Below are 72,089 nucleotides of genomic sequence, written 5' to 3'. Positions count from 1 at the left end.
CATCTCCAGACACTTAATTCTGTAAGGTCTGAAAGCCTGTTTATAATCTTGGATGATTCTTTAGCCTCTAATAAAATGAAAGCGGTTCTTACAGCATTAAAGGCACACTGCTGAAATAGTCATGACCCTCTGTTTTGCAGTGCAAACAGCTTTGGCTAGGCAGGTCACTTCTAAAGGTTCTGAGTGTATAGCTAATTTGAAAATTTGCTGGCCAAATTGGAAAATAAGTATTGAGGAAAAAATACAGAGAAATGTAGCATAACAGCAAGAGTGAGTTTAGTATCTACAGAGCTTAAATACAGAGAAGTGTTTCTCTGTATTTACATTTACTTGAAGGGTTAAAGTGAAATTGCATGTCACAGGATGTTTTGTTTTCCTCTCTATGAAAATGATTCTTCCTAATCGTTTTATAGTGCAAAACTAGTTCATGTCCTATTTTACACCAAGTTCGAAGAAGTGGGTGCTCTCTGGAAGAAACGGTTTTCTTATGCTTCCAATTTCTGATGTTATATGGAAGGAAATTTTGGATTTTCAGTGTGAAAACTACAGGCTGATCTAGTAATTCGGTAAGTCTGTGGTAGATGCTTTGGTCAAGCAGTACCAGCTCTGCTGCATAAATCTGAACTTCTTCAGATGTGAAGTTTTTTCTTTGGTCCATTCTACACTCATTTTTGGTCCTCTGGCCTTAATCAGCAGGCAAGGGATGAGCTGAAGATGGTAAAGGACAGCATACTGTTGTTGTTTTTGTAGCACCAGCTAACTGAATTATAAAGGGAATACGAAAATAGATAGAATGGCAGCAAAGAAAGGCAAAACAAACATTTTACCTGTTGTTCTCCTCTCTGAAGATTTTCCAAGGATTCCCTTAAAACCAGCCTTACATTCTTGTTAACAGGTACAATAGCTGCTATCCCAGCAAAGCGCTGCGTACTGGCTAGAGGAGGGAGCTAGGTACAAGGGCCTCCTGGGTCCATGCTGGCTTCTCCATAGCTGTCCAGCCACTTAGAGCCTCCCTGTCTCCAGCTACCCCAGGGTGCATGAAGGAGAAGGGGAAGAGGAGGGAAGTGCCCCTACTCTCTCTGGGCTATGGGTCCCGTTATTAGCCCTGAACTGCCTGGTATGCCAAGAAGGCTCAGTTCATGTCACTCTAAACACAAGAGATGCCCCAGAGAGCTGAAAAGGAGAAGATAGGCCCTTTCCACAGAGTTGTGTGAAGTGGCTGGAGCAGGGAAGGACTTGGGTTGTTCAAATCATAAACCTGATTCACACCTGAGGAGGCTTTGTACTGCAGCTTATACATGGCTTTGTCACATTATGTGGCCCTAATATCTCTGTGTTATTGGTGTTTCTGTGTACTCCTCTCAGAGCTGCTGTTATTGCAGCTCTAATGGGGCAGATGATATTTGTTCCTTATTCAGGAAGTGAATTTGCATTAAGTCCATGCAATTTTACCTGAATAGGACTAAGGAAGTAGATTTGTCAGACACTGAAATGACTGCAATGACTTCCAATGGCATTCAGTTGGGTGGCGCTTCAGATGGTGGTTAGCAAAGATGTATATGGTGTGGGCCACATACTCAGCTGTTGCAAGCTGAAGTCATTGCAGATAGCTGAAGTCAGTGGGGCTTTGCCAGCTTGTACCAATAACAATAAGCCCTTCTCTCTGTATGGAGATAAAGGAATAAAATACCTTGTACATGGAGAGAACCTGTAGGAACACATGGGAACTGTGGAGGGAATATTTGGAACCGTGAGAAGACAGTAAATATTTTCATCAGCATTTCACTGAAAAATATAAAATAATGCCTCCACTAATTATTTTCAAGCATTTGTTTGATGGCCAATGAAAAGATGGCAAATTTCTCTTTAGAGTCCTGTGGTAGTGCTGTTACATCCACTACATATATCATAAGTATTACAGGAAATATTTGAGTGAGTGGATGTTTAAAACTGATAAACTTTTTCTATAAGTGCTAAGATATTTTTCCCTCCACCTAGAGCTAACATCTTCTTTCCAAAATTCACATACTGATAACTAAATAAAAAGTATTTGACGTGTGATCATTCCCACTAGAGAACAGTCAAGTCAATCTGTGTGATAACTATATCTGCTAAACAATAACATTGAGAAGAAAGCCCAGTAAATGACTTATTCAAGGCCATATTTGTTTGCAGTATTCATGTTGCCTAATGATAGCTTAACACCCCACATCCTCCCAAGCAGAGGCTGCATGAGTCTCCTTGTGAAACCCCCCACCCAACTAAAACTCTACTGAAGTCATGGGTCTTCTTTTTTGGAATAATACTGAAAAAACTTTGTGCCTTTCTAAGAATCTGTAGGGCTTTCTAAGAATGGCTGCAGGCTGATCTTTGCCTTCCTTTGAAAGCCTGTGCTGGTAAATGGAAATATTTAGAATCTCCAAAAAAATCATAACATTGGATGTGTAGTAGTTAAATAACATAGTCCTAGATTTTTCTACAAGCCTGCTGGGATCTGAGTGTTAAGATGCCTTGATTCACACCTTCTCTGTAACTGCAAGGACTAGATGTTTGGGGAGAACAGTTTTCTTATAATGTAAAAGCCAAGATTCCCAAGCCTGCATTTATTCCAAGAGCTAGGGCAATAAGAGAACAGCACTCAAGACTTGCAAGGAAGCCTGGAGGAAGAAGGAAAGACCTAAGCCTCCCAAAGGTATCTCTGAGCTACAGTGTCAGTCAGGGCTATTCCTGGCATGCTATAGCCCAAGCAGAGAATGGTAGTTCAGGCATAGTCTAGGCAAATTAATTTTTATTGTCTTTATTCAATTATTCTAATTGATTTAAATATTCTTAATGCTATATGGAACTCTAATTTGCATTCTGCCATGTTTAGAGGAATGATCTGTGACCTTCATGCATAATTCAGAAGTAAAAGAACAGTGAAGTAGGAAATGAGCTGGATTTTGACCTGTCATAGCTAAGTCCAAGAATTCATCTTGGTGACTGTTAATGGGCAAGTGCATAATCATGCAAAGCAAGAGTGGGCAGTGTGGGACAGCAGAGTCTTACCTACAGGATGGCAATGCCTCTCTCATATCAGCCCGGAGCTGAAGAAATGGACTTTTGCTAACACCACTAGCACTGAGTCTGCGGGCAGAATTACATTTCTAACATGGCCAGACTGATCTTTATTCAGCAGGATAGGTTCCTGTATACCAGTGGGGTGAAAAAAGTATGAAAACAAAGTAGTCTCTCTTATGTCTGCCTTACAACTCCTTGCATGAGCAAAACGGCATAATTTGGGGTCAGAGCAGATTGTATAGGGAGAACCACAGCAGTACGTGGCAGATGGCTTCTTAGACCATCTTAGAAAGGGGATTCAGCTCTGTGTCTCATGAAATCCGTCTGGGTTATTGCCATTACCCAGTAGGAAGTAAAGAGGAGCTGTAGTGACTACTGCCTTTTTCTTCATGGCTGTATCCCATGAGAGGTCATTAGCACAGTTAAAGTCCAAGTGTAAGGGCAAACCTCTTTTTTTTTTCTTTTCCTCTACAAAAGGGAAATGTAGACTGAGGCCCCCTGCATCGCTGGCGTGTCTAGTTCCACCTCACACCTTCCCACATGCTTTCCTCTAGCATTTCCATTACTTGCCCAGCTTTCTAGAAACAGTTCAAAACCTGCCTCAGCGTTATAGACCAAGCACAGAGTAATGCCAGGACTGGTCAGGGTGATCAGCAGGAAGTCTTGAATCCTGCACCAGATGGCTGAGAGAGACTAGGAGCTCCTAACAGTGGGGGAGGCAGAGGAGTGACAGACTGACATGGCTATGAGGAAACATTTTTTTGCTGCACAGTGCACTTGTCTCACCATTTGCAAAGTCATTAAGGCATCTGGTATATTGTCAGAAGGAACAAGCTCTGGGGAGGGATGAGAGGAGCACCACTTCTGATGAACCACTGATGGGCCACTTTCTGGCTTCCATAAGGAAATTTTTTTACTTTTTCCATTTCCCTGCTTCCTTGCTTTAAAGCAATCTGTTGCAAAAGTGATGGATTCTTAAGAGAACATTTCTGTTTCTTTCCTCTTGGTTTCTGAGATAAGAAGAGTGGCAGAATTAGATCACTAGAAATGAACTGACTACCTCTGAGGTTTCTTTTTTATTCTGAGCTACATGAGGGTTTGGGCATGGTTCTGAATGCTGGGAAAGAAGGTTGTGAAGAACAACAGTAATTTTTTGCCTATAACATAACAGCTGCCTTAGGTGACGATATGCTAGCCAGGAGTATTTGTGTCACATGCTTTTTTCTTCAGCCTTAAAAAAAACTTTTAAACTTTTCCCTCTCTTGCTTGGGTTGATGCAACAGACATACTACAGCTTGTCCACATTGCTCAAACCTGACCTCAAATAAAATAAAGCAGACTGTGACTTGCTGGGTTAATTTACTCCCCATACCACATGACTGTTCTGAGTAAGCCAGTGTAAAATGTAAGCTCTTTGTGGTACTGGGCTGCAGAAACATATGAAAGGGGTGTGTGTGTGTACTGCATAATGTGTAGATAAGTGAGCTAGATGAGATACTTGCTGGTAACTAGTTGGCTGCGGAAGCTGGCTGTACTTCTGGCTATACAGCACCAAGCAGGGTGTGGGACTTGGCACTGTCTCAGCTGGGCTGCTTGAAATTGCTTGTTTAGGACAGTCTGACTGTCACCCTTCCTGCTATATTTCAATGATGCAGCATGGATGTACCTTTAGAGATTTTCCCTACCTCCAAATATTTGAAGGCATATCAGACAAATAGGAAAGAAAGGGAAGTATACTTTGCGCACTTCAGCAGATGACATGGCAGAAGTTGCCTGAAGTTGTGAAGAAGTCTACTGCAGAGCTAGAAATGGGAACTCAATCTCCCAGGGCCTGGCTGGTCTCTGTGCTTGACCAGAAGATGAAGAACATTGGGAGTGTCAAGGTCTCTCTTCCCAGTGCAGCTGGCAGAGATTGTGCTGTGAAGATACGGTCTCCCAGTAGATTTGTAAACAAATACCACCATAAAATGAAAGATTTTCTTTCCTGAGGCAGAGCCTATCAATCTGGCAATGCATGTATCCAGATGTAATTTATGCTTCCAAGTAAACTGGCATTTAGATCAGTTTGCATCTCTCTTTTTATTGGTTGCACAATTCTAATACAGACCCAGAATAGATTCAGCAGCACTTCAGATAAACAGGCTCTCTGCCCCAAGACAAATTCTCCAAAGTGACTGAGATCTCCATAATTCAAACTGATATACTAGGAGAACTGGAGATGTGTTCAGCTCAAGATATACAGTGCTGTGGCAATAACATTAGCAGCACCAAGCTGAAGAGGTAAACAAAATGATGAAACACTTTGGGATGAGCATTAATCAAAACCTCAGGGAACTTGGGGCAAGTTCAGAGCTGGATCCGTGCTCTGTATGTTAGACCCCTTCTGCCAACCTTGGCCCTGCTCCCATATGGCCATATTGTGGTTTTAGAGATTATCTGACAGGAGAAGGATGTCAGACAAGCACAGCCAGGAAGAGAACGGTTCCCTTCCACAAAGACAGTGCAGGTCTGCACAGATCATCATGATTTTCCTTTAAAGCTTGTCTTTGCATTTCCATGTCCATCAGGTAAGTGCCTTATTTAATGTTGAGCCTCACCAGTTTGGGACTGATTCTTCATCATTCCAGCCCCCTCTTCTACAAGTATTTCTCAGCTTGCAAAGTGTAGAAAATGTTAAGTCTCTTCTCACAATGAATGTCTTCAGTACCTGACCTATATACTGCAAGCAGCTTGGGAGGCTCAGGAAGCTGAATGAGCAACCTTATTCCTGGCATGAAGAAGAGATAAAGAAATCTACTTCTGTGCGATAGAGAGGCTAAGAAAATTCAAAGGCCTGGAGCTTCCCTGAAAATATAGAATCAGGCCCCAAAATTTCCTCCTGTCCACCCTCCACTGGGTGAAATAAGTCTCATTAGTATCAAGACTTCTGTTCCATTTTCTTTCTGTGCTCTGCATGTGTTGTTCAAAAACTCCGTAAACCTTTTGTGCAGGTAACGGTTTACCTGCACATCTAATCAGCAGAAAAGTGACTATCTCATGTGTATTTGTCTCTTCCTATGCAAGGATCCACATCCTACAAGGGTGGACAGATACTTGGCTGACTTGAAATCACTTTCCTTTTCTTTCAACTTTCAGTGTTTTTGTCAGACAACCAGGGAATCCAAATAGTGCCACCTGATAGAGGGGATTGAATCACACCTTGCAAACACTGAACAGGTGGAGCAAATAGTGCACATTCAAACTGTAAGCTGGGATAGATTTACATTTGCATTTACATCTGAAAACTGAACAGGCATCCCTAGGCCATTCATGCACAGAAGTAAAGAAAAAATGCCATCAAATACAGTATTTCTAGGAATCGCTTGCCCACGTTTATTTTAAAAAAACATTTTTAAAAACAGAAAGACCTTAAGAGAGAGAAATAGAAGATTTGGGGAGTTAATACTTATTTGGCATTTAACCTGTGATTATTGTTATTTTTCTCTAGGTATTTATTAAATTTTTGAAAGAGCTTGTATTTTTCCCCTTAAGTCATTGGAAAAACAAACAGACACAATTGTTGCTTACTCCTGTTGCAGTAACAAATAGAAACAAATAACATCTCATCCCATTTTAGTTAGCAGCTAAATGAAATTTGTGGTTAATTGCCTTTCTAATGACTTTGGACCTAAGGATGATAGTGTTGGTGGAAGGAAGGAAATTATATAGTACATGACTGCTGATTAAATTATTATAATGCTTGTGGTAAGGAAAAGCGCTTATCCCATAATAAGTATACCCAAAACATGCTGGGAAGGAGAAACACAGCTCTGAATAAGCTTGTTGCTGCTTGCATTTGGGGTTGCAGTCATGGCATGCTAAGGTGAACCCATGTCCAATGCCAGTGCTCACCTGCATACTGTTTTGGAGACATGGGTGGAGCCGTAGGGTCCTCTTGACCTTCTGCCAAGGCATCATGGTGAGTTGGTGTGTGAGCAAGGGGACCTCTCTGGCCAAAGTGTAAAAACTCAGATGAGCAGGGCAATGACAGAGCATCTTTTAGGTCTCATCTAGCCCCTGAGAACAACAGATTATGGGAGACAGGTCAGTTTTGGGGAGGGGGAAGTATAGCCATATTGTTCCCATGACACTTTTTATTCTTTTTTCCAAATCCCCACCTGTTTCCTCCTGGCCTACTTTCTTGAGCTATCTTATATCAGCATTCTTCTCTCTCGATCAAAATATGGGCTTAGACTCAACTCTCTCTGAAGTGTGAAGAACTGATTACTGGTATCAGTTTGTATTGTGATACCACATGCTGCCCCAACTGGAAACCAAATCTCTTTTCTGCTGAGGACTGAACAAATGAAAATGTGCTTACTTTTCCTACATAATTTCTGCAACACAACGTAGCGTCTCTCTGAGCAGAGAGGTTATAATTGCTGGAATGTGCAAAGCATAAGGGCGAAGGGTTTTAAGTCAAAAGTGGACGTATCAAGTCTTTGCTGCCCTCTCTTGATTGGAGACTGAGGTTGGTGCATCTGAGATGCTAAGGGGAAGAGAGAGAGAACTGCAGCTGCAGGGGGTAAACTGCAGTATTGTGCACCGCTTGGTGGTAGCTAGTAGATGGGAAGGTAAAATATGATCATGTTTTTTCCATAACAACAAAAAAATGAGATAATGGTACTTCCTAGCTGGTGTTGCTCCTCACGGTAAAACTGGTACTAATATCAAGGAGCTTGCTGAGGAAAACAACTGCTGAACATTTGGTGACTGCTACAATTGCTTAAATATTCACAAGCACTAGCAGTATCTACACCCTTGTTTCATAATGCACTTACACAAGGATATCGTGTAACACGTGAGAGGGACTGAGCTAGAGTCAAGGATTTTCACTGCCAGAAGCAGCAGGAACAAGATGGCCCTAAATTCTATTCCTTGGCCCTAGTCACGTTTGTGGCAGAAGCTGTTATTTTGCTTTTTGGCCCTCTGCCCTTCAAAACTAAACATGCGGTTAATGTTAAAAGAAAAACGGGATCAAACTAAGCCCTTCTTGTTTGTGAATCTGTAGAACTGAAAGGTTTTCCTCCTTCTGTTCTAACAGACACTGGTGCAAAGCCAGAAGAATAACAGGCAGCTGGTGTGGAGCTGAAGTTTAAGCCTTGTATCTGACAAGGCTGTTATAACACTAATACGCCCCTGTTTGTATCCCTTATTGTGCCTAGCGATGGGAAGAAGGCTGGCAATTGGATATTAGTTTATAGCGTGTAAAGGCTGGACCCCTTCTTGCAGAGATTGGATGCGTGGTGTGTATATTTAGCATCTGTTGCCATATATTGATCTTTATCGTCATGTTTTGCTTTATTGCTTGTCAGCGCCAGGGTTATGGAATTACCACAGGTGAATGCTAGCAAGTATAATGTATTTCAGCAGTCATCTATTTTCCTGTTGAAGTATGAAAAAGGGACCCTGTCCAGTAGCTTAAAAAAAAAAGCAAAAGGGAAAGTTTAATGGAACGTAGTATGACTAGAAACATCCTACAGTTTCCTTTCTAAATTGCTGTCAGATGCATCAGTACCGTTTCTATTTCATTTGCCCACTGTGACGAAGGGCATCACAAAACAGCCTCACGTTCCTTGGGCAGAAGTGAAATTGCCCATTTTGTTCCTTTGCCTAATACCTCTGAAAAATTCTGAATTTCTGTTGAAATTACATCTGACACAAGTGCAAATGCCTGGCTCTGTCTTGGCTGCTCCAAAGGAGAGTGTGTGGCTGGTGGGGCTGGTAGACATGCCAAGGGGTGTCTGAAGCTCCCAGTGTGGCTGGGTCGCGAAGGCTCTTCTTGCTGCAGAGGGTGCACTGACTATGCCTGTAAACAGGATTGCAACTGGCCCAGGATTAGCTGGGAGAGAGTAGGGGATGGATGGCCTAGGAATAACATTTCAGAGAAATGTTCACACTTCACCTTTTCACTAGCAGGCTTTATAACAGACCAGGAATTACCTGTTAGTACCATCTCCATCAGTTGCCTCCTGTCTTCATGCAGCTGGCTTAACAACAGGCAGGAAAAGTGTGTAAGCTCCATTTCATGTGCTCTGATGGCAAAAATGCAATTACATGCCCTCAGCTGGTCAAAAGCAAATTCATACTGCTGGATGGCCCAGAAGTGAATGGCTATGGCACAAGGAACAGCAGCTTAAGAATCAGTTTCAGTAAAACTGAAACAGATACTTTGAAGTTTTCTCATAAGGTAATTATGTAAAAGGCAAATTCCCAAACAAGATTCCAATTCTGAAAACAGCTAGGCAAATCTCAGTAATGATCTGGAGCTAACTGCATAGGAAAAGCATGGGGATGCATTTTGTTTACAATTCAATGTTCATGTGCTCTTTGCTAAAGATTTCCTGTAGTAACTAGTAGAGGTACTCAAAGAAGGCATACTATTTTCTTCTGTTTTTTTAATCTTTGTTTGTACTTTGAATTATTATCATAATATATAAATTGCAGCACATTCCATTCAGTTAAAATTCTGAATGTCACAAGGCTTACACTGGAAACTAAATATATACTCCCGGGTTAGAAACCCATTTCAATTGCTCTTTTAAGGCTGTTTGTGACAATGTAAGGGAGTGAAAGAAGTTTGATAGATTAGGTACTTAAAGCAGGTTTTTAAAATGCTGAGGAGATAGTGACGCCTGGCTCCATCCACTTCTAATAGACATTGGGAATCCCTCTGGCAGCTTTTACAGTCTTGCATTTAAATTTTCCTGCAGCTTTCCAATCAAAATGAGTGTGTGGCTGCCATTGCATGGGAAGATGGAGTAAATGATAAGCATGAAGTGTCAGCATTGCTCAGAAGTTAACATGATCCTGAAGCCCTTTAATGCCTCTGCAGGAATAAGAGCAAATAACCAAAGTAGGACACTTGAAGGAGGCAGTGAAGACTTAAAACAGCTATGGGCAGCACAGAGCAGGGAGAAGAGCTTTGGCAGATGGAGACACCCTGAGATGATCAGAGAGCTGGGTTTGCAGAAAAACACTAAGGGCAAGGACTGGAGCTAAAAGACTGTGGGACAGGAGCTGCACCAGATGGCTCAGCACCAGGCATCAGATGTGAGAGCCATAGGGCGGTATGTGGAGAAAAAAAGGAGGCTGGACCTGCGCTGCTCTTACAATAGCTTCAAATAGTATCTTTCACCCAGGCAGATCTTGACAGAACAAACCTAGTCCTGCAGCAAGACAAAGCTCTCTCCTGCCATCAAAACCCAGTCCTCCCTGACTGTGAACTCCAAGGCAGCAACATATACTGCGACACAGACCTTAGGAGCTGAAAGTCAAATATACTGGGTCTGATTTAAAATATAGTAATCATTGTAAACAGGAAATGCATATACAAGGGATTTTTACCAAGCAGATCTATACTTAAGATGAAAATTTGTCCGTTGTCTTTTGATACCATACTTGGTAGAAAATTAGGCCGTGCCTGATGCCCATAGCTCTGCTGGTGAAAAGCTGCTACACAGAAGGTTAAAAAAAAGTTCCTTGAGTCTTCAAACAGCGGCTGGGACTTGAACAAGAGATACATTCCTTAAATTGAGGAAGGCAAAGAAGGATGGCCTTGATCTTGGATAAAACAGCTGTGGTGTTAGTATCTCCATTGGACCAAGCAGATTCTGTCCAGTGTCCAAGCTGCCCCTCGTTACCTGCTGTGGCTCCTCCACCATATTTTCACATGACAGAACCGTTTGCTTTCTCTGTCAGTGGGAGAGTCTGAGTGTTAAAAATGATGCTTCTCAAAGTGTGCTTGGAGGAATTTATCCAGGGGGATTAAAAGAGTGACTGTGTTGCAAAATGTTCTGCTCTTCTAGTATGAATTATAATTTAAAAAATTACAGATCAGAAAATAGTGTTATTTTTTGCTGATGCTTTATGAAAATTGTTACAATCCGGAACTCATAAAGTACCATATTTTTGCACTTCATGCTGTTTACTTGTAAGCCAGAGGCTGAATCATGAGGACCACATATGTTTTGTCTTCTTAGGAATAGAAATAGAATGTGCTAGTTAATGCTAATGTTCATAAAGTGGAAACTAGTGACCCGTTTGCAAAATGATGTGTTTGTTTATACAAATGAAATACAAAGAAGGCAACAAAATTTGAGTAACGCTTAGGAACAAAGCAAGACAAAGGTGTGTTGTTTGCACAAAAAGCTTAATGAAATTGCCATTTCCTTCCTCTGCACAGCACACTGATGTAACACTAAGCAATTAACATGGTATCACTGGCTATTCCCAAACTGTATTTGCCTTCATTGCACACCCACAGAGGAATGACTACTTCTGCTCCCACTGATACCAGGACTGAGCAGTCAGATCCTACACTGATCATGTGGATTACAGACGGGTTTCTAGGACCCTGAATGGCTAATATGTTCTGAAAATGTAATCTTCTCTTGCTCTCAGTTTCTTACAAATTACCTGCTCCATGTCTTAATTTAGGCTAGTTCTCTCATGGCTGGAAAGAAGTGGGTAAGCTTTTCTAGAAAATGAACCTTTCAGAACAGCTGGTCCTGTAGACTTCTCTGGCTAAGGCCAGAGATTAGGGATTATAGGAGATATCAACCCTGGAATGGTTGTCGGGCTCTGGGAGACAAAGATTGACGTTCTTCTTGTGCAATAACTTATTGTATGAAAAGAAAAAACTCCCGTCAGTAGATACTGAGACAGTATCTGCTATCTCAAGATCAAAAAGCCTCGGTGGTTTGCTCATCACTGTTACCTAAGGAAGACTGATCTAAATCAGGCAGGGTAAGGGTTTGATCTCCTACGTACCAGCAAGTGATACAACCACAGGATGCATGGTCCATTGCTCATAATCTCTGTGGTCAGCAAAAAGTTAGCTGATTGAGCATGAAAGAGCTACAGCTGAAGAGCAGAACATACAAACTGCCAAACAACAAAGGAGGTGAGCAAATCTCAAGTCCTTTTTTTAATCTGATAGAACTGGGTCTCTTGCATCATAGAGCAGTCTCAGGTTTTGGGCTTATTTGATTAAAGGGAAGGTTGTCTGTGATTCTCTCTGGTATTTTTATTGGCTTTGTTTTCTTCAAAAAAGCCATCAGCCTTTAAAAGGCCATAGTTTTATTCCATGTGCAACAGAGATGATTCTTGAAATCCTTACATTTTATGGGACAAGAAAAACACTTCCTGCCCAAGAAACTTCTTACTGGAGGAAGAAACAAAGATCTGAATGTGCAAAAGAGCTTGCTTGGAGATAATTGCTGTGGGAAAAGTAGCCGACACTGGTACTCTGTGAGGAAAGCTGAGAATCTGATTTGAACAATTATCAGCAACTGTGGTTCCGCATAGAGCTTAAAGTGTTTGTTCGCTGGGAACTCCTATTTTTGTCTTTTTGGTGAGAAATACTCCATTAAAGACATGAGTTTGTTTCCCTCCATTCTTAAATCAGAGGAAAATCTGATTAAATTTGGACTATCTCCTGAGCAAGTTATGCCCCTGAAGTAAATAAAGATGACAGACCTGGCCAAGACAAGGCACAAAATATGTGTCTGCACATCAGTGTATACCTTCAGGTCATTTAGTGTAGGTGTGTTTTTACAAGGTCTTTCTTTCCTCTGTAAAAGCAAAAGTGGAAGTAGGCATCCTAAGAACTGTGAAAATATCTACCAGTATGTGTGGTTGCCAGATTTCACTATTTGGAACATTTTGCATTTGTCTGAAAGCATGAAAAAAAAAAATTAATGAGCATAAAGATTGAAAACTCGATTTCTCACCAAATACTGGAATTGAGATTGTCTGTGCGATGTTTATCTAGATCCTTGCATATGTCTCTTGTGTTATACACTTAGCGTCAAATAGGAAGTCTGCAGTAGACCCTGAACCTTTGAGTCATTTTCTAATGCTTTAAGCCCAGAAAGAAAAATCTCTTTTTTCCTGCAAATCTCTTCCTCAAGTACTGCCCACTCTGTGCACTCAATGAGGTAACAGCCTTCCAGAGCCGCAAATAAGTATATAAAGATTGTGTTGGTGTATTATTGGGAAAAAAGGCATTTAGATCCATCACACAGACCTCCAGTATTGAAATTAGGGAAATAACTAATATAAAAGAAATAACAAAGCAATATCTTTTGCTTTTTATGTGGACCATCTGCTAGGGGGTGATCCTGCCATTTTATGGACCCAGGTCTAATTTAAGCTACAGTCCACATCCTTCACGGTGTTCTAGCAACCTACAAGTCAGGCAAAGCAAGTGGAGCAGCAATGAGGCATTTCTTCAGTGCACCATCCTTGGTCATCTGCTGCCCGGTGATGTTGCAGAAATTGGAACTGGTATGTTAATGACATAGGGGCATAGTTCCCAAAATATGCTAGGGAAGATTGCTTCAGGGCTGAAGCAAAGAAAGCTTTAAATGTTGTCTGTACTATGGTGAAGTAGTTCAGCAAAAGTTTTTACTATCTGGCTTCCTTATCCAGATCAGTTTGTCCAGCATCTGTGTTTATGTTTTAGCACAATCTAAAAAATGCTGTGCAAGTTACTTGAGAAATTCTCATAAAAGGCGGCAGATGCTAACTGATGACTGATGCATTGTGAGAAGAGGCCTTAGCCTGAATGCTGTGTCTCTTAATGCCAGAAAGTGCAGTGCCAACAAGAGCAATGGGTGCTGCATGGCAGGTGAAAATGTGAAGTGAGACATTTAGTGCCTCTTATTCAGTTGCCTTATTGCAGGGCATAAGTGAATATTTCATGTATATCTTGATGTGTTTTGGGGCATGATTTTAAAGATATTGGAGCAATTTTCATCTGTAAGCATTCTAACAAGAGGAAAAGGCAGGAGGAATTTGAAGAAGCCAAGGAAAGCAGTATGATTATTATTACAGAGAAATGGATGAGTACATTCCATAGATGTTGATCAACCTAGGAGTTGATGATTGATGGAGATTCAGTTAGGTTGCCAGTTTAGGCATCACAAATGGCACAAAGTAAATCGGACGGCCTAACCTGGGACACTCTGGTTTCACACAGAAATAACAGGAAGAGCTCAGTCCCCACTACCTGGCTCAGAAAACCTGAATAAGGTGCCACCTGCGCTGCAGTGTCCCCCAGGCAAGAGCTGTCTGACAGGCAGCGTTAGAAACTGGCTCGCCCTATATTTGTATATGAAATGTACATATGTATGTGTGTGTTTCAGGTAGGACTTCACATTAGCATATCCAAAAATGGATTCCATCCCCACACTGTGTCCCTCTTACTTTTTTAACCTATTTGCCCTTCAGGAAGGGGTTGTCTCACACATTTGCAGCTAGGCGTTATTGTAATATAGATTATAATAATTACTCAGGGTTGCATTAAGGGATGTTGTTGATTCTTGAAATCTTGCCACGATGCCTGAATGAAGTTTTTACCTCCTTTCATCAAAAATACCTCTTTCCATTGTGAGAGCAGAGCAAGGCTAATCATTATTATTATCTTGTAACCGAGTGATAAAACACAGTGACACACAAGAAGCAGCTGTCACAGCTTCTCGCAGTCACCCCATCAGCCCTGTCTGTTCCTTTACGACAGCTTTAATGACAGTGCCACGCTGATGTCAGAGACAGGAAGCGCCGTAGGAGGGGCAGAGCATCACATAGTTTGTCCTGTTGCCCAAGGCGACTCTGAATATGCACAGACCTTTGCAAGCTGCGAGAAAAGACATTATTTTCATGGCCATTGTCTTGCTTAATTATCACTTCAGCAAGATAATTTAATTTCTTTTTTTTTTTCCTCCTTGCCTATTCTTTATAAAGATCTCTGAAGTTGAAAAGGTCAAGTATGGAGAAAGTCATGGCAGAAACTAATGCTAAATAAAGGTTAGGTGATTTGATTTGACTCCTGTGTAAACAGCAGTTGTGTTTTCTTCATTGTTATTTATTATAGCAGAAACTGATAGAAATGTCTATATTTAGATTGTCTGAAAGGTTTCATTATAATGGATTCTTGAGACTTGTTCTTTGCTTGAGGTCTGATATTTAGCAGAAGGACTGCCCTACAGCTGTAGAAATGCCTCCCCTTTGCCCTGAGAAGTTCATTCAGCTTTTGTCCATGTGAATGATGAATATATCTCCAGAAAGATACATGGTGCAGAGTTAAACAGGCCTCCTATGAGAGTTAGTAACTAAAATGTCATTCCAACCAAAGCGAACAGTGATTTTGAGAGATGTAGGCTAGAGGAGAATAGAAGAGCCTTGACCACTGAAAATTGGTTTCTCTCTACTCTCTGCCTTCTAATAAACGCAAACTTTTATGATAGACCAAATTGCCCATTCAGTTCCTAGGAGCAACTGCAGCTACTCCAAACTTAAACTGACATGGGCGAGAAAAGAGCATACACTTAAGGGGCTAGCAGGTAAGAAAATGAAGAAACTTTAGGTGATGCTCTGAAAGCACAGAGAGGCACCATGGAAAGAATAAAGCCAAGTTTCAGTGTTAAACCCTTCAGCCCTCCTGTTAGTTGCTTTTTACCTAATACAGCTCTGTCTTCCATCCACTCACCATGTGAAGTTTTAAGGCCTAAGAATCCCTTGCATCTCACCACATATGCTTAATGATACAATACTTTGCACCAACTGGCTTATCTTCCATTTTGTTTATTGAACTGAACAGTATGGAGCTCAGATGGTCTGTCTCTGCTCCAGAAAGTCTGCAAGATAAAGCCTCTTGGATAAAGGTACTATCAAAAATAATGCAAACAGGACACAGGCAGAATTGTAGGGGACTGGAGAGAGAAGACTTGCAGAAACAGATGGGCATTAAAGGGAGATTTGAGGTATGAGACTGGAGGAGTAAAGGAGTGTCATTTCAGCTGCAAGAGGTTGAATATTGTTGATGAGTATCTGAAAGCCAGACAGTTGTCACAACAGGCTTTTGCCTTATCCCATCCATTTGTATGCAACACATCACACATTCATGCTTGTGGAGAAAGTGACCTACACAAGGGAAAGCGAGAGCGAGCCCAACCGCTGTGCTGTTCTGGGCAGTCAATCCACAGCCAATGCCTTGTTGCTAAATTAAGCAACAGGCCAGGGTCCGTAGCAGACATGGAATTGAGGCTTCATAAATCAAATTTCCCTGCAGCAATAGAAGCTTGCAGGGAAAAAGCAAACAGTGCTCTTGCAAACCCGTTCATGCATCTCCAAGCTGGGGCTTTTTTCTTCCAGCCTTTTCTCAACAATACAGGGCTATTAGTAAATAAATGTTGCAATAGACTTTTTTACTACATTTGATAGTAGAGCACTTATATTATTACTGAAATATTTGCTAAAGCCAAATAGTATTATGTGTGCAAACCCCAAATCTCATCTGCAAGAAAACTGAAAAAGAAGCAATATAAATATTGAATCATAATTATTCCTAATTGTGAAAGCTTTAAACTAAAAAAAAGAATTGAATTGTTCCTCTTACAGGGCTTGATTTACCACTTCATTAGTCAAGTTTTGCACCAGTTACCAAACTACTTTGGAATTCAGCTGAAATAGCACAGTGGTGAATAATGGACAAGCTTTATATATGCACTACGTGTGGAACTGGAGATTTTAGGTCTTCTAAGGTTCACTTCTAGAGGGCTGCCAATGAGGCATCCTGTGAGGTTCCTCTCAAGGGATGAATCCCAAAGCATTCAGTTTTGTGGGTAAAATCTGAATGGTATGTTTCAAGATATATTAAATCATAAAGTGCTGTCCTGCAGGGATGCTGGACCCACTTGAGGTTCTGTGTTGGAAATGCTTTTGAAGAATCCTGTAAAGACATTTCCCTTTCAGTGATGATCCAAGGGAAAGTATGCAGGGCCCTGGAGCCATTTGCCAGGTTTCTGCAGGAAACCTTCCCACTTCACCTCCTCAGCTGCCCAGTGATAGCCTAAGCTTCTTAGCACTTCAGCAAGGCCCTGGCAGACGTGAGAACATGTGAGACAGCTCCAAATTTATGAAAGTCCTTTTCTCTTCCATAAATCATTTGTTGTAGAAGAAGGCTTCTAGAAAGCTTTGACTGTACCTGCCCTCTCTTTCCTGGCTCTTGTTAGAGGGTTTTTGGAAGCCTGGCTCCAAAATTGTAGCATAGGGAGCAGGAGCAGGTAAGTTAGAAAATCTAAGGAGGCTTCCAGGTACCTGGAGATGTTAGCTTCTTGGAGAAAGGATTTTTAGGGCTTCCATATTTTGCTGTTGCAGGACAGTCTGATGGGCAAACTTCCCTAGAGCAGTTATCCCCAGTACTTCACCTTCTGTAAGTGAAATTGCAGAATCAGTTCAAAATTGCAGCTCAGCAGAAGCTCAAACATACCAGCCCTCAGGTATTGAAACAGAATTGAAAACTGTCACAGTTCTATTATCTATGTGTATATAATGCACTTTATTTTTAATGCGCAAATATTCCTCTTTATATTGTGTGTGTGCATATATCTTTATGTATGTACATTTATCTATATATAGGTATACATGTATGTATGACAGATGGCAACATAAGCAGATCTGTCCTAAAAACTGCACAAATCTCCTTTGATAGAAAACTGCACCGAATATCTTAACATTGAGATTTTGGGCAGTAATTTTGTTGGTGTATAACATACTTACTGGAGTGTGACCTCTGACAGAGAATGGGGTTTCATTGTTTAAAGCCTTGTGCAAATATGCAAATATGGAATAAGGAACAACGTGCCAATGGAATTTACAGGATGTATCACAAGTTATTCTCTTGCGTGAGACCACTTAACTCTTCCAGGAGAATCTGTTTTTCTAAGGCCATTGGTTTTTATAAGCTCTCTGCTCCAACAGTAACCACTAAGTGGTGAGATACGTAAGAACATTTCTTTAGTCTTTGAAAACTTAAAAAAGTCACCTTTGCTTTTGAATTGAACTATATCTTATTGTAGGAAGAGCTTGTTTTTATTTATAGAAACTGAAAGGCCCAGTTCTTGTTTTTGAAGCAGAACCAAAAATCAATTGGTTTTCGTATCAGGGTTGAAAAGAGAAGTGGTAGAGGGGAGGAACGCTGGGACCTTATCTATGGTTTCGGTACAGTTCCACAACAGCTTAGGTCAATTTAAGTGCATGGGCTGGGGGTTTCACCCTTGTTCCCACCCTTCACTTGTGGTGGCTGGAGATCCCTTATGCACTTGTAGTGAGATAGTTTGGCCAGCTGCTACAGCTAAAATTAGTAATTTGTGGAATGATAGCTTTTGTCTGGATTAGCTCTCTGGACTAGCTCACAGCACAGGCAGATGAGTGTTTATGCTGGTCAGGGGAGAGAGAAGTAGGACTGTGGCAGGTGCAAACTGCCCTGAAACTACACTCCTGCATGTCCTTCAGCAGCTTCCAGGCCAAGGCTATGTCTGTGGGCTCTCTATTGAAGGATGAGGCCAAATGCCATGGAACAAACCAGATCGAATTTAGTAAATTCTCGTATCCTCCATAGCAGGATGTCTTCATGCAGACTGCTGTTGGGAATGGTCCTGGAGCATCCTAACTGCCAACCATGCCCAGGAATTGCTTGGAAGAGTGCTAGCTGGCACTGATAAAATCCTGAAGTATGTGAAGGTATCATGTTCTGAAGCAAGTTCTGGCCTAACAGATTAGGTCAGGGTGCCCTGCCCCCTTGTCCCCAGGAGCTTGAACAAGTGTCAGTTTGCTCGGTGAACCTTAGCTGTCCAGAATAACTGTGGTCCAGCCACTTTCCCTGCACTCTATGAGGCCTCTGGGATGCATGAGGATCAGAAAATCTGTATAAAAGGAAGAAACCATCTTAGGTAAGTAACTTTTTTTCTGTTTTGGACTCTCTCTGCACCTTTATTTTTTATGTCTGAAATGGCTGTCTTCACTCCTGCATCATAAGGACAGGGGAAGGTCTATTGTTGTGAGACCTTTCTAGTGCTTTGGGGGACAGTGGGTTATCAGGGGCTCAGTCTTGCTCCCACTGGAATCATTACAAAACTCCCAGAGAGTTTCAGAGAAGGAATAGACCTTATCTTGTCTCTCTCTGGCCTGAGGTGCATCTTCTTGCATCTTCTTTTCCCTTAAATACTCTTCCATTACACAAGGTTAGCCTGTGCCAAGCAGTTAAGAAGCTTTAAAGAAATCTGGACTTCAACCTTGACCCCTTTCAAAAGGAAGTACATCTAGCTCCTAATTCTATAAAGACTCATATTACTTACAGGAGCATCTCTAATGTCAGAGACTTCTCAGGCTGTATTGGAAAAGGTGTCAAATCCTCTCAGTCACTTGGACTATGGGTCATCTGTGCTGTTTCTTTGAAAAAATGAGGTACAGTGTGACTCAAGATGCTGCTTGAAATGTTTAGTTCTGGGACCTGCTCCTGACCCTGCCCTCACACAGTGAAAAACACTTCCAAGTGTTACAAATAGGAGGTAGTCATAAATGAGCAGAAGCATATCTTCAAAATGAATGCCTAGGTATTAGAGTGGTTGTAAAACACAGTGGCTGGATCACTCTGGGGAGCAGAGCTGTGGCAGGACCACCACAATCCCTGGCAATAGGAGGAGCATTTTCACACCTGCTCACAAGAAGTGCAGATGCACCCAGCCCTGAAGGGGCAGACCCAGCAGCACCAACCAGAAGACTCCCGTAGCCTGCAAGAGGCACAGCCAGGTAGGGAGAAGGTGCCTGTGCTCTGGGCTTTGGAGAGTGAGCTGTTGTTTCTTCTGGCTGTACACAGCCTGAGGGAAAAACCTCCCAAACCCAGGGAGAAACCAAATCCATCAGAGAGGGAGGCAGGCTTTGCTGAGTTAGCCCAGCCAGGGGGAACTGACTTGACCCAGTTAAATTTAACCAAGGGTAAAGGGTATGCATGATGAGACTCTTGTCATCTGACAGAAGTCCTCTTCTGATCAACACTGTGGTGCCCCTTCATGCAGGTCATAAAGCACCATGTGGCAGAGAGCGAGCATACATGGTGTAAATTCTCATGTGTTGTGCCACTGCAGTGGCTCAGATCTGTGAGGTGCAGGGGTCTGCCTCTGGAGATGGCACAGCTAATCTGTGCTGTCGTGCAGTACAGATGAACACAGGAGGGAATATTGCCTTCATTTCTCCAGCCTCTTCCCATCAGCCTTGGTAAATAAATAGGTCTTTCTCTTCAATCCACTGTTCTCCTAACTTAAGTAGATGAGACTAAAAAGAATCTGTTTCTGACTGTGCTCAGCTGAACCCAAGTCCCTTCTTAGCAATGCCACTGAGATCAGAGAAGTACTGCCAACATTAAGCTGGGGTGAGAGCGCAATGGGGTCCGGTTTTGATTACAGTTTTTAATAAGAAGCCTCAAACTCTTTGATGGATTCTTTAATGCAATAGAGATTTTATTTTTCCTTCTATTCCCCATCCCTCTTTCAAGAGAGCCATTCAGTGCATTGGTAATATCCAATTTATTCTTCTAGTTGTGAGTGATATCCTCTATGATCGGTATAAATTGCTCCCGTTGCCTTTGGCAGAATTCTCAACAATTCTCTTGCTGCCTATTAAAGCAGTTTCATAAATAGGTATACTTCATTAATATACACTTTTTAGAAGACTAATTGAATCTTCCCAATATACCCCTCAGCAGCCATTGAATTATTTAGCTAGTAGTGAATGTGTGCAAGCTCGTGGGCAGTGACGTTGAAGAGTCGCCAGCGGCTAAGGGAAAGAACAGTATGTGCTCTGCTTATGTGTTGGCCAAGATGCTTCAGAAGGCCACACTCCTGAGAAAGTGGGTGAAATAGGAAGCTTTTTTGTCAACATCATCCTGTTGTGACAGTGATGCTTGCTTGTGGGTCAGAAGATTTGTCAAAATCATGTCGTGAGAATGTAGTGGGTTAAAGAAAGGCAAACCTTGGCTGAGAAAGGAGGCAACAGCAATGGACTTCAGTTCAAAATCTGGCACAGTATCCTGGGGCGAAGAAGATCTGGGAAAGGCATAGATTGCATCCACAGGTGAGACTTTGACAGAAATCTCAATGAGGCACAACTTCCTTGGAAATACTCTACAGTGATGGTAAATTCTGTATCTACTCCACATGCAGGTAGCTGGCATAATTAGAAGCTAATAAAGAGACTGAAATGCAGGAGGAGAAAAGGGAACCAGGAAACAGAAAAAGGACAGCACTCCAGACCAAGGGACCAAGTTTGAAAGATAAGCAGGGTAGTCACATACTCTTGCTGCATTAAAACCAGCATAGACAAATGTGCATGTAGGTCTGATAGGAATGATTTAAGAAGTTAGTGCCAGAGTTGTTTTTTACCACTACCACAAAAGAGCCACATGAATGATTGCACGAGTCCTCTTAGCATGATCCAGTGTGGGGGCCCAACAAATATTTATATGGAACTTGTAAATGGAGTTTGTGACTTCTGCTGGTGCAGTTGAAGCAGGAATCAGTTTCCCTTCTCTTTCTCTCCCAGTCCTGGTCTTGTGCTGCAGGTTACTGCATCCAAAGTGAAGTCAGCAGAGGGCAATGTCTCCTTGACCCCTGAGACTTCAAGAGTTTTTTTATTAAAATCACAATAAAGATGGCTTTAAGCATGCCAGACTTTGCATGGAAGCAGCTGAGTATGGGGTACAAGTAACCTTTTGCTCCCGCAGATCTGGGGATGGCAATTCCTTGTTGGGAAGGATGGACTACTGGAAGAAGTAACTTTCAGTCTCTCGACAAGAATTACCAGAGCTTATTTAGCAAAACTCGCAGCATTGTGCCATTTATTCCAGGACTAAGAATTCAATTTAAAAAAAAAAAAAAGAGAGAGAAGTTGAGTCATAGGGATGGTTTCAGAAGTGGGTTTTCTCTGTGTGTGCATGCGTGTGTGTGACTAGTTCCTACTGCTCTTCAGCTAAGATCAGTAGATTGTTAACATTTTTTCCTCTTGATGGTATGATTTTTTTTTATTTGTTGTATGCGGATGCGTAATAGGCAACAATAGGCAATAGTTAATGTGTTAAGGAAGATATTGCCATTAGTATCAACAGCAAACTTTCATTCATCTCAGTGGAAGTTAATCCTGTTAAGACTTGCTTAAGAAGAATACTTGTTGATACTGAATGACTTAATTACTAAAGTTACTGCTTGTCTGTGTCTATGTTAGAGGTTAATGCTGTGCTGAGCTGAAGAGAAGTTACAGCGGGCAGGATTCCTTCCATAGGACCTGCAAAGGACGAGGCTTTGTTACTGAATGTGTTGTCGAGATGGCTGTATGCCATCAGTTACAAGCTGCTGCCTTTGTGTCCATCAGCACAATCCACCTAAAAACTAGGCAAAACTAAATTTCCTGTTCTGAAGAGGGTTCATTCCTGTGAGCAACGTGACCCTTTTCAAAGAGGAGGAGGAATAATGGGAAGTAACTGCTTACTCTGACAAAACTGGGGATGTCCCGGTGGAAAAAAAGGTCTCTGGTGTCTCCAGGGAACAGGGTACTTCTGCATACACATGCTTTGCTTCAGGTTAAAAGGAATTAGAACACATCTGCAATGACTACAGCTGTGAATAATATTCACCAAATACAAATGTTTTTGAATTAGATTGGTGTTATTTCAGCAAGTACTTCACTGCCTTGAAGTCTGTCTGGAATATTAAGCATTCTGTAGTAAATCTAAATGGCCATAAATCTCTCAAACATGATAATTTTCCGTGGAGAATATGGGTTGTATGACAGTACTGTCAAAGGAGAGTGAACAACAGTAGAGTCTTATCCACCCTTCATAATCTGGCAGTTAATATACAATAGCTTTATGGAGATGACTATAGCTTGACTTACATCTTTCATATACATCAGGTTACTTTACAGCTGACTCTTTCTAAATGAGTCCCTTAGCTACAAAATGTTTCCCAGCAAGCAGTGCAGTAAATCTTTTGGTTTAGAACAGAGTAGGTGATAAGAATGTCAAGTCATATTTATGCTTTTTTTCCCCAGTAATGATTAAAAGTGATTTATACTTGGACAAAGAGCTGATATAAAAAGACCCCTATAAATTTAAAATGTTTGTTATTCCAGTGATATAAAAATACACTGTTTTGCTGGAAGGAAGAAACATTCTTTCTCTGTGTATTCCAAAGAGGCAAGGCCAAGAGGGAGTTAAAATTTCCAGTGTTTTTTTACAACTCGGAAATCTTTTTTCTGGCTGAGCTTCAATATGTCTTGCTAGGATCCAGGCTGGTTCATGTCACTGTTTCATTCTCCTGCTCTTAGCAATTCTCAGTACCCAGCAAAAGCCGGAGCAGTTTCATGGCTGCTTTGACTTGCAGCCACTTTGTCTTTCAGGGCATTTGGCAGCAACAGGTGATAACTGGGGAGCTGCTGAATCTGCCAGTGCTGCCTCTTTCTAGTAAGCCCCCAGGATGCGTGCTTAACCCAGAGCTTTCAGCTTCAACCAGCTGTGACAGCTTTATGACTGCTGAGGATTCCTCTGTCTTATTAGACCGCTTAGATCAGCTTTAAGGCTTTCTCTATTGCCAGAGGCAGATTCTTATCCATTATAAATTGCCAGAGATTCATTGATTTCAGTTTACTGATAATGATTGCTTCTTGCAGCATTACCATTTGGCCTCATTTTGATCCAGAGTCCTGCTCATAGCACTCCGGAGCAAAGAAAGGATGCAATTCTGTCATTTAAATCCAGCACAGTTATGTTTGGGGGACCGAACATAAAAAAAATTGGGGAGGTACAAATCCTTTGAAGCAACCAGTAGGGCAGCATTAGGAGTTAGACATGCACAGCCTTAGCCTAGAAGGTTATTTTTATATATGTGTGTGTGTGTGTGTGTGTGTGTTTGTTTGTGCATGTAACTGTAGAAAGCATGGGCCACAGTGCCTGAGCTGAGAGCTATATTGTTCTTCATATACAACAAGGAAGTAGCAGAGGAAAGATTTGCCTTGCTGTCTCTGTACTTTGGCATCTATTCAGTGTCCAAGATCTCACACCAGCTGAATCCAATGACGAGCAGGAAAGCAGGACTAGCTCCAGACCTCAGATTTTGCAGTTATCCCATCAGGATGCCATCTCAGCAGAGGAAAAACTGGCAGCTGGGCCAGGGGCATTTAGCACAATTAGGGAAAAAGATGGGAGAGAGAAAGATGCTATCACGTGAGGATTGAGGTTGTTCCCAGTGGGAGCATGGAGAAATGCGATCCAGCAGAGACTCATTGTAAGGGTGAGATCTGTTTATTTAACAGTGGAGTCAGAGCAAAGAGAAGATTTTGCAGCTGTTTTAGATGAGGTAGGAGACAGGGAGAAAGCAGGAACTGGAGTGGGAGAAGGCCACTGGGCTGCCCAAAGGGTTTTGCCAGTTGGGAAACAGTTTTATGCTTCTTGACAATGGTATATGGTGTCAGTATGTATCCTCTACTACTTAGCAGCTGCTTCTTTGGAGCACAGCGGAAAAGATTTTGCCATGGTTGTTCTGCTTTCTGGGCAAATGGGTGACTTCCCTTTGCAAAGCCCTGGGGCACAAGGCTGCCAACAGGGCTAGTTTTATGGGAATCTGAAAAAGATTTTTCTTAATATTAGAACCCAAACCACATCCTAATTGTGGTATGCTGCTTTTAGTATTTCTGTTTCATGGGAGACAGTGGAAATTAGCACATCGGGATTTTGTTCAGAGAGTGCTGGGTAAGGAAGCACAACAGACAGGGAGATCAGTCAATGTTTTACATGGAGATTGGAATAAAACCCAAGGTAAGCTATTCTGGTTGGAAAAGGACACCTAAGGCCATGACCCGAGCTGGCTGGCTTCTCCCATGTGTAGCTTTGTACAGCCATGTTAAATCTGTCAAACAGATTGAGCTCGTGCCTTCCTAGCCTCTAAGAGAAACATTTTGAACATGAAGCAGGTTTCAGGTAGTTTCTGTTGCCGTGTATGAGACCTGCAGGCTTTGTAAACAGTTAAGTGATAGTATAGCTACCACTGATTTTTCTGCATCTCATTATTTCATGAAAACTGGCTCTGAAAAAGTCAACCTGGATTCAGTCCTCTCTGTCAGCTTTATGAATTGCAGTACGCTAGGTATATTCTACTCCACTGCAGGCTTGGCAAAGAAGAAGAAAAAAAAATCTGAAACGCCAGCAACTCTGTTTTACAGGGAGCTCTCTCCTTTGCTCCCATTTCTGTTAGTCTTGAGCACCTCCCTTGTGCTTAAGGATTTTTTTCACAACTGTCCTGTAAAAAAGAAGCAAGGCCCTAAGGGTGCTTTTTAACTAATGTCACAAAGGAAGTCTGTGGTCAAGCTCAGATTAATATAAGATAACGTCGCAATCCAGTGCCCTAACCACTGAACCATTTCTGTCTTTCTCATATTTAAAAAAAAACAAACAAAAAAATCCTTCCCTAAGCATTTGAATCAGTCTTAATCACTTGTTAGCCTAGAAAAGATTCATACCCAGATACTCAATGAGACATTCAGAGCCCTCCAGCTTTAAAACACTCACATTTCTATGCCAATCAAGATGTTCTGGTGACTAATTTGTAGACTACAGTGTGGCCCACGCATGTATCTTCAAAGAATTTGTTCTAAAATATTCAACCTCTGAGAGCCATCTGGATGGTTTGTTGCTGTTTTGCTGTTTTGTTTTGTTTGGGGGTTGGGGTTTTGGGTTTTGGTTTGGTGTTGGCGGTTCAGTGTTATCGACGTTGACAGTAAGTGCTATTTAATGTCTTTGGCTACACACTCAGCATTGATCTTAACACTCTTTAGCGACACATAATAGTACTAAATACTCAATTAGGAAGAGCAGCAAATACAAGAGTAAGAGAGTAAAGGCAAGGTGGAGCCAGGCTTGTGTGTTTTAGATAGTGTATTCCCTAAAAGATTCTCTCTTTCTGATAACTTTTGAGTTTCCAGCACTATGGTACCTAAGTGTTAGAATGATAACAGTTATAAGAATCGTTCTTGACTAATCTCTGTAACATTTCCTGGAGATCAGTGGAACAGAATTCACCTATGGGATTTTTCTGAGGTACATCATAAGAATTAATATTTGTTACCTTACTCTTACACCACGGGTAAACACCCTGAAGTCATTTGGTCAGATATAGTGCCTGACTTTATTTGAAAGAGACAACAGTCAAATGCTTTTTCTTCTTGCGCTGTTACAAAACAGCAGCAAGATGCTTGTTAATATCTGACCTCAGATATGCCTTAATGACCCAGCTAGTCTTCAGCAAGAAAATTCTTACCTGTGCTACTTGGAGGAGAGAGATTTTATGATTCTGACAAAGACTTTATCTGGTAAGGTTCACTGTAATGTGTATTTGAACTCATGTTCAGGTGAGAAGTTTAATATTTGTTAAGAAAAGCTTCAACGCTGCCTTCAAAAGAAAAGGTAAAAATACATCTTTCCTAGTAAAGGCTGCAAGATATCCCGCCAAGTCTAGAGGGAAAGGACGGAGGAGGTGACTGGGCACAGGCAGACAAGTGACACGTTGGGACAGAATTCAAAGAGGAAAGTTTTCTTAAGGGTTGGCTTATGGAAGTGGGATGTTTTGTAATTTAGCTGTGATGTGGGATGGGGGGGATGCTACTGCAAGCAGCTCATTTTGACTTTCTGTCTTGAATATTGAATCAAAGTGGCTTTTTTTTCCTCTTTTTTTGTTGTTCCCCTAAGCTTGCTACAGCAATATTTAAACTGAAGCAAGAAAATCTACCCTGATCTTTCATAGAAAATAAAAATTTGACAGCACCAGAGCAGTAAAATGTCATAGCTAATGTTTCATCTGATAAAAGAACAGTCCCAGTCCTAGGAAGTGTGGGAGGGCTCATAGCTGGGTTGAAGTTTCGCTTTGCAAATTAGCCCAAGTGCACATTCATTCATTCATTCATTCATTCTTAATGTTATTTATCCAATATGTTCCTAGACAGCAAAGATTGCAAGTCCCAAAGCGACTGACATTGACACTAAGAGTGACGACTCCTTAACTCCGTGTAGCAATATGAGATCTAGCACCTGCGGTCAAAGCCAAGGATGTTTGGTTGAGGCTACTGTTAACATAGACCTGGCAAGCATGTTTTCTTAACTCTGAATTCTAGAGGAAGATACTGAAAAGAAGAAGTAATACAAGTCTCAGTGGCTTTGAAATTAACAGCCTTCTAGAGTGAGCTAAAATCACAGACCATCCGTTTCTGAATTCAGAATGCTGATAATTAATCAAAGCTTCTGACATAAAGCAATGTCACATTAAATTCCCATTAGATGTGGAGGGAAAAATGACTTCTTTTTTTCTATGCTGAACACCCCTCAAGTGTATTATCAGTCAGAAAGATAATATAAAAAAATTAGGATTAGTTTCAGTTATTTCTCCCTGTCCCTTTTCCCTGGTTAGCATGATTCTGATGATTTTTTTTTTAGCTCAACAACACATCAAGTTCTTCTGAAATTATTTTAAGGGTTGTTGGCTTCAAAAACTCAGTAACACATTTATTAGTTAGCTCATTTACTCATCTGGTGTCTGTGGTTTGTTTTTTTTTTTTTTCCCCGCATCCATTTAAATCAGTAAAAAAACCCTAGCAACTTCAAGGTCAGTTTTGTGGAACTCGAAGACAATTTTTTGTACCCATACATTTCCCTAGAAGCAACAGGAAAATGCCTTCTAGCTCTGTGGCTGTGAGACATACCTTTCAAGTGCAAAGCTCACTGAACCTGGACTACGCAGTGCTCATGTTCTCGAGGCGTGTCCCAGATTCCAAAGGAAAACCCATCTTTAAAGAACACACAGGCAAATCACATCATGATATTGATGTCAAGGCTCCTAATTCAATTCATCAGTAGCCAAAATGGATGGTTATTTCTGATAGAACTTGCATGGGGAACAATGACAATCTATACTGCAGAAAGCCCATCTCAAAATGCTTTCCATGGTTTTCTAGGGAATAAAAATGCTGGTTTCCTATAGAAAGAGCCCTGCACACGTCACAGAGTAGGAAGGTCAGTCCTGGCTTGAACAAGTCGTGCCAAACTCTTTGGTTTCAGTGATGGAGTTTGGATGTTCCCTGAAGCAAGACAGGACTTGAAAGGGGCAGCAACTAAAGAGAAGAAAATAAGTTCAGCAGAAAGAGTTACGAGGACAAGCAGGGAGGGAAAAACTCCAGGTGAACCCTGTCCATCTGAGTGAAACTAAGCCATGTGAGCTCTGGAGGACCTGTGGGGAAGGCACCGTGGGGCCCAGGCAGTCCTCCAGTGGGGCTGCCTGAGCCATGGAAGAGAACGTCCAGTGTGTATGGACGGAGCTGGTTACAGCAGGGTGTGAAAGCTTAACCAGAAAATAATCCTGAAGCACAGAAGACAGGACCTCACCTGCTTTAAGCTGAGGAACTATAAAATCAGTTAGTTTGATCTAATGGACAAGTAATAGTCACCACTGTGGTAAGAAAAAGAGCAAAAAAGGAAAACAAACATTCTGAAAAGATCAAACTCAGCTTCTAGAAGCAGCTAGATTGAGCTACAAGTAAATTTGTTTTTGTTTTTTGTTTTTTTGGGTTTTTTTTGCCAGAGATTTGTTTCCTGTTTATTTAGGTAAATAGAGCTGTTATTACCTGCTTTCTGATACCAGTAATGTTGCTAGATCCATGGCTGGGCAAGCAATATAATGGATGCATGAAAAGGCTCTTTTAAGCCAAAAATTTGAAAAGGCTGAAATTCCTTATTTTAGAACAGAATTGAGTAAGAGAGGACATGATAGGTAAAACAATAGAAAGCAGAGCCAAGAAAAAATAAATCAGATTTAAAAAAAATAATTCAGGAATAATGGGCATACAAGATGATAACCAGAATTGCTGCTCCACACTATGAAGATGCGTCACAGACACTGGTTGAGGCCATATGTTGGTAGGATTCTGGTGAGAACTTAAGGAATATATATAGAAAAGGGAAATGCTTCAGTTTTTATTTTATCAAATGCCCTGAATGAATATCAAGCTTTCTGTTCCAGGGCAGTACTGATGTGTTTAGAGGTCATATTACTTGTGATTTCATTCCACATTTTTATTTTCCTTTGGGGCAGCTGGTTCTAGACTGACATATGTTCACTGGCTGAACCATAGTTTAAGTCCACTCTGGTGATGTTTGATGTTTCTGGACTTGTCTTTCCTCTGGCATTCAACATAAATGCTATGGGCAGAGGATATCATTTAGCTCAAATTCTGAGGAGATTTCAGCAATGAAAGCTATCTCTGGGATTTTAAAATTCAAGCTGATGTGAGCAACATCAACTTGATTTAGGGAAAGAAACAGCTCATAAAGTTCGATATACTTAGTTATTTCTTGGGTTTGCCATGTTCTCTGTATTTAACCAAGAGCTTCTGCTCCTATTCAGTTCTTTTCTCTTCATTTCCGCTGTCTACTGTTCATGGGATTTGTTCTCAGTGCTTACACCTATCTATATTTTATTTATTCACCTTGCAGCATCTATTATATCTGCTTTTCATCTCACCTGTTCTCAGCCTAAATATCTGTGCAGGACAACTGTGAGCCGTAATCACCCTTGGTAGTGGTCCAGGCAACCACTGATTTTTTCAGTGGCATGAGGAGAAGCTCCCGTCTTAGGCAACAAAAATGTGAAAGCAAAAAAGTAGCTGCGGTTGCCCTGCCGAAAGATGTTTCTTCGGAAGTAACGTTTTACCCAGCCCACTGATGACCTCCGAGGAGAAAGGCAGAACTGTAGTCACAACTAGAACAAGCAGGTTCTTAAACCCAGGGCAGACGTACAGGATCTACAGGGGTCCTGCATCACAGATGTTTAACAACTCACAACTGTAGTGGGAAAAGTATTTCACTTCTGTTTGCCTTTATCAGTCACAAGCACTCTTTTAAAGGATCCCTGACTCATTTTACTATTTCCTGAAATTATCAAAATACCAAAGGTTTCTGTATAGAATCCATATAATTTAACTCGAGAAAGGGCTTTGAATGTTCTGTTTGATCTGGTGTATCCAGAGCCCCCATGTTTCTGATACCACATTAGCTTAATTTGTTGTTCACAGTAGGCAGTGGTTGTCTGAACAGACAGGTTTTGTAGTTGTACTATTTGACATCATTACTGTTGAATATGCACCAGAATACCATGTGGTGAGTACGTAATAAATCAGCTCATTATGTCTATAATCATTATGATTATGTGTTGTTCCAGATCTCAGTTTTGTTGACATAAAAGGAGGTAAACAATATAAATTACTGACTCATCAAATGGTCATTTTAATCTGTTGAAAAGGCAGGAGGGTATTTTTGTGCGGCATGTTTCGCATTTGCAAACACAATAATGAATATAGAGCTTGTATGTGAAATGGAAATAGCAGGATGTGAAATTAATCATACCTAAATGTATTGCGTTAGACACTAAGGGTGAAAATAAGTGTCACAACACATTGACCAAAAGCTTCCCAGCATACCAAAAGAATTGCACAGAAGCAAAAAACTGACAAGAGATGCATTGTGAGGCCAAGGAGAGTTTTCACAGTGCTGCAGAAATTCACACCGTTACATATTTTCAAGTGAAATTAGACACAGCTGCCTGGGGTCTAGCAACTAGCATATGGATTTGTACTGTTTTAGAACCATCGTGAAACGGAGAAGCATCCAAAATACTGAGTTCACTCACAATGGTATGCTATTCATTTCATGCATTTTCTTTATATTCCTTTTTTTTATCATTTTTAGAAAGACCATAATGTTTAAGGGGAGACATTTTTAAAGGAAATGCCACCAACAGAGCTCAATCTATCTAGCCATAAACGGTGTTTTCAGCCCCAGTGTAATGATCTAGGAGTGTTGTTATTGTGGCTGAACAGCGCATCCGTTTGCGAGATGCCTGGTACAGCCCATTAGGTACGTGAGAGGTGGAGGGAGCGGAGGATGCTGTGCAGCATGTGCAGTGAGTGTTTGCTCTGCTCTGTTGGTTGCACGGCGAGTGCGTGGTCGCAGAACACACGCGTCACGTCACCTCGTGTATCGCTTGCCTCTTTGATACGTTTGACTCTAATGGTACAGCTGCTGAGTGCAGCTCTCATACCAGAGGACTGTACCCTACCTTTTTTGGCTTGGCTCCCAATCCAAAACGAACACGTTCCTTCAGTCATTCGCTTGTTTTTCTGATTAATGGGAAGTAAGGATGTAAATATGTTCACAAAACTATAAATGTTAAACTGTTACATTCACAACTTTGCTCTTCATTGCTCTCTTCAGTTCAATATGCAGTGGGAGTTTCGCCTGAGAAAAGTTCTGCTTTTATTTACTTTTGAAGTAAGTTTGTACTCTTTTTCCTAAAGAACACATGAAAAATGCTGTATAAAACATGCATCTACAGAATTTAAATTCAGTGTCAATGTCAACAAAATTGAAAGTATATTGAGAAATAAGGTAGAAGCAGTGCAACGAGTAACAGGCCAGATACAGAGCTGATGTAAATCTGTGTATCCCTACTGAAGTAAATGAAATTATGCCAGTTTAGGCCAAATACAAATCTTATCAACATGTCATAACACTTCTTATTTTAAGGAGTCCTCAGTTCTATTTTTTTCTGTTACAGTAAAGAGTTTTCCTTTCTTTTAGCAAGATGGTGAGATAGCTTAAAAATGACATTTCATCCAGCCTGTCAAATAATATTAAAACATTGTACATGAGTCTCAAAGGTGCTGTGGAAGTATGGTTGTCATTTCTGATGGCTAATTGTATTCTGGCAGCACCTAGAGAATCCAGGCTCCTATTGCCCTGAGCTCTGGCCTAATGCATACCAGAAGATATTCCCTCTACAGTTAAATTTATGCTTTTGCCCTGGTCAACAATAGCAAGTTAAAGAGCTTTAATTCTTTACTACTCTTGATATTCTTAAGACTTATGCACACACTTAATTTTAAGCACGTTCCAGTGACTTTAATAAGTGCTAAGTACAGTGCTTAAAGCTAAGCAAACATTTATACTGCCCTCAATATGAATGCTTTTCTGCATTAAGTGCTACATAAAGTTAACATACAACAAATGTATATAGCTGGAGATTGAAGGGGACAAAAGGATGGGGAATTAAATAGTAAATCAGCCATGTGATGACTCACAGGTGCTTAAGCAAATGAGCTAAAAATTCAGATAAATAAGCCATAATAAGAATAATCTATATCTGTATATCTATATATGTAGTTTGCATTGATACCATGACACACTGATACCATGATGCACTGATCTGTTGGCATATGATAGCTTCTTTAGCATATCAGTACAGATCTGGAAAAGGTCCCCAGCCTTTCCAACTGGTAGTATGAGGCTGTTACTGCTGTGACTTTCAAGGCTAGATGGTCAACGGCTTCTCTTACGTGCTTTTGAAAATCCTGCCATGTTTCTACTTCAGTTAGTCCAAAGAAGGGGAAAGTATTAGCCATAAGTACTAAAACAGCTGAAATTTCTCACTTTGCAGATAGTGTCAGAGCCAAATAAGGACTGCCTGGAGACAAGTCTGATTCTCACCTGTCGGTGGCACGTTATTTCTTGCTGGGCATGGAAAGTTGGTGTAGAAGGGAATGGCGCTAATATTTTTCAGTGACTTGGAACTGGGAAAAAGATCCAGAAAGGACAAGATGGCAGTGGGGTGTTAAAGCTACATCAGAGGACAAAACAGGACTGGTTAGCTTGGAGAATTAACCGAGTTAATTGGTTAACTGACAAAAAAATGTGATTTTAGTATCTCAGTCTAGCTGGGGGTGTTATTACCAGAAGGGGTCTCTCTTAGGAATCCAAATAAGGAATCTTATGTTGAGGAAAGTTTAGAAAAACTGCACTAACTGTGACTGCTTCTGCTGAGCATCCCCCAAGATCTGGGGAAGTCCTTGTAGTAACAAGGTCTGTCAGTGCCTCTGGCTACCTCTTTGTGTAAGTTCAGCTGCTGACGAAGGAAATTGCACCATCCAGGCTTTCTTCTTCCTTAATGAAAAGGGGAAGCTTCACTGAAGTAATGTTAATGGCAGCAGGATTAATTTTAGGAAGTCTGGCAATGTTTCTGTAAAATTAGATCAATTAGCAGAATGATGAAGAGGAGTTGACTGACCCTCTTTGTCAACCTGACCTTGTATTGCCGACTCCAGCAGGGCCGTTGTGAGGACTGGGCTCTACGCAGCCTGCCAGAGCACCGAAACGTGTGGCAAGGAGCGCCCAGGAGCCCCTGACTGTGCAAATGCTTTAAATCTTTCCCTTTTGCTGATAGAGCTGGGAGCTGTCCCCGCTCTCCTCCCTCTAGTAAGATTCCCTAGTGCTGGATGTTCAGGCTCTTAGAGTAGCACCCGTTTGATTTTGACGCATGGAAGAAAGTGGTTATTGATAGTGATTATTGAAAACGTGTCTTGTATCCCCTATGGTTGAATAAGCCTCAAAAAGCCACATTCTGGGATGGATATTACATAAACACATGCTGATCTTCATGGCTACTGGTGGGGAAGAAATTGCATATGCCATGGTAGGGAATGTAAGAAGTGTTCTGTTTTCTAGATCCAGCGATGACTGCTTAGCCCATGAGTCAAAGAGATTTAGGATCAATATGAAGCCTGAGGGTGTTTTGCAGAACAGTGAATAAAGTGTGGATCCACTAATATGGATCAGGGGAACATGATTTATTATGTCTATGGCAATTAGAGATTAAAAAAAAAAGATTTGTTAGGTCCTCTAGTCCACTCTTCCCCCCCGCCCCCCAATCTTTTCCGTATTGTAAGCTAATGTAGAAACAGAGTTCTCCTTGCAGCTTGTGCTAGTCTTGGAAATCCTGCTCCTATTTACCCATAAAGAAAGGTACGAAAGTTATAATCTTCCTGGTTCAAAACCTGTATTTGACTTGAATCTCCTGGCACTGCAGAGCCATTTCCTGTGATTGCAGCAGACAGGGATAAAATTCCACACTGGTGGGAAGAAACCGAAATTAGATCAGAGATTTTCAGACAGTTATGAGTCCTAACCCCAAATGTTTTTGCTGCTGTTATTTTTGCGCGGCTCTGTTTTCTGGTGGCTCGCTGCGGGCCAACAGGGCAGTGCTTCATACTGGAAGCCGGGTTTGTGTCTCAGAAGCGACAATCCCGACTGAAACCGGAGCAAGACTTGCTCGGCATTTGCATACGCAGCGGTTCCGCATGCAAATGTGCGCAGCTGTGCGAGCGAAGGGCGCGCTGGGCGCTAGGCAGCGGGCGGCAGGCGCGCTTCCCCGCCTGGCACTCGCGGCGCTGGCAGGGGCGAGGGGAAGCGGGGGCCTTGGCGTGCGCAGGGCTCGGCCCCTCCCGCAAGGAAGCCGGCCCGCTGCGCGCCCTCGCTCGGCGAGCGCTTTTGCCTCGCGGCGGGAAGGCGCCAGCGTGCAAGGGGGCGGTGTGGGGCCGGGCCACTGCGCCGCGGGCAGGGACCGGGACGACGACGACCACCACCACCACCACCACCACCCCCCCCCCTCCTCCTCCTCCTCCTCCCCCCCGTGGCATGCCGCCCGCCATAGCGCTGTAAAAGCGCGGAGGCGTTGGGGGGGGGGGGCTGGCGTGGGCTGAGTTGCGCCCGTCCTCAACGCGGCGCCCGGGGAGCAGGTACGCGCGGGGGAGGCTCGCAGCGCCCCCCGCCCCGGGGCGAGCGGGCAGAGGCCGGGGCCGCCCTCCGGGGGCGGCGGCGGGGGCGGGCGCGCCGCAGCCCCAGCCCCAGCCCCGGCGCTCCCGCCTTCCCGAGCCGCCCGGCAGCCGCCGCAGCGCTGCTTGGCGCGGCGCGGAGGGGAGCGGAGCGGAGCGGAGGCGCCGCCGCCCGCCTGTCACGGCCGCGGCCGGGCGCCTCCTCGGCCCGCCCGAGTTTCCTCCTTCGCGGCGGGGAGGGCCGCCGCGGCGCAGCCCGCCTCCCGCCGCCGCGGAGCGCTGCTCCCGCCGCCGCCGCCGCCGCGCAGCCCGAGGACGGGCTCGGGCTCGCGCTCGGGCTCCCGCGCGCACGATGCGCTTCTCCGCAAGGTCACCCCTGCCCGCGGCGGCGGCGCGGCCGCGGCTCCCCGGGCGCCGCCGCGCAGGTGAGGGGCGGCGGGGCCGGGCGCGGGGGCGATGCGGGGCGGCGGCCGGGGAGCCGCGAAGGGCAGGGCAGGGCAGGGCCCCCCGGTGCCGGGCAGGGGGTGCGGCGGGCCGGGCCGGGCCGGGCCGGGCCGGGCCGGGGGGGGGGGGCGCGGTGGCCAAGGCGGGGGCGAGGTTGCCACGGCCGCGGTGGCGCAGCAGGAAAGGCGCCGCGGGCCCGGTGCAGAGGGACGTGCGGAAACCGCCCCCCGCGCCCGCCTCCTGCGGCCCCGGGCCGGAGCTTGCGGCGGCCGCGGGCTGCGCGCGCTGCTTTCCTGGCGCCCCTCGGCCCCTGCTGCCCCCGTCCGGGGCGCCCGGGCTGGGGCGCTGAGAGCGCGGCCGCGGCGGCACCGGCACCGTGCTTGCCCGCTCGGTTTCCGAGCTGCTGAACTGCATTGAAATAATGAAACGCGTTAAAGCCCAATGAGCCAAATAAGTCAGTGCTGTAGCTGCGCTGTGAGTGCGTTGGATGCGCTTTGAGAAGCCTGGCGCGGGCCGTTACGGCCGGTCGTAAATCCGTGACGGGCCTTTTCTTTCTCTCGCCGATGTCAGGGACAAACTCTCCATGGTCAAACCAGCCTACTTCTTGTGTCCCGCGCAGGCCTTGGCTTCATTAATATTTTTCTCCTTCATCCTTTTTTTTTTACCTCCCAGGAAGAGATAACAATGATGCCAGTAGATTTAATGGAGCCATAAGGAATTACTATGATCCCATAGTTGAACCCTTTGCATAATATAAGCCACAGACTTTTCCCCAGGGAGTTCAGGGTCCAGCCCACCAGCCTCTTCAAACAGTCTTGATTTAATGACTTTAAACGATGGGGAATTTACTGCATTCCTGGATAATTGGCTCCAATTGTTAATCTCATTGTTAAACATTTGCATCTTATTTCCAGTTTGAACTTTTCTGACTTCATTCTCTAGCTACTGGATCTTGTAAGGTCTTTGTCTGTCAGATTAAATAGCTATCTAGCTTCAGATAGTCTCTCTTCTGCGCAAGTATTTATGGACAGTAATTAAATAGCCACTTAACGTTGTCTCTGCTGAGACAAATAGATTGAGCTCCTTTGGTCTCTCCCTGGAATGCAAATGCTCAGGAGCAGAAATCACTCTGCTGCTCTTCTCTGAGCCCTTTGCGAAGTGTGGCCACCGGAGCTGCACACTGTATTCCAGTAACTGTCTCATTAATGTCATATACAGAGACAATAACATCGTGCTCAGTATTCCCCTGTCCATTCACCCAGTGATACTAACTTTTTCTTTCCCACGGCAGCACAGTGGGAACTTACGTTCAGTTAGTTACATGCAGTGATCCCTGCATTTCTTTTCGAGTTGGTGTTTTTCAGAAGTCGGTTGCCTGTCCTGTAAGGGATATTTAAATTAATTCTTCCTACATGCATAACTCTGGATCTGGCTGTATTCAGCTGATCTTTTCTGCCCCTCTCTACTCTTCCCCCCCCCCCCCAATCACTTCACTTACAGGGAGTCTGCAGCTTGGTGATGGCAACAGGGCTCTGGTGTTTCTTCTTCAAAAGTCAACTGAATTTTGCTAGGGGTCTCCACACTAAAGCCATCTCCCCATTTTTTTTCTTATTGGTAGCATTTGCCCCGTATGACACTTAAGTTGTTTGCAGTGTACTGGGCAAGAAGTTACGGAAAATAAATGGATTGAGCTAGTTTCATAACTGCTTTCATTCAGCTCTGTCTCCAGTTGTTGGTGAGAGATACTTGCTTTCCTGTCTTACCGAGCTGTAGATCCCTTGCTGGGTATGGTGTCTAGGCTGATGCATGCATAGTCATGATGTTGCGAATCTTTAACTTGAATTGGGCGAGTTTTACTTAATCCTAAGTGTGCTCAAGCCGTGGATTTATAGCTGTCTTTGGAAAGCACAGTGTTTGATAGTATGGGCCAGGAATATGTGTTTTTGACAGGATATTGTCAAGTTTTCCAGTAACATGTAGCAGCTCAAAGGAGACTGAAATGCTGTGGATGGATTTAACGGTCTGAAGGCACCTGTTGTGGGACATGATAGAAAATAGTGAAGTTCTTTTTGATGGGCTTTTTTTTTTTTTTTTGGTAACTTCACCCCTACTTAGTCAAGCTAGCTGTACTGCTTCTAAAAGCTTGTTGCACACGAGCTAGGAAAACACTGAGGGAGGGTGATATAAGAGAGGTGGAGGCCAAACGGTGCAGTACAGATGGTTTTGTGTGTGGCTGGTGAGTACACTGTACAGTACAGAGCACTGAGCCAGTCAGCCTCTAGGTAGAAGCACTTTGAAAGTACAAGAATCATTTCCTGTAGCCGCATGAAGAAACTCTGGGACTACAAACTAATTTACTGCCTGGAAAATTTCTGCCAGACAAGACTGTGCTGCTCCTGTGCTACAGAAAAGCAGGCTTTTTTATGCCTTTCACAGCAAAGGAATAAAAATGCCCCCCCCCCCCCACATAGTTTCCCAAAACATTTCCCTTATTCACTGGTATGGAGTGTGATGATAATTCCATTATAAGCCTATGCTTTCAGGAGTTTGTAGGTCAACAGCTGGATGCAAGTATGATATTTTTGCTAACCTTGAAGAATAGGCTGTTTGTAAATGGTAAGATTGAAAAATACAAGTCACTGGATTAAATCCTGTTCCATCTTTTGCTTCTTCATGCGGTTTCATTTGCAAAATTAAGGACTCAGACCTGTCTTGTACGTGCAGACCATCCCAGTGAAGTAGGTGAGGTGCATACGGTGAATACGGTCTGTTTCCATGAATAAAGATAAGAGGTTTCAGCCTTTAGAATGACCTAATTGTCTTGAAAGTACTGATATGAGAGAGAGGGGGGGAAAAAAAGTGAATTCTGATCATTGAATTACCTCAGAGGCACTACAGTGAGTTTTCCTGAAATTTCACAAAGGGTTTTTTTGTTTTACATGTCCCTGAAAATTTGTCTACGCAAAATACTGCGGTAGATAGAAAGAGCGATGGATGAAGGAGGTACCCTTAAAAAGTCTAAAAATCATTACTGAGCTAAGGTATCAGAGTTGACTAACAGAGTAATTCTGTTGGCTCTAGAATTACCATGAATGCTGTCTGGGTCGGTGTCATCATCTTCAGAGTTGTTTATCGTGGATATAATTGTATATCCCCACCAATATGCAAACTCAAAATGTTACAGCCTGGCGGATAACTTTCCCCATCCATTCAAACTCTGCTTCTTCCTCCCACACTGAACTAATCCCCCCCCACTTTTTTTTCTTGACATGTGCTCTTCTTTCTCAAGGTTACGCTTTCTGTTCAACACCCTTTGCAATCAGATGAGCGTGCATATCTTTCCATGTGGCGACTGGCCTCAAAACACCTCTGTCTTCGAATCACGATGATAATCCCAAAAGCTGTCAGGCCACTTCTAAGAACAGTAGCTGTTAATTAATCCTGTAGAGCCAGGACATATAGAAGATAGTATTTTTATGAGTTTCAAAGTTACAGTGTCAGTAGAAGACTGCTCAGCAAGGACAGACAAGTGCTCTGTTAGGTGGATTTCATTAGGAAGGTATGGTAGCAGTGGTAAAATTTGTCAGTCTTGGGTCCTACAAGTCTTGTTATTACCACTTTTGTTTTTGGACGACAGTAAACCCCCTCCACCAGATGCAGTCAAAAGGAGGAACCTGATTATATTAAAAATGGTGCTCTGCCACTGATTTGTTTGTGAAATCTTGACTGGTACAGAATTAAAGCAAGCTGCTTGCAGTCTTACAGCTAGAGACAGACCAAAATTTTGTAACTTTTACCACTGTGCTTCTAGCAATGCCTTGTTTTTTATTTTCTAAAACACACATTAAAGACAGAAGTGTGACATAGGCTGAATCTACTTGCCTGTGTGGATTTAAGTGCAATCCTGGGTTTACAGTCGATGTTATTTAATGACATGTAATATTTTCACAGCTGATAAAATGTTCATATCTGGCCCATAGGGTTAAGAGCTGGTTCTGTTTGTGCAAGGTACTTTAAAATCAGATGTGTAGTTAAAGAAAGTGAAACACTAAGTGACCAGAAAGAAGTTTAGCTGCAGAATCAAAACAGAGGCCTCAGTCCTTTCCTCAGTGTACATCTCTGCACAGGCATAAACAGAATAACTTGCCAAAGAGAGAACCAGTATGAGGGAATAATTAGTCATACTTTCATATTATTGTGGAAGACTAGAAATGTAATAGAGAGTCGTCCAGTGTTGCTGTTTATATATTAAGCTTGGATGCAAATTATTTGTAATGTAAGCACCAATACAATGTGACAAAATGTCTAAATGAGCCCACATTTGGTGTTATACAGTGGATTTGGTATTATAGAGTGGATCATTTAGGTAAGCATCACCTTCTTAAGAGACAGAACAAAGAAAAGATTGATGGTATTTACTTAAACAAAACAAAAAAAGTTCTGGATATTTTCTGAATCAAAACAAGTGAAAATACCTTCCAGTAAAAAAGCTTTTGAAAGTGTTCTGAGCACACTTTGCTTTTTCAATTAGTAAAAATAAAACGAATATATGTAGTCCTTTTCTATTATACCCAAGGATTCTGGATGCAATAACAATTCTATAGAAACAACAGCTTGTATTTATTAATATTTTAATCATAGATGATCAGTTACATATTAAAGGTAGCTGATTTGTTTCTTGGTTAGAATCAATGGCTGAAAGTTCACATTTGCGATTTGGCAGCGGATATGAAAGGGCAGAAATGTCAGCATGCTGCTGAGTAAATATGGAGAAAGTGCATCGCCAACACTTGGAACTCCGTTCAGTGTGTGAGTGATGGTGGCAAGGGAAAAGATGGAGACAGAAAGGTTAGTGACTAGGAAGCAGCATAATATCAGTTTGCCCCCTGATTTGACCTCTTTTAGCAGTGGATGTGTGTACTTGGGAAGAATAATTAAGTGGAGGGAAAAATGCCAGCAATCACAATAGATACTGCGATGAATTACTCTAAGCTTCTGTCAGGTGCTGCAGTCTGAGGGACCAGGTGTGTCCACAGAGGGATAGATTGGATTTCCCCCCCATCTCTCTCTAACTCCATGGTCCTGTCTTAGAAAACTTAGTGGCAGGTGAGGAAGCTGGTACCGTGGCCGTTACCAAACTTACATCCCAGAAGGTTCTGTTATTTCTGAATGATCCAGGAACAAGAGTCTAGTTGTAGTTGTTTGCAGCTCCCGTTGTTTCTACTGTTCATTTTACTGTATTTATTATACATTAGTAAAATGTGGTAATAACATTTGAGTTCCCTTACTTTCTTGCCTGCTTTCCTCGCTCTGAAAATAGTCTCGCTTAGCAGGATAATCACAAGGAACACACTTCAACAAGCACCCAAGTGCTTTGTTAATTTATCAGTATCTGTGCGTACAGTACCTAGCACAGTAGAGACCAGCTCTAGATGAGACTCCAAGGCCTTATCACTTGGCAAATGGTGTCAATTTATTTTCCCAGCCAAGTTGTATCGCTTTATAGCTTTGGAGATGAAATTTGTTTTCTGAGGAAGTGGAGAATAAAAGTTTTGGAATAGGATTGTAAGAAGAGTGTATTGTAAGCTGAGATATTTCTTGTCCCCCACTCAAGCAACCCTCACAGTTACCACTAAGGAAACAAAAACAACTGATAAAATATGTCTCAAGCATTTTGCTCAACAGGAATCTCGACTGCAGTCTGATGAACTTCTGATCCAGTAAGCAGTAGTGTTGCTAAGTGTAAAATCATTCATATTGTCTATGGGTTGTTCATGGGTTCTGTTCATTGGTCACAAAATTTCCACAGCCAGAATTTCAGCTTGTGCAGGGGAGTCCATCAGCACAAAATTGACCCATCAGCCTGTTGCAGGACAGGGTGAATAGAAGTGCGGAGGGAGGGCACGCTGCAGAGCTAGTGTTCTGCCAAGCTCTTAGATGTAAAACCTTCCAGTTCTTCTGCAGAAGCCCCTGATCAGCAGATAGCTTCGTGATAATAAGCACACCTTAGAAATACTGTAGCTTTCGGGTTTTGCTTATTTCCTCTTCTCCTTTTGTTTTCAGGTGCCTTGTTACCTGCTAGCAGCAGTTTTTACGAATGAACTAATTCAGGCCGATATGTCCTAACATCTATTATTTCTTTATATGAAGTGCCTGCCAAGTCGGTGGTGTGGAACGCATACATCATGATTTGGCAGTCAGCGCATCCAAGTTGAAGAAGCTCAGAGAGCAGTCAGCACCTGCAGAGAATAGATTTCTGATGGGTAGTCCCACAGATTGTGCCATTGCATGCCATATTGATCCTATCTATAGACTTGTAAACGTATGTCAATGAAGATTTACAGTTAAATATTACCCAACAAATATAAAAATATCACAAGTTATGTAATCTCTTGTGCACACTCATTTGCACACACATACACACACACACAAATGCTGGGAAGATCTGTTTTCTGAAGATTGGGTAGTTGAGCAAAGTTTGGCAAGAATCAACAAAGATGCTTCAGTAGTTCAATTTGCTGCTAGTATAAATATTTGCTCAATTTAAACATAGTTTGAGTATGACTGAAATAGTACATAACAGGTTGCTATAAAAGAGCTTGAAATTAGAAGTAATGAAACCTTATTGTCCGAAAAAGAATACACATATGATGAAAGTACCAAACACCCAGTTTTGGAAAGGCAGATCTTACTATTTGCACCTTTTTTTGACTCTTTTTCTAAGTGAACCAGGTGTTTCTGAAATCTTGAAAAGTGAGGAACCTTCACGTGCATTCTCCCTATGAAACTGTGTCATTAGATTCTGCTATAGCTCATTGATGGTAACTACTGTTGTCAGCTCTTCGAGACCAACAAGTAACTAACACCAGTTGGTGTTGTGACCCAAAGAACAGGTTGGTCTTCTATATGCATATGTGGTTTTCTTTTCTTTTGGAACACGTTGGACAAATATTGGTTAGTGTGATCAGGATACCAGATTGCATTCTAGTGACGAAGGTCTTTTTCGTTCACTACTTCCAGTGACGCTAGTGTGTGAGCAAACAAAGAGCTTGGCTTATAAAAGGAAAGTTAAAAAAAAAAAAAAAAAAGAAAGAAAAGAAACAGTGCAAGGTGCTGTGCAATTATTTTTGCTGCTGTTCATGCAAAAAAACAACAAATTCAGACAGAGAATATGAATCTTATGCTGCCTTATGACTAATCGTAAAAGGATACTGTAGAAAGAAATGGCTTCCTCTCAAATGATGACAGCGAAGTCAGTGAAGATTTAATCAGAAATTTTCCAGTGGTTCCGTGTCCCCTCTTAACATGCAAGGCTAGAGCTGCTGCTCCATCAAAAACCAGCAGAGATCTGAGCAAAACAGTTGAAGTGTTGTCATGGAACCAGTGGGATTTTCCAGCATGGGTTAACAAAGGGTCTCATGTTATTTTAAAATTGTGTAAATCTGGAGTCAGTTCACTAACATCGGTGAGTGCAGATAATGAGGTTGTTGGGCCTAAGTTTTGCCTGAGTGGAACAGAAAAGGAAAATATACAGTAGACTGGTCACTAATCTGATTTTGCATGGCTTTGTGGAGAGGTGAGTGTTCCTGAAAATAGCCAATAGAGCTGGAGTGGGATTTCTCTTGTACTAGGGAAACATGGTGTCTGTCAGCTCAATGGTTAGCCGAGTCCCTTAACCTATAGCCAGACTGACTAAAACTGATTTTCTGCGGCTTTGATCCTGTGTAGTCGTTTTGCCTTCATAAAGAGATTGTAAAACATTTTGAAATCAAAGGACTGGTGCTTTACCTCCAGCGTGTTCTATTTTTGCCAGGGGGATTTTAGTGTGAAAAGTAGCAGGTATGCCAAATGGTCAAGGAAGGGTACCTCCTTTTCCATGCAAGGTCCCAGGATTGTGATTGTGGAGTGTTTCCCAAGGTAGGAAATAGAATAAACTGAGTAAATCTGGAAAGTCAGAGGACTACATTAGAAATGGACTAGAAAGGAACTCTTCCACTCTAACAATGTATAGCAAAAAAGATAATGTGGACAAAGCACTTGTATTTTTTAGTAACGTCTGATTTTCTTACAGACTACCAGAGTAGTCTTACAGTACTAACAGAGTAGCTTTTAGGATGTCCTTTTTTGTTTGGTTGGTTTGGTTTGTTTTTTTGCACAGGGAAATAAACTGGATATCAGCCAGTCCCAAGCTCAGGAAGTGGAGAGAAAAAAGTCCTGTGGTTCTTCCCAGCTCAGCTCTGCTAGAAGCAATCTTGCTGTTGTGGACTCTCTGGCCCTTAGTCTAGAAAGGGTTGAAGGATAATCAGCCCTTAGTATTTAACTTCTTAACCTTGATGAAACTAAAGGGTCACTGTCATTACTGTCATTCTCCTCACTCTGAAGCACCAATTTGATGAAAAACTTCATGGTTGATAGTTTTAGCTTCAGGGATGAGTCATTAGGAAAATGATAAAACATTATAAGCATGCAGGGTGGCGTTGGAAGGGGTGGAAGTAATGTGATAAAACATTTGTCAGAAAGATGATACTCTGAGAAGAGCTGTATGGAAACAAGATGACAGAATTATTCCACCCTGGAAGTCTAGTATTTCACAACAAGAGCTGAAAGTTTTGTAACACTTCAGCAAGCTAAGACATCTCCTTATTTATTGAAAGAAAATGTTAATCCTCCCCTTGATGTTAATAATTAGGTGATATCAGTTAAAAGCTGGTGAACAAGCTGTGAGTTCTGTGCAAGATTATGAAAACCCAGATTTCTACTTGAGCTAAGCAATAGCCCTAAAAGCTGCCCAGTTTCAGTACTCTGTAAAATAAATTACTGATTTCCAGTCAATTTGTAGGGATAGGTATTCTAATGACAGATGCAAATGTGATAACATTTGACAATTCTTAGGTGCAGCACCAAAGGCATTTTTCACAGAGAGGGCAAGTGATTTTTCTAAGGGTCACCCATGACAGTGGTGTGACAGGATGAAGTAACCAGGCTTTCAGGCCCCTGTCTGCTGTCCAGTCCTTCAAATAATCCTGTTTATGCCATAAGCATAGGCACTACTAATTGCAAATGTGCTTTCACCTATCTGAGCCAAGGGCTGAATAGACTTGGAGAATCCATACCTGCACATCATGGCTTCAGGTCACGACTGTGCCAAATTTGTGCTGCTTACGTCATGCCTAAGAACAAAGGGTTCTTAAATTCAGCCTGTAATTTTGGCCATGTTTTAATGGTGCTAGAAATGAATGAGGATGTAGTGTGAGCTATGACTGAAGACAAACTTCCTTTATTTCCCAAGAAGTTGGGCCAGCTCCATCAGGAGATGCTGAGGAAAGTTTTAACAAATAGGGATTACAGCAGGATTAACTTCATTAGTTTAGCTGCTTATGCTTTTTGACATTCAATAATGGATTTAGCCTTTATTATTTGTTTAAGTTTGGTTTAGCTTGATGCCCAAGAAATGGAGGGGACAAGCAGCTTCCTGCTGTGTACATCAGACATAATAACACAAAGTTGGTCCTCCCTTTGGTGAGGAGTCCTTCTCTCTTGACTGTGTTCAGGATGCACATCATATTGAAGGGAACAACTGAAACCTCAAGTCATGGGGCTGCTTTACACCATCCACAGTGTAATAAAAGCAGTCAGATAAAGTAATTCTATCATAAGGCCTGGAAGCCTTCCCTTGGAAATATCCCTGTATAAAATGGCGTGCTTTGAGAGTCGTTTCCAGTTGGACCATACTTGGCCATTATCGTAGAAACGTGCACCTGATATTGGGAAATGGCAGAACAATATGTATCCAATTCAAAAGACACTTTATTATGAAGGGTCTCAGGGGACTATTGCTTGGGAAATGTGTTTTTATAATAAAATGACCCATTTTAGAATTACAGTTTTCCATTCAACAGGAGGCGGGAAGGTGGCAGGAGGTTTGCCAAAGACATGGACGATAAGTGCACTCACATTTGGTCCCTAAAAAGAAGACAATGTACTGAGTGTGTTAATGAGGTAGTGCATGGGGTTTTTTTCCGTTAGGTTCCTGCGTGCAGGGTATTTGTGCGTGTCTATTATATCCGAAGCAACACGCCTGCAAGAATATGAGCAGACATCCCTGTCAGGAGCCAGCCCAAACAGGCAGATGATAGGGAAAGAGCCCACACAATGTCTGTTTGAGCCACCCCTCAAAAAAGGCTTCCGAGAAGAAAATAAAATAAAAGGAAGACAAGGCTAATCATAGTTTTGTTAAGTATCTAACTAGCAAGAAAAGTTCAATTGCACTACGTTTCTAGTACTATGATTCCTGGTGGTGAGCTGTGTAACACATCATTTGCCTTTACTCATCAATTCCATGTGTACTGATGCTCCAAGACACAACCCACATGTTATTGCTTCTGCAGTTACAGAGCCTGCCTTCCAGTGACTAATGAATCCCACCTACAGCCTCAGTTTGTGTCATATTTTGTCCTTTTAAACTTTTCTTCTTTTTTGGTGTGATTTACAGTCTAGCTTCAACAATCAAAGTAGCCTTTAACCACCGTATGTGTTCAACTAGTTGGCAATCAAAGCAACACCAGTTATTGTAAAATCACACTAGAGTTAGTAACTAATATGCTGCTCAGAAGAAAACTTAATTAAATGGGTGAAATTTAACCCCACAGTAGAAGGCTGCAGTCCCATCAGTGGAGCTGCGGCAGTTTGAGAAGTCTAAATTTGACCTTTTACCAGAGGTATCCAACCAGAAAATACTAAATTGATACGAAATTATTCCAAACACCATAGTTGCCATTCTGGCATGAAGCCAGCCAACAACATTCTTGTAGTCATCCAGTATGTAGGTAGCTGATTCAGAATGAAAGTAGAGCAGATGTGGTAGAGCTGAATGGACAGGACATTTAGATGTGGTCCTGCATTCAGCCAGTAGAATGCTGTTTTGAATCCCTGTGCTCTACAGTCCCGAGTGACTGTCCTGAAATGCCCCTGCCTCGTACAGAGCAACACTGCCATCTTGAAGAGCAGATAATGATCATAATGAAGTCCCAGGAGAATGCTAAAATGCACAAATGCTTGTGGCCAGATAGAGAATATAGGAGTAGGGAAACAAAATGTAGAGGGGGGTTGTTCACATAAAATTATTAAAATGTGACGGGAATTCTGGCTGCTTAAAGAGCTTGTAGTATCATTTGTCCTTGCAGCAGTTTTGGCCTCTGTTTTTCTAGGGGTGCGTATTTCATCGACCCTGATAGGGATTTGCTCTGATGCATAGGTCTGCCTTCACAGGATAAAGATCTGCTTTCAGGATGGATGCTTGAGTGAGTCCATGCTTGAGCATGAAGTTTGGCCATGGAATTTCTAGTTGCTCTAATCCAGCTGTTGTTAAAGGTTTGGTTGTGCCAGGGACTTCTGCAAATCCTAAGGAACCTGTCTCCAACATGCTTTGTGTGGATGTGGTGTGCTGTATGAAATTTTCAAGCCCAAAGCTTTCCATGCAGTTCGTTGTAACAGTTTCCTATCACTTAGTGTAAACAAGGCCAGAGTGGTAGCAAATGTGCACAAAAAGGCTTTGACTGGATCTTGTCATGATTTTGTCAGTTCTGTGTCTGGTTGCAGGAAGCAGTTTTCCAATGGCTTTATGCAGTCTTCCTGATGCTTCCTTGATCCTTTTTCTGAGTGGAGTCAGCTCCTCCTCATCTCTTGAATGAAAACAGGAGTGTAACAGTTCCTGTTTTCTGGCAGACCATGTTTTGGTTCTCACTAAACTTTGCGCAGTGAAGTTAAAGACAGAGTTTAATGTGTTTTGGGATGAACCTGTTAGCTTACTCTTGGGGAGCATTTTGAAGAATGAATGCATGTGAGAAACCTGAATATATATTACACCCTGAATTAGAGCAATATTATTCCATCTTCCCTTCCCCCTCTCCAAGGTTGACCTTGTGTGTGGCAAGTAGAGCCAAAACCCATGTGCTCTTGAACTGAGCTCAGTGACCTGGATTTAAGTGGGGTAAACTTCTGAAGTGACCTGGTCTTCATCTGAAATTCTTCACTTGTGATAGCTGAAATGGTTAATCAGTCATATACACTTGATGACTAATTCTGCCTTTCTTGAGAAAGGATTTCCTGTCTGTGACTGAAAAGAGGGAAAATGGGCTTTCCCCTTCTGCACTTCTGCATCTTTCATTTAAGTTGCCGCACTTTCCTTTTTTTGCTTTTTATGTCCCTATACAGAAAATTACTTTCTGTATGGTGAGAGAGCAACGTTTTGAGTAGCGTTGATTTTGTCAACCACTGCAAGAAAGAATCCTAAGAGATTACAAAAATTCAGGAAAAAGAAAAATTACCCAATGGAGGCTTAGAAAGACAGAGCAATGCTGAAGTATGAACACGGTCACCATCACAAATATCTAAACATCATTAAAACAGTGTTTCAAAAGGATAATATACCATGGTGCAAAACACGCTTATAAAAATGTCCATTCCCTGTGAACAGCTTCCTGGCCTTGAGCTATATGAAGCTGTGAAATGCTCTGGCAAGGAGCACAGAGTAAGTGACAGATGGGGAATCAGTGCTGGAAAAGCATTCAAGCCTGGGTCGAGGAGGCAGAGGGCCAACAAACTTTTGTATCACATGGACCAACTTACTTTCCTCCCCCATGCCTCTTTTTTTAAGAGGCAGCTCTCACCTTTACCTCTTACCTCTCCCTGCCTCCTTACAAGCCCAAAATTCACTCAGCAGCTGTAGAGGTAAATGCATGTAATAAAAGGGGTAAAGCCCACCACGTGTATGTGGGAGAGGGATAGTGTTCCAGGGATCAGCATTTCTAGACTAACTTTGTGCTCCTGTTTTGTGGGGAAAAACTTAGGACTGAGCTGCACTAACCTTGAAATGCAGCATGAATTTCCAGGGGTTCCAACCTTTCCCTTAAATTAAAGGGTAAAGTTCTTACAATGGGGAAAAACAAGTTGCCTGTCCTCCTGGGAAAGGAAAAGGGTAAGAGGTCTGAAGTGGTGATGTGGGATTTTCCTGCCCACCTGCACAGCTGTCTCTGACCACCTCCCATGGCAGTCTGCATTTGCGAAGGTGTTGTCTTTCTCCTGTTGACCTGGAGTAGAATAAATGCACCAGTTTTCCTGTGGCTGCCCAAGCTTCTGGTTTGTAGTTGTTAATAAACTGGAGAGCAGAGTGAACAGATTTGAGGTAGTGAGGATCAAGCTACAGTAAGTTATCTGGGCTGGGCCGTCTGGCAGCTAAGCAGGACGGAAGGGGAAGAAGTAGAGCAGACTCCTCAGCTTAGTGACAGCTAAGTTTCTTGGCCTGGGGCCTGAGTTTTTGATACTACACCTATACAAGGAATACTGAATAAATTGGTCTTCGTTTCCTAGTTCCATAACCCAGATTTGCTTCATCTTACACTTCTGACCCTATCTGCCTCTCTGTTCACATACTTCCTCCATTCATGCTTGGTCTGCTCTGTGTCCTCTCTGCTCTTTCCCACCGACTGTAGATTTGCAGGCTTCATTCAGAACAAATTACTAGTCTTGCTCTATGCAGAAATAAAGTTCATATATAAGAACAAGAAAAGTAATTGAATCAAGTCACTTGCTCAGTATCTCACTGCCTGCTGCCATGTTCACGCTGGATGTCGTCCTCTCCATTTTCATGCGTTCATACCCCATCTGATCTCATGCCCTGTCTGAGCTTTCTGAAGAGCAAGAACATTAACAGAGTCTTTTTTAAAAGTGCTCACCTCCTTGTAGAAAAACTTACAGATCTGCAGTGGTTGCAAGTACTTTTCTCAGATTGATGTCATGCTCAGGTCAGTAACGTCCTTTGCTTGTTCAGCTTTAAGACTGGCCTATTTTTTTTTTTCAGATGCTGACAGCAGCTTATGCTGTACACCTGTTTGTTTTCCTAGTTTGTACTTCAGCAAAGGTGCTGGTCGTCTTTGCCCCTTTATTGATTGAGAGCTCATTCTATGGCAGTAATCCATCAAGGGGACACCTCTCTCAGTTTGAATATATTTTGGTAATGTTTTAAAAGCAGATCTCCAAAGCCAGATTCCTAAACTAATGACTGCAAAGAGTCTTTAAGTAGAAAGTGATGAGATGAAGAAGCTGTCTTGTAGTTAGATCACTGACAGTAGACCCTGACTCTACTGTAGTTTTTTTCTGTGATCTTGAGCTGTGTTAGACAGTTTCTAACGAAAAGGCAGGAAAAGTACCACTTCCTAATTCCACTCTGTATCTTGCCTGCTTAAGCTGTAAATATTAAGTATCTCTATGGTCACATGTAACATCCATCAAAATGGCAGAGTATTTTAGGGCCTTTAGGTATTTTTTGGATAAGAACAGGAACAAAGGGATTGGTTTTTCAAAAATATTGAGTACCTTGTGACACACACTGGTTTTACTGGTATTTTTGATTATTCAGCACTTTTGAGAATCAGACTCCTTTGACTTCAGAGCCTCGCTTTAATTACGCAGATTAGGCTGGATGACTATCTTTACATTAGCATGTATCAATTTTTATGTCTGTCTGCAATTGCATATGTATGCATAGTTTGTGGTAATAAAAATTACGTCCGTAAATAGGATGTCAACAAAAAATTGTGGTAGGAAACCTATTGTGCATCCATAGCTGTCCGATGGCTTATGAAGTACATTGTGATTACCTTCAAGGAGGTCCTGTGTGGAAATAAATCATGTTGTCTGGATTTTCATAACGACTCTAAGGTTGCCATGTATTTTCTTACTCCTTCAAATAGGCCTCTGTGCACAAGGCATCTACGTTCGATGTGAGCCTAGTAGTTGGGATCTAAGCTGTGAATGATCTGTTTTCACACCCTGCCAGCTTCCACTCCAGCCGACTTAGAAACAAGGACAAAGATATCATACAGCCCTGCTCGTTCACAGCTGCGCTCTAGCAAGGTACAGCGTGACCTCAGCTCACTTCTAAGACTCACAGGTTAAATATACTGGCAGTTTGAGCCAGGGCAGCTAAAACTGCTCAGAAAGGAACTGAAAAGGAACTTGGATTGATGTGAGGAATTGGGTATTAGGAGGTGAACTACATACTCAAAGCTGTTGCATCTCTTTTTTTGAATGCTTGGGAGCATGTTTTGCCCTTGTACCATGAAGCAGTTGCAGGTAGCTTAAGACTACATGTGAAGGTGGGCTAGAGGGACAGCTGCCGCAGTGAGTGTTTGTCACCCTGCCCCTGGCACTGTTTGTTTTGGTACTGGCCAGGTGGTCAAGCCAGCCAGCTTCAATAAACCTGAGACTTTGTTAAACACAGATGCAACATAACTTGTTTGAGCCATCATTTCAATTAATGCTAATTATAGTCATTAAGCAGTTTTGCAATCATCTTGAGGGATGGTAATTCAATTCAAGTCAAAGTTGATGTCCTTTCCTGGTGCCTCCCCCATGGTGTGTGGTGCTTCTGTCACCTGGTAAATGGAATTGTGAATATTTCTGGCTCAAATCCAAAAGTAATAGGGAGGAGAGAAGAGATGTCCAGCATTAGGCTCAGCATAAGGCTTGAAGGCCTGTTCTGGAAGATCCAGGCCTTGACAGGCATGGGAATGGAGCATCAGCTGGTGTAAACCAGCATGGCCTCACAGTGGTCCAGGGTGCTGTACCATTTCACAACAGGCAGAGTTTTGGCTTCTCTCTTCTCCAGTAATTGACTCTCAATATTATTATTAGCTTTAAAAGGGATTACAAAATAAGACATGCCAGCTCTCCAGTTCTGGTGCAGTGAAATCAGAAATATGGTAAAATAGCTGAGAAGAGAGATTTTATTGAACTAGTTTCTGGGGTTTACGTTACTGTCTCTTTAATATTTGCCATCTTGAGGAAGTATTTCTGGGTTTAGTTTGGTTCTGACACAGGTGGGGTTTCCCAGGTCTCAGACATTTACTAAATAAGGATTCCTCTTATAAGCATTGTGATTTTCAAGAATTTAGAAACAGAGAATATAATTACCATCTGAGCTGATGAAACACTACATTTAAAACATAGGATAAGAAGTTACAGGCAGTTTGCAGCTGGAAGGAGAGAACCACATTGCATCTACAAATATAAATACATACTTTGAATAAAGCATTGTTAAGAGACAGTTCTAATAAGAGGAAGGAGAGTGGTTCCTGAGATTGTTACTGAGAGAGAATTTTACGTTCCTGGGTTGCCTCCAAAGGAAATTCTGAAAAGCTATTACCATCAGACACCTGTGGGATAGACTACATATAATGAGTTGTTCCTAAAATATGCCATCATACAGCACAGCTGTTGGTGCTCTTCTTTGTGGCATAAAGGCTGAGGTGCTGAGAAAATGACTTGGTGAATGAATTGGCTTCTTCACTCGGGGAAGGTACGGTAGTCTCGTTGTTCATGCACATCCATGGGGGGTGCACATTCATGGGGCAGATGGAGAACTCTTCATAGCACTTCTGTCTTGAAGATTTCTCCGGTTACGGTGAATTCAGGCCTCAAAGTTAGTCAGTTAAGGTTTTGGGGTTGATTTTACCAATACAGAATTCATTTTGGTGGTGGTGGTGGTGGTTTTTTTCTTTGGGTGGGGGGGAGGTTAAGACAAGAGCCCGAACAATATATTTAGCTTGTTTTTGTCTGCTTAGATCTGCCATGAAGGAAGTCACTGTTATCAGGGAGGTTTCTCAGATGTGTTTTTTAACGTCATCTGTCAGGTCAGGGTGGAGACTGAAGAAGATGTGGTGTGTTTTGTAGGAGTAAGATTTTATCAACATATTCATGTCTAACATTTGCCTTCATTAGGTTTAAGTGGTTGGAAACCCTTGCACAGCTGCTGCACCATTGTGTATAATGTTAGGCCATTCCACCATTTTGGGGGGTATAAAGAGTTATCATGCAGCTTACTATCTGCAGGTTGTGTGATGTGTCATTGCAAAGTGTCATTTCCTCATCATTGCAAGGTGGTATCTGGAATGTATTATCCTGTCCCAGGTTGTTTGGAAACTCCTACCTGCCCCATGTCCTACAGGCGGGACCTCATCCGTTAAGATAATAATAATGAATTAGGCTATCTAGCTGTTGTCTCTGGTTTGGTCAGATTCCATAGGGGTAGAAAAGTGCAACAACATAAAGCCAGTAGTCTCAAGTAAACCAGAAAGAAAAGAGTCTGAGACTGAGATGACAACTTTTTATATAACAGTCCCACTGAAGTCATACTGCAAGCTTGTGTGACTGAGGTGAGCAGGCTTGAGTCCTTGGCTGGATGTACAGTTTTGAGTCAGTGCCCTCAAAAGAGCATTTACCAGCATTGTGAAGATAGCAGTGAATTGCTCCGATTTTATCTCTAAACACTGAAGGCTTCCAACCTGCAGCCATTTGGTTTCCTGCAGAGCCTCGATACATCAGACAAAAAGTGGCTGTAGCGTACTGTATTTCCTCTCTTGTTTTTTGAGAAAATGTGGAGGAGGAGGCAGTTTACTAAGATTATTTTGTTCTTTTGACTGTGCTTATTGTCAGTGATAGGCAGCCGTGGAGCAAAGTAAGAACGTGAAGAAACAGGAAGCAACTGCTGAGGTGAAGGCAGGAAGAAGGGATGATATTTTTAACTTTTTAAAAGAGCCAGTGTGATAGCGGTTTCAGCTGCTAGCCTCTTCATTCACATTGGTTAAGCTTCTTACAGCCAGGAGGCAACAGTAGACATGGTGAGATCATCATCTGCCTTTCTTAGGTTAATCACAGACTGCAGCAAACTTCTGTTATTGTAATGACTGGTTAGACTCTGCATCCTTCTTCTCTAATGACATGCAATTTGGGGTAGTTCTTTTCCATTAGGATAATGCTTGTAAATGAGAGTGGATATGTCCTTTGCCAGGTGCCTCTTATGTATATTATCTATTCTCTTCTTAATTACTGAGACCAGTGTCTTCATTAAAGTAATGATATATGGGGAAAGCTTAATTTTTCAGATGGTATGCGAGAGTTAAAAATTACAGTTCTTATGTTGCACAAAAAATGTTCCTCCTGCTGTAGGCTTTTCCAAGACAGAATTTCCTTACTTGCTAGGTTGGAAAAAAAGTGCTGCCACAATATACTTCTCTAGGCATGAAAGTGTAGTTAGAAACCAGCAAATCAGGCCTAATAACCAGGGTGCTACCACCACTGCTGCGGTTGCTTCTGCCATGTGATGAGTATCTACATTTATTGTACTGAGGGAATATTTTTAAGGAAAAGGTCATTGTAAAATTCTGGAAATTTGCATTCAAAGAACTGAAAGTGTGTTAGAAGTGGATAATATCCTTTGTCCCCTAGAGCCAGCCTTTCCAAGACAGGCTTACTCAGCAGTAGTTACGTTTTCCTGACCACACAAAATGTATTTTTTGTCTTGGTTTAGCTCCCGATAGACATGTCCACACAAAACCCACTATCCTGGTAGCCACTAGTTGACCCAGTCTTAGCAGAGAAAGCAAGAATTGCATGAACATTATACTTTCACCTCTAAAGATGAGCCCTCTGCTTTGAAATGAATTCGTGTTGGCACTGCTGTACAGGGAAAAGGTATTTATCATTGGCTATTGTTAAACTGTTCTCTGGAAAAACAGGGCTTTTGTTTGCCAGCCGTCAGTGTTCAAATGCATTCAGTTGCGTGAAATGCATTAATGAGGGGTTAGATTTCACCCTGATTTTATCAGGCAAAGATAGCAGGATAGATAAGGAATGAAATTCCCGCTTGGTTGATGGACGGTTTTGTCGCTTTCAAAATGAAACATGAAAGTGGTGTATGAAAGGTTCATACAACGCTCCTGTACATGTCCTTCAAACACCACTTTCTTCTTGCTCAATAATCTGAAGAAAAGTAGTGTAGCAGTGAGCTATCTGAAGTGGAGCCACCAGCCCGGTACGGGTAGCGCGTTGCTGGTTTTCTCCCATGTGTGCGTGTTTGTCAGGAGTGTGCATGCACATGTTCCTGTTGAAATTTGGGTTACCTTTGAAGTCAGGCTGCACTACCTTAAAAGTCACCTCCAGTGTTGGATACTGAAATAAAAAAGAATGTGTTTATAAATAGTGAGGTTAAACATAATAACATGTAATTAAAAAAGAAAAGACAAAGCATGTCCCTGTGGGTTCTGTCAACATGTCGTGTCCCTGCTAGGGTGACCAAGGATATGAGCTATGATTGTAGCTGTAGCTTATATAACTGTTACAGTTTACTGCCAGTTAGTGTAGTTGTTGTTTGATTTGGCTGTTTTCATAAAGCTATTTATCCTTCCCTTTCACCTTGGAGGAGAAAGACTGCCAAGCTCTTTGCGGTATTCTGTAGCAAGCCTGTTTTTTGGCAAGTAATTTTACATACTTATACACCTTGCAGAAGAAAGAATTTTTAACAAGTGCTGTAACCTTGGGAAGAGACTTGCACAGAGAGAGTCTGTCGTTGCAGCGTAGCGCTGTTGCCGGGACATAGGAATCCCTGCCATCTCCGGCTGTATGTGCTACCCTTTGGTGTGCTGAAACTGCAGGAGGGGAGGCGACCTCTATCTGCATTGCCTCCAGTAACACCAGCCAAGAGACTTTATGATTGAGGCCTAGCTGGGTGAGAGGCAGCGTTTGGTCAGAAAATGAGAATCATAAAGAAAATCCACCATTAGCAATGCAGTGGGTATAACTTTGCAAATAGGCAGTCTGTGCCTGAGACTGCCCTCTGCCAAGAGAAAGAACATTTTGGGAGCGCACAAGTGCATGAGGTGAGTGGGAAAATACAGAGGCAGGGTGGGAACGCAGGACAAAGGAGGGGACGGTGTGGGGAGAAGAGTGCGGAGACAACGCACATAGAAGATGAATTCAGGCCAGGACAGAAAAAGGGAGTTCTGCTGGAAATGCTGCTGGAAGCTCTCACCCAGCCCTCCTGTCGTTCCTCACAGGTCTCACAATGTGCAGAGTTGTTTTGAGAGTTCCTAGAGTCCTGTGATTATGTGAGGATCTCAGCTTCCCCAGAAAAAGACAGCTTTTAATCCATGAGAAAGAGGTGAACTTTGGAAGCTCAAGACTTCAAGGCCAACAAAAGACGCCACAGTTCTTAATTTAAGTCGGGATTTTCAGCCTCCTTCCCAAACCTTGGTTTCTAGTGCAGTGCTTGAGAATATATTTTTAAAATCTTTTAAATATTATTTTTCCATGCTTTAAAGTGTTTGAGTGCAGGGCGACTCCATTTTTCCTCTGAAAACCTGAGTTTTGCAAAACTGGGATGCTCATGTAATCCATATCCTGTCAGGCTCTGTTCCTCCAAAAACAAGCCATTCTTGCAGCACTTCCGCAGCACACAACAGCTTGTTGCCTTCAGCTGGAGTCAGATGGGAGTGAGCGCAGGAGGGGACCTCTTCAGAAGAGCAAGCCCAGCTTCTGGTGCCTGGGAACCTTAAGTGAAAGTTGCTGCTATTGTCATTGTAGCTATATGCATCAGGATAAAGAAAAGGATAATTGGATCTCTTCTGGCAGGAGTATTCGCCAAAAGAGTTTAAAAGCAAAATGAAACCAGCAGTGAACTTTGAGCCAGTTTACACGCACACAGAAGGTTTATATCATGGTGCTACTAACACCATGCAGGTCTGCATCAAGGCTCTGAGAACATGAGCTGGAGCTGGAAGTGGTTGTTGCTTTTACTCTCCTGGCAGAGGCGAATGGCTGCTGCCCACAGAGAACAGATGGGACATGGGCTAGAACATCCAGTCTTAGAGCAGAACAGTGGTTTTATTTCCTTTTAGATGGAAATCTTTCTAATCGAAGGGTAACTAATTATTTTGCTGCCAACAGGACGGTAGAGTTGAATCGAGCTTAGTCACCACACAGTTTCTATCCATCTATGATTATGGACCTGCCTACATAAAGCCAGTTACAGATAGTCACATGCTTCTGTCCCAGAGATGCCAGTGAGGTGCATGCTTGTCCCCAGACCATTTTGAAGCATTAGAGTGAGGTTCTGTGCAAGCTCTCAAGCCCTGACTCTCAGATGGACGTGTTAGCGCAGTTCTGCACTGATGCAGCCAAAGGATTTGGGCTGGTTCTCATGCTTTGACTGAAGTTGTAGCATGGATGTACCCCAAATCAGTTCTGGGCCCTGCTGGGCTCACTCCTTCTGTACCATTCTAGAGCTGCTTTACATTTTTCTAGTAATCCTTAGTTCATGCTAGGGATGGTGTCACTGATGTTTGCTTCTAAACCAGGATAAGCATTGTAGTACCAAAATTATAGATAATCCCTTGTGCTCACTGCTAAATACTTGAGAGTACTCAAGAGAGATCCAGTCTCTCATTGAGCTTTTTCTGCAGTCTGTTGGGTGCTGCACTTTTTGGGCTCACAGGAATTCAGCAAGAGTCATGGGACTACAAAGAACCTAGAGTTATGGAGAAAACATCAATAGCAATAACCAGTAAGCAAGAAGAATAGCTACTCGCCTAAACAAAATCTGACAATGTGATCTGCATGTGTTGCTGCTGCAGTATGAAAATATTTTAGATGCTGTATTTTAAATTGTATTGTATTTAAAACTAATCAGAATTGCTATTGCATCTAGTTGAGTAGACCAGATCATCTGTTACCTTACTGTGCACTCCTGGATATGTGTACTGAAGGTTTGGTAAAAAGCTCAATGAAATGAATGAAGATGCAAAGCATTTTGCTTTGCTTTGGATCAGGCTCAGAAACCTCTGTGCCTTTTGGTAGGGCTCGCTTAACCCATTTTCTCATATGCAGGGTGTGGCCAGCAGGCTAAGCTGAACTTTGTTCTTCTAAAGCAAGGCTCAAATACTCTGCACTCTGCAGAGTTTAGGGCTGTACCTAGCAGAGAGATGCAGGAAGAGAGAAGTCAGCAACCAGAAAAATATAGTTCTCCAACTTGTACAAAATCTTTCTTAGATAAATCTTTAGCAGCTGTCAAACTGATTGGCAGCCATCCCTTTTAGCAAAAAATAGTAGTGTTATTTTAACTGTATGCTATCTTCCCAGCATCTTGCCCTTGATTTTTCACCTAATTTTTTCCTGAGTTTATTGCCATTACAAAGCAAGCACAAGCGGAGACTGACATTTTTCTTCAGGAATTTCCCTCTGTTTTTCCTTTTGGGCTTGTATCCCATTTTTTCCTTGCCTTTTTCATTTTCAGCATTGTCTCTGGGCAGCTGTGCTAGCAGGCCTGTTAGGTGCTGCAGCTTGTATCTTGGTATTCAGGAGGAAGAGTATGTGAGGTCTTGTGAGGACGCCAAGCTGCTCTGCAAGAGTCCTGGTGTGGACTGGGTTTTCCTGGGGGCTGTTTGTGTGGTTTAGTCAGTAGTTTCAACTGATTTAGTTTTGCAGCTTGCACCACGGGTGGTTAAAGTGCTTCTTGCACAGGTGCTGGGGAAGGGTTCTAGAAGGAGTTGTGGCATTTTGTTTGGTGGTGTGCGTGTTGTTCTGGGGTTTGTTTTGGTACTAAAATGAGTGGCTAGATCCTCGGTTAACGGACTCATACAAATAAAGGACCTGTTCTCACGGTGCCTAATTACATTGTGGAACATATTGCCACAGGATTGCATATAGGCCACATATGTAATGGGATTTAATAAACAGATGTGTATTCATTTCAGAAGGTGATTAAAATGTTGACTTCAATTTAGAAAATCCTTAAACTTCCGATTGCCAGAAATTGGAGGAACTTACAGAGAGGGATCACTGTCTGTATGTGTGCTAGGACTTCAGGCTGGCCAGAATTTTGAAGAAGATCTGACTTTCTTCTAAAGCAAACTTCACCACCCACAGAAAGAATAAAAAAGATTGAAAAGCTTTTAAAGTAAAACTCCGAACAAACCTAGAGTTAAAAACTCACACACTAGAAATGCATTTTTTTATAGAGAGAAAACCCAAAATTCGGCTGGTGAGCTGAAACAAGGAGAGCTGCAGTTTAAGGCAGCAGAATAGTGTCAACAGGCATTAGGACAAGGTGAATAGCGAAGAAGAACAGAAGTGCCTTATTGCAGTGAGAGCAGCCTAGCAATATTCTGTTGTCCATCTGGATTCAGTAAAATCACGTTGTTGCTATCAGTTCACTGGATAGTGAGGAGGTAAATAGATTTTTTGCAATATCTGGTAAAATGTTACAACAGTTTTACTAACTGAATCAGCAGAGGCCAGTGAGAAGCTAAGCACCAGGTACAGTCACCTGCCTTTACATAGTGTCAGCACGGAGAGTGCTGCAACCCAGTAGTGTTTAACTTGTCACTTCTGCCATCCGCATCCATCTCTGTCTCTTCAGCCCAGACTCCCGCTGGATTTGGTAGTGTGGTCTGACTATCGCCTGAAACAGCAGTGTCGCAGGGAGGGAGGGAGGGTGCAATGACTGTGTCCGTAACGGCTACCTTGTGTCTGGTGTCTCCAGCACAGTTCCCTGCACGCTCAAGAGAACGAGCCTGAACACCGCATGCATTTTCTTGTGTGCAGCTGCTGGTGGCCTTACACTGTGTCTGTGATGTCAGTGTGATAAGCATATCACAAATGAGTCTTAAGGTTGTTGCCTGCATGCTAACCCATAAAAAAGCAATGCTCTTCTGTAATAACAGATGCTGTCTCCAGGTGCAGAAAGGGAAGCGGGGCTTTAATTGTCCTTTCCTTTTCCATTTACCTTTGCCCTTGGACCAAAGACTGCAAAATGAGAATTATGCATGCACCTTCTTTGGGAATGCCAACCCCGTCTCTTGTGTGAAGCACACGGATACTAGGTATTTATGTATCCTCTGTTTTTTCTTGCCTTCACGTGATTGTGGTGTAAGAGTCTGTTTCTTATCAACATCCCAAAGCATGTTGAAAGATGGAAGATCTGTATATCTTACATCTTATCCTTTCAGGCTATTTTAATCCCTTTCCTATTTTAATGAATGTGTCCTTGGTTTGCTCTGTCCCACAGATACTAAGAGAAAATAACCTGTTAAGCAAAGCTTTCACAAACAGAATAACTAATACCCTTTGACACTAGAGAAAGGAAGTTACAGCATATACAGAGAACAACTTAATGAGCTGGAAAAAAAACTAGCTGTAGAATTAAAAGAATGCAAGAGTATGTGTATACATGAAAGTTGAAGAAATACATTTCATGATTTACTTATTCAGTGATCTACTACAAATTAGAGCATCTTTTCCTTAGATTAGGAGACAAGAAGGGAGGCTGAGTTCCTGCTTCAGCAGATGTTTATCCGTGTGCTCAGTTCATGCAGTTTTATGATCATCTTCATCACAATCGGAGTAATTGGATGATGAGATTAGATTTGTTAGGAAACAAATATTTAGTTCTTGCATTTGTAGAGACAAGTATGAACACAGGAAGTCTTGGGGCTGAAAGAATGGAAAGCTGCTGAGAAACCAGAATGGGGGGGAGAAGGGTGCCTGATTAGCTTGGGAGCTGTTTTTTCATTGTTTTTCGTTATTTTTAAAATTGAGGGGCACTGGAGATTCTGGCAGTCTTATTTGTGCTTTTGCAGATTTTCAGATTTTTCAAATTGAAATGGGAGGCAGAATCTTAGTCTAGAATTTCATGGGAATTTCTTGTGTTGTTTTATTAAATGTGCAGACTTCTTGGTTTTGTTGAGATTCTTGTAGCCAGCGAGAGGGAAATTTATAATGCTGTTTTACTGGGGAAGGGAGGTTACTGAAATAAATGGAAGTTTCTTCCCATTGTAGCTTGAGATTAGCAACATTATAATAAGTTGCCTGGGAATTCCTTTTTTTGTTTTGTTTTTGTTTTCCATGTAGAAGAAATGCTCAGTGACAAGAGTCCCCATAGATCTGCTGGCCATGCAGGGACTCTGCCAGACCGTACAAGCCAAATGTAGACTTTGTCCAAATTAGAAACTTCTTGTTGCAAAAGGTCCAGGAAAAGTTCCACACTGAGATAAGATTAACACATTCAGGCAGGCTAATTTGGTCTGAATGAATAAAATGAAGGAGAATTGTGTTATAGAAAGTGTCTTCGTATTACTAAAAATTGATTTTGACCTTTGTGGAGATATTAATGTCACCTCCTAATAAAAGAAAATCTTGGATGATTGGTGCAGGTCGGACAGACAACGCTTGAAAGATTCCCCAGCAATCCTGATTTGTTTTGGCGTGTTTTTTGGTGTAATACGGAGTTTTATTTTTCTATTTCTTCTAGATATTTGCTTCAAGTCAGTGTTGGTGTGAATCCTCACTGCCTTGGCAGTTGGAGAGTGTGTGCACACTTTGCCCACAGGTCCCCACATTGTGTCTTACTCCCAGGCAATAATAAAAGTGCCTTTCTGATTCTGTAGTTAGTTGGGTTTGCTTGTTTTTCTCTTACATTTTCTTCTAATTTTTATTATTCCTTGACAAAGAACATTGTCAAAAAATCACCCCTTTTATTTACTCTGCTACAATGCTTTTGGCTTCTGCCATCAGAATAGCTTACTGAAGAGTCTAACAAGAAAATAGTTTCCATTTGTTTGACAACAAAGTCTTTAAAAAAATCTTATTCTCATAAGCTAATTTGTTTTCAGAGTAGTCCCATGCAATAGGAAACTCTCCAAGGTTCTCAGCTTAGACTAGAAAATTTCCTAAAGTACTTACTGGACTTTCATTTCTATATTATCTTCTTTTCCTTCTCCTGTTCCTTTCATTTGTGCTGTCTGGAGGTCCCAAACACGGAAGAGGTAAAGTGCTTTGCAGGACAGCATTTCTGGGCCTCAGTGAGCCTGACTGCAGTGTACATCTAGTAAAGATGGGAAGAGGAGAACAGGAAAAACGTCTTGTTGCTTTCGCACTCTTTGGCAGGACAGCGGTAGATTGGTGGGCACACCAGAGTGTTACTGTTCCCTCCGCACTCAAGGAAGAAACGTGAAGTGCAACACAGCCAAACACTGATGCTATTACTCAATCTGAAGAGTGCTACAAAGTTAGGGAAAATCACAGTATCTTTGAGTTATGCTCATGAACATGAACTAAGTCTCCACAAATCTGCTGCCAAGTGCAACATCCTCGGTGTTATGGGGTCAAGTGAAATGTCTGGGTTCCTCTCTGTTATCCCCCTTCAGAGAACAGGGCTGTACGAATTTGGTGGGGCAGAATTTCCTGGGCTGGCATTATGCCTTTAGGGGTAGGCAGCCATATTGCTTTTAATTAGCCCTTGTAACAGCCATTTACATGTATGTATTAAACCCAGCTTTCTTAATGATACTTCTTAGTGATGCTGCTGAAGAGGCAGTACACAGATTGGGGGAAATTCATGCTGGGGTTTAGATCAGAACTGATTTACTTAATTGAAAAATCAGGAATTGTTGCTCCATCGGGTGGGTCTCAGTTAAAGACAGTGTTCCAGATTGCAGGGTTGTCCTTCACAGGTGCTTCTAGCTATGGACCCAGAGGCCTGCGCTGGGATCAAGGTGGTTGGTAGAATTTACACATGACAACACAGGGAATTTCCTGCCATCTAGAGTGTTTGATTTTGGGCACTGTGCTCTTAGAGAGTTTCATATAGCGATGAGCCAAACAGATTTGCTCTGCCTTCTTTATTTCTTCTGAAACTGTGTGCCAAGTAAAATATCTCATTCTAAAAATATGGCTTGGTTTTGTCCTGTTGTTTGTTTAGTGGTTTTTAAATAAACTCTTGATCTAAAAAAAAGTGTGACCTGCCCTATTGTGTATACTGGTTTGGTTTGCATTGATGTTCAGAAAAGGAAAGAAGAGAGTAACAGAACTTGGAAAAACAGATGCCCAGAGCCATCTGTTCCTCTGCTCACGGTCATTAGACGTTCAGTCACAGTATGGCAGTGGGAAGTTTGGAATGACTTTTGTTTTCTTTAGGACTACACTGGTTGGCTTTAAAGTGAACACAAAATGAAATGAACACATCTTGTAGGTGGTCACAAACTCTCACAGATTTGCATAAACGTACTGTTTACCAAAAAGCTTAGCAATCATTCTTCTTGGAGGAGACCACTTTGGAGTGATACAGGACTGCTATCATGGATTCCCGCTAAACAGCTTAGTGTGCTTTGGGGGCAGGATCACAGTTTCCCAGGACTGGCTTAACCCAGCAGATTAGGTGTATCTGTGGTTGGATAAAGCCCAAAGGTACTTGAGATAAGAGACACAATGTAAAAAATACATTATTAATATCTGGAAGACATAAAGCTTCATCAATAAGTAATAAGTTGCAGTGTTTTTCTTTTCTTAGGAAAATAGGCTGTCTGTATTCATTTTAATTTTGCTTTTATTAAACACTTTTTTACCTTCTCTCTTTCTGTATACCCTGAGATGCTGGTACCCTGCGCCATTCTGGTATAGAGAGAGGAGGGGAGGGGGGAGGTTTTGTGGAAAAGGCTTACGCTAATAAGGCCAGTGGGGGGGGGGGGGTCTGGAACAGCTTCAATTGAGTGTAAAACTGAGCTATCACACAGCTCCTTACAGCAGCACCTTTTAAATAACATTGCAATGGAAACCCTGCTGTATGCCCAGAGACATGGGCACACAGAGGTAAAGTAGTTTTCCCATCATCATCCCCCTGGTTAACATAAAATTAATGTTCATTGTGTCTTCTGAATCCCACAAAGGCGTTTTTCTGGCAGCACAGACCGAGGAAAGCTTTTAAAAGAGGCTTAAAAACAAGATACACCCTACAATTTAAAACAAGAAGAATGGAGTGGGGTTTCATCACTGGCCACCACTGCTCTGCTAACACTAAGAGGGGATCAAGCTGTTGACCTCTAGCAGGATTTGAGTTGGGCAATGCTAAGCCATTTTGTAAACCCCAGTCAAAAAGCACATTTTGAGATTGACTCCTGTTTGAAGTGATAGTTTCTCTGCAGTCCTGGCCACATTTCAACTTGGATAACTCTGCTCCACCTGCTTAAAATCCTTCCCTACTGTTTCACTGGATATGACATTTTCCATTGCTTTGGGCCATTACTGTTCTGTGATGCTGCTGTTTCACTTCCAAACTGTTTCATATCACCTGTTCATAAATTGATTTCTAGATGGTCTGTGCCTGTGTTTTGTACATCAGTTTGTTACTCCTTCTGGCTTCCTTGTAATTATTTCAAAAGAATCTAAATGTGAAAACACTAAATATGCGCATAGCTCCATAGCTTTAGTAAAACCAGTGCAGTAGCTTCTCTTGGCATTTATCTACATCACTGATGAGGTTGTCTTCCCACAGTATTTCTTTCACCATAAGGTTTAATTTCATGCATATTAGTCTGAATTTACCAAAAGACATCTGTCTTTGGCGTTTACTGGTTGTCTTGAGTGAGCATTTTCCTGTTTATAGTGGATTTAGAGAAAGGCTCTCCATGAGGGGAAGGGAGAAGTGATGCACAGCAAAGGTAGGGCATCCGTGCAGGTCACAGAGTGGGTCTTAGGGGGAATCAGATCTATTCTCCACATACACACTGCAGGCAAGGTAGCTACTAGATCATCCTTTCTTCCACAGGTGGCTTGATAAAGAATTTTATCACACTAAGGTTATTTCATGACCTCTTGACGCTAAGTATTTTCCCTCAAACTACCACACAAAGACTGCTCCCCTTTCTGTTGATGTCTGCTTTCTCTTCATAGCTTTAGCATACTTCCATATGCGGTATTTCTTTTCCTTCTTCCTCACTTTCTGTCATTTTTTCAGTAATGTATCAGCAACAGGACAGCTTCTGTTGCTTTGACCGTAGTATTATCATCTTCTTCTGGATCTCAGAAATGAGAGATACTTGCAATCTCTATCTTTGGAAACTGAGAACCACTTAGGAGAGCATGTCCACCATTACAAACTGGAGCCAAGGGCTCAGCTTTCCATGACTTGTAGGCAGAATCAGGTGGTTCCCTTTCCCCTTTGCCTGCAAGTATCTCTCTTCAAGCTGTAAAATGAATTTGTGTTGGTTACTTTTCTTCTTAAATCTGTCTGCTGGTAACGCTATGTTTCTTTCATTAACAGATTAACAGGAAAGCTGTTGCCGACAGTCTGCCCCCAGTACAAAAACTGCCCTGCGAGACGACTCGTAGAAGCTGACAGCAAGCCACAGCTCCAAGATATTCCATGGGGACTGTACCAGATCCTCTGAGATCTGCCAGACTTTCCCCGGTCACCGCTTCTGAGGAGAAAGATCACCTGGGAGACCTGCAGTCTGCTAAGCACCAGCCCAAACAACCTAGTCGAGAAACAGCCAGCAATGGCTTTTCGTACACAGTGTCTGATTCTGCTGGAGTTTGCTCGTTTGACCTAAAATGCACCACAGCTGCCAACATTCAGACACGTGAGAAACGCTACGGGGATGATGCTAGCTGGCAGGAGGCATTTTCTGCTGGGCTCTTCAGCAAGGCTTCAGAGGGGCATCCTGCAGGTGTAGAGTCTGCTAGTAACTCGCAGCCAAAAGGCAGTAAGGAGCTGGCAGTGCAAGCCCTGACTGCAGAAGGAGCCCGTTCAGCAGGGCACGGGCCAGATATGATGCCAGCCCCCCAGAACTCCTGTCAGTTTGTGCAAAGCAGCCAAGCCAAGTCAAGCTCCCTGGCACAAATGGATGACTCTGCACTGAAACCTCAGGGGACTGATGATCAGCCAGCACTTGAGGTGTTAAACTATTCTTCCCCAGGCAACCCTATCAGGGGTAATGAGTCCTTTCATACTTCTCAGGCAAACATTCTGCAAAGAGGGGAAAAAGAAAAGGGAGCAGAAAAACCTGATCCTGCTGTGTGTCAGTCAGCCTCTCCAGCGAGGGACACTGAAGGTGATCTGAGGACAGGTCCACAGGTTGGTTCGGAGGCAGAAAGCAGGGCTGCAGACACTGTGCACTCATGTCCCACTGATCGAAGTGCAGTAGTTCAGAGCAACAAGTCACCAGCCCAGTTCAGACATGAGAGTACGCAGCCAGTATGCAATGCGGACATTGAGACAGTGAGTTCAGGCCTGACCCAGCTCTCCAAGTTCAGAGAAACGGGTACAATGACAGTTCAGACTGAGAACAGATCTTTAACTCAGGAAGCAGCAAACAGGACGTGGCGAGATGCTGAGGTTCAGGCCGTGGCCAGTGTGGAGAGCAAATCAGCTTCCACCAGCCCCAGTATCCTTTCTGCCTTCTTAAAAGGGAATCCTCCTTTGGAGGAAAAGGAGGAACTGCACGTCATTTATCAAGGCAGTGGGGGGCTGAGCCAGTCTGAACTTATTGACAGTTTGTCCTCACACCCAAAGTCCCCATGTTCTTCTGGTATCATGTCAAAATCGACCGTTCTTACAGCTGTGACCAATACAGCCCAAACCCAGGCTGTCAAATTGCAAAAATATTCTGGAGACCAATCTAACATGGCCTCTCCAGCATCAGCAGATAATACAGCACCTGCTCTGCCCTGCCCTCCTGCAGCTGTTACCTCCCAAGGGACATCTGTGGATAGTGCCCAAATGGTCTGTGCGGCCAGAGGCAGCCGGGATGCTGCTCTGGCGCCCTTGGACAGTCCAGTCCTGCCAAAGGCAATGCCTGTTGACCAGCTCGCAGTTAATACCAGTAATCAAACTCCATCACAGTCTGGTTGTGGTGAACCAAACACTATTTCAGCTGCAGTTGTCCCAGAAATCAAGAGCAATGTGCAACAGCTTGTCCAGGATGCAGGAAGCAGCCAGTTACCCTTACCCGGTAATGCATGTAGTGAAATCAAGCAGAAAGAGGTCCTGGGCAGCTCTGAGCAAAAACTCGTGCAGTGTAAGGGTGTGAATGAAGTGGAGGCAATTCCTATTCAATCTGTGGTCAAACCAAAGGAAGAAAACTTGACGGTGCTTGATCCTAAAGGAGTGATGAATGTTAGCAGTGAACCTGCTACTGTCAGCCTAAAGGCAAATTCAGAGGATACAGGTGAAAAGGGGCATGGCAGAGACCGAGGAGAGGTTAGCCAGGCTCTGAAGACCAGCGGTCGGAGTCTGCAGGCAGGATCAATACCTGAGTTAAGTGCAAGTTCTGCTCATGTCACCCCTCTCTTGGAGGCCTCAGCAGCTCCCCAGCAGCAAGGCCTTCAGGCCAAGGAGTCCAGACTTGAGCTTGATACAGCGGCTCTTCATGCTTCAGCTCAGGCTTTGCCAAATCTTGGGGAAAACAAAAAGCAGCCCACCCCAGCCATGGAGGCAAAAGTGCAGGTGAAGCAGTCCAAGCACGTCAGGGACGTTGTGTGGGATGAGCAAGGCATGACGTGGGAGGTTTATGGTGCTTCCCTCGATCCAGAATCCTTGGGAATTGCTATCCAAAACCACTTACAGAGACAAATACGTGAACATGAGAAACTGATCCGGGCTCAAAACACCCAGAACCGGAAATCCATTTCCTCGGATACATCCTCAAATAAAAAACTGAAAGGGAGGCAGCATAACGTATTCCAGTCCATGCTGCAGAATTTTCGGCGTCCTAATTGCTGTGTCCGACCTGCTCCTTCCTCTGTGTTAGACTGAGATGGTTTGCAGGGGTGGATAGATGTCTGCAGTGGTATAGAGACCCCCCCTCCCCTCGAGTCTTAAGTCCTGCTGTTCAGTTGTGCTGTTGGAGTTGTGATGCAGCACCAGTGGAGGTTATTACCCTTTGTTTCCCGAGTAGTCACTCCGTCATGCCTTTATTATTGCCACAGCTGGTGTAATTCCACAGTATGCCCCCACCCATCTACTGGCAGATGAAAAGCTAGGCACTTAGCAAAAGCACAGTTTTAATTTGCTGCAGGGAGAGCAGGACATTCTGATAAGGCATGAAGCAGAGAGAAGATTATCAGAGTTATTATCAGAAGTGATTTTTTTGCATCGCAAGGTCTTACACAAGGGGATAGGCTGGGGGGGGCTGGATGAGGTGAAACTAAGGTTAAACAGCTGTAAACAGCTAATGCTCTCCAACAATAACAGAAGACAACTTTCCTTACGTTTAAGTTACCCACATTGAGGCAAGTTTATGAAAAGGCTAAGGACATTGATCGCTGATCAGCCTCGCTACTGTTGATACTGTGGGGTGCAGTTTTCATGGCAGCCTGAGAGAGTCGGGTCTTCCCCTCCCATTGAAATGTAGAAGCAAGGAAGGAGTGAAGAACGAGGTTGAAGGATGGTCGCTTGGGAGAAGAAGTAAGTTAAGCAAATGGGATTTTGATGGCTAGAGCAAGAGGTGAGAGAGAGAGAGGTAAATTCTGTGGGCTTTTTCTCCCCTGAGTCAGCCACGCTTAAGATGTGTGGGATGTGTAAGTAGGCAATATGGACAGATAAGGTAAAACATGAGAGAGCACTTAACTAGATTTACCCGTGTCTGTCAGCACGGTGCTGTCACTTGCGCTGCCGAAGTCTGGCCAAGTCTTTCAAAAGCAGCGAGTAGTTCTGGGTTCTCCGCCTGAGTCTGGGTTCTCCAGTGCTCTGATTCTCCGACAGCGCTGAACACCTCTCTTCTGTAAATCACTTTTTAAAAACATGGACCTTTTCTTTCTTTAGAGATGTGTGCTGATGTTTTAAAGTAGAAGTAGGCTATGCTGTGCATCTGGGTCCATTAGCCTACATGTCTAGTGTGTACACTGCTCTGATTTTTTTTCCTTTAAGTCCTTGTCCAAATCTGTTTTTTTGTAGTAATAGTAGTAGTATTTTGATGCTTTTCTTGCTGCCTTTCATAAACTTAATGCCATTTAATTAGCCTGTGCATATTTTATGTTTTACCTAATTCTATCTATATTATAAAGCATTATATTGTTAACTTGAAACATTTATTTTACAGAAATACTGAACTCTTGAGACAATCTTTACTGTATTTCTAATGTTAGAGAAGTTACAGAATCTGCTAATAAAAGGTAGCTTAGTGACTGTTTCTCCAGACGTGTGATATACAATAATGTCTCAAATGTGTTTGTCACATTTCTCAGATTAATAATATTTTCCAAGCTGGGGAGTGTGTTTCCCACTATTTCTTTTTATCCATGAGAAGTTGGGGAACTCCTGCAGTTTGTTGAAAATTCAGTTTTCAATCCTGCAAGGCATTGAGGATTTGGATGTTGCAATCCTGCAGAGGACTAGAGTTAAATAGGAATTATTTTTATTCCATTAAAGATTTTTTCATGAATCATGATGATAATTTATTTCTGTCTGTAGTACCACACACCTGACTTACTGTGTAGATTATCTTACAGGTTTACACAGTGTAAATGAATTTTATTATCTTTTTTTTTTCCCCTGAGAAGCAGCCCTGAGGTGATACCTTTTTACTCAGGGGACCAAAATTTGTGAGTGTATCAACTGCTAGGCCTTCAAAGCAGCTGTTTGGGGACAATTTTTTCCCCAGCAGGGGGGTAAAATACTGTAAAGTTTCTGTAAGGCATAATATTTTAAACTAGTTCAATGAAAGCTGTTGCCTCTAGACATGATACTGAATTGACTCCTAATTTTCCTCTGGCATAATTGTAGGGTTTTTATGGCACATCCTTATTCCACTTCTGTACATTATTTTAAGTCATCTCCCACCTGATGCTGAATTGCTGAATCTGAAATACCACATTAGAGAGTATCTTCTCACATCTGCCTACGAAGAGGAAAGTTTTGTCTCTTTTGTTACTACTGTTTCCATCGCCTTCCTAGCAGTGTCTGAGATGTGAATTTCATGTGAAACTTTGTGTGGGATTAGTATTGACAGCATCATTAGGTAAGATTAGTTGACAAGTTTGGTGTCTCTTACCATGTTGTGTCTGTGCCAGCCCTGAAGAGGTTCCCAAAGTTTTCCATGGCGTTTGCTGTTTCCTGTCCCGGTCCAAGGCTTCGCGCTGCTCCTTCTTGTGCCTTCACCTTCATTCTGCCCCCTTCCTCTTTAGCTGCTGCCCAGCCTGTCTCCCTGTGAAAGTGTCCCGTGAACAAGCTCGCATCCCTCTCTCTGTCATCCTCCTTATTATAGCATTGTGATCCAGCTTACTCTGAACTGTCTCTTTACAAATGTGTTCAGTCTGAATATATAAATGGATTGTCATATTTTTCCAGAGGAGAATAAACGGCTATCGCGTATTCACCGATTTCCATGAACTTTATCCTTTAGCTCAAGTTCTCCGAAACATTTCTAAAATCTGTGTATGAGTTGCTTTATTGAGACTGAACTTCACTTGGCATTTATTAGCAATGGATGAGCAGTGTGCTGGACCCACACTGGAACTAACTCTTCTTCGTGAGAAATCAGAGGTCTCTCCTGGTACCCTGCAGCTGCTTCTAGCTGTGAGTCTTCACCAGCCTTGTCCACCCTCACCCCTCCACCCCAACTAACGTTTCTTCCAGGGAAATGTCACCAATACATACATACAACAAAATGCTGATGGGTAGATGCCGTACCAAGTGGATGCATCTAAACAACTGCGTGGGCATAGCTGGAGAAACTATAGTGGTCAGCAGAGCATCGTGCTTTTGTGTTCTGTAAGAAAAATTGCTTGAAAGACAAACTGAAATATGTTAATGACACTGTCTTGTGGGCACAAAATTCCAGCAAACGTTCACATCCAAGCAATAATGTGACAAAAACAAACGCATAAAAATGAGTCAATAATCACCAGCACATCTCATGTAAAATATTTTATGTTTTCACTTTGCCCTAGTAGGGCAGAATTTAGGCAACCTGGTAATTTAACACCAGATTATGTTTTCTCCTGCATGCAATGTCTAGATGACCACTTGAATCCTTGTAGGAATGATGCATGTTTCACCAGCAGCAAAACAGAGCTGTATCTTGGGTGATGATTAACAAATAATACGCTTGTGTAAGCGGTCTTGTACCAGCCAAGAAAGACTGTTGTTGGTGTCACATCAGTGTCAAAAACAAAAGCATGCTTGGATTGGTGGTAAGGCAGAGGGTAGGGGAAGACGATCTGTGTGCCTTCACTCCGTTCTTTCTCTGCCCTGTGATCAGAATCACACTGCATTGGTCGAGTGGTTAACAACCATGGAAATTCATTCAGGGTAACAAAAAGAGGCCTCAAAGCAGAAAGAAGTGCTTTGTCACTCCCAAGAGTTAATCTCTATGAAAAAAGAAAAAAAAAACTGGGTTGCAGCCTAGCCAGGTGAAGTAACTCTTAATTTCGGTTTGTTGCAAGATGAGAAAATCGTGGAGAAGAGCTAAAGGTCAGGAAACTGTTCTCTGTCGGCTCATCTTCTGGGAAGGTTGACATGACCGGAATCATTGTAGGAGTCCTTAATGAAGGTGGAAGGATTGCTTCTAATTTCGCTTCAGGAGCTTTTTACTAGGAAAGACAAAAGTGCATCTGTTTTGATGTTTCCAGTCAAACCTGAGTTCAAGGAGGTCCTTGATACAGGCAGTTTGCAGGATAGCCCTGATTTTGTGTGAGGCTGTGAAGTCCTAAACTGTCTGGGTGTGCTTAGCTGGTGTCTGCCAGCTTTGCCTTGTCTTGGGCAGCAGTGGTGAAGTGAAGTCCTGCCTCACTTCTGCTGACTTGTTTTGGAAAAAGCATAGGGAAAGAGCTGGAGGGGCAAGGAGGAAGGGAATATCTGTCTCACCATTTCAGAGCCAGAAACTGTCCCTTTGATTGTACAAGGAGGAATTGCTGAGAAGAATGAGGAGGGACCAAAAGAAAAGAAGAACTGAGGTGATGTAGCTACTTCACTAGGAATTCCCATTCTTATGTCCGCAAAGCCACCGTTTTGCTTAATTTTTGCAGTGCTCCCCATTTGTTCATTCTGAGCTCGCAGAGTTTTCATTTTTCTGGTGTTTCGCAGCCTTTAGGAATAAGAACATTTCCGAAGATTGTATATTTTGTTAATGTGCAGATATATACAAGTATGATTCAGCAAAACTGACCTAATAAACTAACTGGTAATACAAGTAAGCAAACAATATCTGTTTATTACCACTGCTATCACATAAGGGCTTGTAAAATGAACATTTTGGAGAAGTATATTCAAGGGATTCAGAAAAAGTGAATATATGCTTTAAAGATAACATGAGCATTTATCTTGAATTCCATTACTGTTTCTGAGTTTTCAAGTTAGTAGAAATTGAAAAGAAAATAAGGGTATGTTTCAAAGCCTGTTGAAGTTGATGGAAAATTCCTTTTGGCTTCCACTGGTTTTCGGTTTGGAAATATAATAGAAACTACTATATCAGTGTTTTATTGCTTAGCTTAGGAAATGCAAAGTTTGTATAAAAGTACAAATATTATTAGCTTATTAGGTTGATTCTCCTTGATTTTTTCCTGGTCTACCCCTTCACACCTTTTGAAAATCAGTCCCAAAAGTTACTAAGGCAAAGTAAGGCTTTCACACCCGCCTTACGGAAATAATTGCTCTGAGAGACAGCTGTTAATCAAGTTCCTTGATCTTTAGTGATACTGCTGTTTCAGTGTTTCAGTTCTGTTATTTAGAAAGCCAAGGGCTAAGGTCTGAAAGAATCCCCCTTTTTCTTTCCGTTTTTTTGTAGCATCACGGTTTCTGGTCATTGATTTTTTGGTGACTGTGATGCCCATATCAGTCATCAATATTTTCTAAGTCTGTCCCAAGCCAGGTATGTAAATAGATCCCTATTCAAATGCTGTGCACTACCAAATCTCTCTGGAGTCACTGGATGCTGCAGTGGTCCATGGGTCTGAAGATCAGATCCTGTACATTGAAGTGGCTGAAAATTTCTTTTAGGTCCCCAAATTTAATTACCACCTGAGCCGATGCAGCTATTTAAAAGAAAGAGTGAAGTGTTACAGCCCAGTTAATCCAAACTGAAATGAACATCATCCATTTTTTGAAACTCTGAGATGTATTATTTTGCCTGCTTTTGTGCTTTTCTGAGCAGCTCTTCCTTCCCAAGTATTTGTAAAGTGGATTTTGAATCAAATCCTAGCAAGGAAGATTTTGCAGTGGGAAATGTATCTTTCAGCATTCAGGCTGCTTTAAAGAAGAAACTGTTGTTATTGAGCCCAGCCACACAGAGAGAAAATATTTTTACCTCTAGCAAAAAGTTTGCTGTAGGTAAGTTTGTGCATGTGTGTATGCGCTTAAAGGGCATGCAGAGGTTTGCAGGACTCATGCATTACTCATACTCTAACAA

General features: G+C 42.4%; 1 protein-coding gene across 1 annotated transcript; it reads left to right on the top strand.

Moving 5' to 3' along the window:
* The first annotated feature begins 34,975 nt into the window (after positions 1-34,975).
* On the top strand, positions 34,976-70,886 carry GPRIN3 (GPRIN family member 3). The gene is made up of 2 exons (XM_067297532.1): positions 34,976-35,060; positions 64,007-70,886. Exon 2 carries the CDS (start codon positions 64,109-64,111, stop codon positions 66,497-66,499), a length of 2,391 nt encoding a protein of 796 aa, XP_067153633.1. The 5' UTR covers positions 34,976-35,060; positions 64,007-64,108; the 3' UTR covers positions 66,500-70,886.
* Positions 70,887-72,089: the final 1,203 nt, after the last annotated feature.

Source organism: Apteryx mantelli, chromosome 5 (assembly GCF_036417845.1).
Source record: "Apteryx mantelli isolate bAptMan1 chromosome 5, bAptMan1.hap1, whole genome shotgun sequence".
NCBI lineage: Eukaryota > Metazoa > Chordata > Aves > Apterygiformes > Apterygidae > Apteryx > Apteryx mantelli.
This window is presented reverse-complemented; position numbering and strand designations above follow the sequence as displayed.

Coding starts and splice junctions, on each gene's coding strand:
- GPRIN3 (XM_067297532.1), top strand. CDS start 64,109: ATGGGGACTGTACCAGATCCTCTGAGATCTGCCAGACTTTCCCCGGTC.